The sequence below is a fragment of the Lactuca serriola genome, chromosome 3, assembly GCF_051521515.1.
Source record: "Lactuca serriola cultivar US96UC23 chromosome 3, Lser_US96UC23_V15, whole genome shotgun sequence".
NCBI lineage: Eukaryota > Viridiplantae > Streptophyta > Magnoliopsida > Asterales > Asteraceae > Lactuca > Lactuca serriola.
In genome coordinates, this window is record NC_136410.1 from 287,712,126 (window position 1) to 287,784,214 (window position 72,089).

A 72,089-nucleotide genomic window follows, 5' to 3' on the forward strand; every position below is an offset into this window, starting at 1 on the left:
CCCCACCAAACATCGGAACCCACACCCGACTGCATCGGGTTAATAATCTTCGGCTATCCTGCACAAACCGGGTGTTCTCACCCCTGATCTTTTCCAACTTCCAATTCTCTGGCCGCATGCCCTCGACCTGAGCCTCTCTGATCAAACTTACAAGCAGGGAATCCACTGATATCGTCATACCTATCGTTGGGGCTGGAAGTCCCAGTTGACTTGCGGCTCAGAGCTTCTGCCACCACATTTGCTTTATCGGGATGGTAAAGGATCTCGCAATCGTAGTCCTTGACTACATCCAGCCACCTGCGCTGCATCATGTTTAGGTTCGGATTATCCATGATATGTCTCAAGCTCTTTTGATCCGTGTAAATGGTACAACGAACCCCATAAAGGTAATGTGTGACAACCCGAAATTTCCATTTGTACGAACATCATCTATTCAATAGAAGCTAGTTCATTTTCAGTGATTTTCATACTTTTCCGAACAAGTTTGTGTACTTTAGGGTTTACGTTTAAGGATATATCAGGAGAGTGGATGCTCCTGGGTTTGTGAAATTTGGGCATTTCAAGTTTCATATTGTTGCAGTCCAATATCCAGAATAAAAATATTTTCGGTCAAAATATTCCAGGACTATAAATAGTTTTCTGAACTAAATAAATTCATTATTTACAATTCCAAATAGAGAAAAGCTATATTCTCTCTGACGGATCTTCGGGTTTTCATCCCATATTGTGAGTCTACTTTACTAAATGTGTTTCAATACTTGTTAGGTGCTTATTAACATCAATAACATGCTTAGATTACAAGATCCGGGAGTTTACCGCCCAAGAACGTTCTTGGGGAGTAAACTCCAAAATGGAGCCTTAATGCTTCCTAGACCTATTCCCATGTTAGGCATCTTATTAAGGACCTTGTGTAAGATCTTTATAGGCTAGAAATCATCCAAGAAACACAAGTCATTGGAGTTTACGGCCAAGGAACTTCCTTGGGCCGTAAACCCCTTTTTAAGGGACATAAATGCCCTAACTCACCCCCTTAAGCCTAGGAACTTTACCCTCAAATGCTTGTGCCTATTTTAGACATCAAAACCCTTCAAAATCATAAGTTTATAGGAGTTTACGGCCAAAAACCCCTCTTGGGCCGTAAACCCCTTTTTCTAGGGTAAAAAGCATTCCAAACACACCTTAGGCCTTAAGACAATTTACCTTGAAAACATGGGACTTGAATGGAGAGGAAAAGACATCATAATCACTCCTTAAAAGGAGTTTACGGCCAAGGAACATATCTTGGGCCGTAAACTCCAAGTGAAGGCACAAAAGTGTGCCTCTTGTCCCTATTAGCCTTAGATAAAATCATGGAAGCCATCCTTGATGTGTAAGTGCCTCAAAACAATTAAAAGCCATCACCCCATAGGAATTTACGGCCGTAAACTCTAGGGTAAATGGACTTTAGGCCGTAAACTCCCCTATGGAGCATTCTAGGGCCTTAAACTACTTCATGTGTTATTCCAACAAAGCTAGGAGTGTTCTAGGATCAAGATAACACTTTAAAACCCCCAAAACCACCATGTGAGGAGTTCACGGCCATAAACCCATGAGTTTACGGCCGTAAACTCCAAAGGGTGGGGTTTGTTGGGTGGTGAACTCTTATGCAAGGCCATTTGATGTTTCAAACCCTTTTGCCTTGTCCCGTAGCAACTTAGATGCAACCATTTGGACCTTAAACACTTATAAAAAGTGGTTACATGTTTTCTAAGTGTCTTAACTTATTTATTTAGTTATTATTTGTCTAATTAGTTATATATATGCTTATTATATGATAACTAGGCTCGTGCGTGTAAACAAGTCTCCGTTTGCCACCTAGCACGGTATCCGACACTACAATTCAGACAACTCACCACAAGTGAGTTCATACCCCTTGAATCAACCTTTGAAATGATTTTAAATGTTTTAAACACTTTATGGGGGGAATACAAGTCAAATACTTATAGTTATTGTTTCAATCACATGTGATTGCATTTAATCACATGTGATTAATAACTAGGAAAACAACGATTTTTACCACTGTTCAAACTGTTTATCAAACTGCTTTGCTTTGAAATGTTTTGCAAACTCTTTTACTATCCAAAATTATTTATAGACTGTGATTCAAACAAATGCTTCTTATACTTAAACTATTTTATCAACTTATGCCTTCAAATTGTTTTATAGATCGACATCAAGTCGATCTTCTCTTGAAATTATATTTGTGCTTTTATATATTCAATTGCATGCCCATATATGTATAGATATATAAATAATGTTCAAAGGGCTTAGGAAGGCCATCCTCCCTATTTCCTTTTCCTCGATTTGGATGTGGTCTGGTGGGATTTCGGGTGACCATCCGAAGGTCGTTTCCATATTACTTATATATCATATATACATGTATAGACATAAAAGTACTTCCATATTCATACTTATCAGTACATCAATAGTTAGTTACCATCGGGGTAACACAAGTACATATACAGATATACTAGAAACAAGTACATATACAGATATACTAGAAACAAGTACATATACAGATATACTAGAAACATGAACATATACAGCTATACTAGAAACAAGTACATATACAACTATACTAGAAACAAGTACATATACAACTATACTAGAAACAAGTACATATACAGCTATACTAGAACGAGAAACATTTCATATACATAAATACGTAACAATTGTGATCCACTGTGTCGGAGCATGCCTTCAATGTCATGGCCCGAGTTGTAGCCATAATTCTCTTGGAGGGAGAGCGTGAGTTTGCGTATAGATCTATACTGGATTGACTATCCTACACCTTGCTGCTAGCTACAGCCGGACCTGCAGGTCTGCGGGTGCCAAACGTCATTTCTTTTATTACGACCATTCATTATGTCGTTGTTACCAGTCGATAGCATGGTGCAATTTATCACATTATACCTTAATATAAATCCGGTTTAAGGTAGTAGTAATTAGTACAGCAGTAGTTCTTATTATACAAAACTACAGTACTACAATGATTTACCCATCACTTATTTTAGTGATAATCTCACTTAAAGCATTAATGTACAAACTATATTTTATCAAATGATAGTTATACTTGGGTAATTACACACTTTTACAACAGACGAGTTTACAAAACAGTTTAGCCTTGGTAGAAGGTTACTTTTATAGAAAATATAGGATTTTCTGAGAGATTCAAACTTTTACAAACACTTTCAAACATTTACTTACACTTTTACAAACTTATACATTGAGACAGGTTCAAACGTTTTTGACAATAAACATTGACACTAAAATACTTATGAACTCACCAGCTTAATGCTGATAAACTCTTTCAAAATAACTTGTATTCTCAGGTCATCAGTAGACAGGTACCGAGGCCAGCTTTTGAGAAGATGGAGTGCATTCAAGACTCATCTCATATTATTTTGTGTTACATTATTTTTGGTGTCTATATCTGTACAGAACACACTTGTATTAAAATTATATATTTAATGCAATGGATGATGTTGTTTACTTATTTACATTTACTGTGTTGTGATACTTTACATGACGTCCTCCGCCCCAGAACGTTTCCGCCGTTCTTGGTTTTGGGGTGTGACATAATGTCTCCATATCTTGAGAGCGAACACCACCACTCCCAGCTCTAAATAATGCGTAGGGTATCTCGTCTCATGCGACTTCAACTACAGCGATGCATAAGCTGTCACTCCTCCCCTCTACATGAGGATAGCCCCTAAACCTGTGATGGATGCATCACAAAACACCACAAAATCCTCAACTCCCTCCGGGAGTGTCAAAACTGGAGCTTCACACAACTGCTGACGGAGGGCCTCAAACGCCCTCTGCTGCTCAGGGCCCCACCGGAAATCCACCCCCTTCCTCGTCAGACAAGTGAGAGGTACTACAACCTTGGAGAAATCCTGTATGAATCTTTGGTAGTACCCTGCCAATCCCAAAAAACTCCTAATATTTGAGGGAGATTTCGGAAACTCCCACTGCATGACTGCCTCGATTTTGGCCAGGTCGACCAAAATCTCATCCTGGTTAACGAGGTGCCCGAGGAATTGGACCTCTCATAACCAAAACTCGCACTTCGAGAACTTGGCATATAGCCGCTCTCATCTCATAACTCCCAACAATTCCCTAAGATGCTCCTCGTGCTGCTCTCGAGTCTTGGAATACACCAAGATATCATATATAAACGCAATGACCGATCGATCCAGCATCGGTCTGCAGACCCGGTTCATCAGGTCCAAAATACTGTCGGCGCGTTGGCGAGCCCAAACGGAATCGCTACGAACTCGTAATGACCATAACGAGTCCCAAATGCGGTCTTCTCCATGTCCTCCTATCTAACCCGGACCTGATGATATCCTAACCTTAAATCTATCTTGGAGAACCATCATGCCCCCTGCAAGTGATCAAAGAGATCATCTATCCTCGGGAGAGGATAACGGTTCTTCACCGTTAACTTGTTCAGCTGTGACAACCCGAAATTTCTATTCGGTCAAACCCTAAAAGTCAACCACTTCGTATCATAAGTTAATGTCATTATTTCTTATTTTTAAGAAATATAAAGTTCGTTTAATTATTTTAATATTATTTTTAAACGAACAGGTGAAAGAAAGTGCCGTCTCGGGTTTTGAATTTTAAAAACCGCAAACACCTCGCGTGTTAGAAATTCCCGACCAAACTTTTATGTTTGGGTTGTAAAACCACCCAAAAACCGTGAACTCATACCTATGTATGAGTTTACTCCCCAAAAGTCTAGCCATAAGTGTTTACTCCCCAAATACCCAAAAGAGTAAACTCCAAAAGGCTTTCAAGTATCATCCTAGATTTGATTCCAAATCTTCAAAGTTGTAAGTGTTCTAACCATTTCAAGTTAGTAAAACACTTAATCTAGTGTTTGTACATCTATTCATCCATTCATTTATGTATTTTGTCTAGATTTCCAAAACACCAAGAACACACACTAAGTGTTCTTGGCCTTTTAGCTCAAATCAAGCCTCCTAATAGTAAGTACTTCCATCCTTGAGTGTTATTAAGCTAGTACTACATTTAAACATCATGAAATTATGCCAAGAACACAAGGTTAGAGGTGTTCACGGTCCAAGGAGATTCTTGGGCCGTAAACACCATAAATGGCACCAAAGTGTGCCTAAGTCCATTGTTTAGCCCTAGCTTGATGATTAAGACTTACCTTGACATGTTTAAACCTTCCATTGATGTGTGTAAGCCTTGAAAAATACCAAAGACCCACATTTATAGGTGTTTATGGTTTGGGGATCTCCCAAAACCGTAAACACCCTAAAGTATGTTTAAATGGGTCATTTTCCTTCCTTAGGCCTAAAAACTAGCTTAGACAATTACCTAGTCGTGTTAAGGACTTAAAAACATGGAAATACCCTTTTACATAAGGGTTTACGGTAGTAAACCCAATGGGAAATGTCCTTGAGGCCGTAAACTCCTCCAAGGAGTGTTTTTGTTGCCCTAGTCCATTCCAAAGGCCAAACCACTTAGTAGAAATGCTTCAAAAGGGCTTGTTAAACCACAAAACAACACATGGTCATTAGGACTAGAGTTTATGACCATAAACTCTAGAGTTTACTGCCGTAAACTCCTTGGGTCATGACCATCAAAACCGTAAACTCCAAGGGAGTTTACCCTTGAACCCCAAACAACCTAGCTTTGCCCTACCAACACTTGGATGCAATCCTTGTGATCTTTAACACTTGAATCAAAGTGTTTTCATGTTCTGGAGTGTCCCAACTTATTTTATTAGTATAATTTGGCTAATTAGTTATATATATGTTCATTATATGATAACTAGGCTCGTGCGTGTGTACAATCTTCATTTGTCACCTAGCACCATACTCGACACTTCAATCCAATCCACTCGCCACAAGTGAGTTCATACCCCTTAACTAACCTTTGAAATACTTTTAAATGTTTTAAATGCTTTAACGGGGGGAATACAAGTTGAATACTTATAGTTATTACATCAATCACATGTGATTAATAACTACAAAACCAATGATTTTATTACAATTCAAACTGTTTTACTTCAAACTGTTTTACAAACTCTTTTACTTATCAAATGTTTTTACTTAAACTTTGTTATAATTATTATAAGTTGCATGCCCGTATATGTATAGTTATATAAGCAATGTTTAAAAGGCTTAGGAAGGCCGTCCGCCCTATTTCCTTTTCGCGCTTGAGATGTGGTCTGGTGGGATATCGGGTAGCTGTCCGAAGGTCGTTTCAATATTAATTATATATCATGTGTACATATATAGTCATAAAAGTTCTTCCATATTCATGCATACTAGTTACATCATTAGTAAGTTACCATCGGGGTAGCACAGGATCATACTTATACTATTGCTAGATCAATGAGTCAGTTCATTCATGAGTCAGTACTTATTACTATGAGAACATATACATTACATTACTATTAGAACATATACAACTATACTAGAAGAAGAACATTAGAAGAAGAACATATACAGCTATACTAGAGAAAGAACATATACAGCTATACTAGAGAGAGAACATATACAACGATACTAGAACGAGTAACAATACATTACATATACACGAATACATTGACAAAATTGTGATCCACTGTATCGGAGCATGCCTTAAATGTCATGGCCCGAGTTGTAGCCAGAGTCGCTTGGAGGGAGAGCGTGAGTTTGCGTATAGATCTATACTGGATTGACTATCCTACACCTTGCTGCTAGCTACAACCGGACCTGCAGGTCTGCGAGTGCCAAACGTCATACCTTTTTACGACCTACATTTGTCGTTGTTACCTAGTCGATAGTATGGTACAATTAATCACATGATACCTTAATATAAATCTGGTTTAAGGTAGTTAGTACAACAGTAGTTCCTATAATACAACACTACAGTACTACAATAATTTACCCTTTATATACATTTAGTGATCATTTCACTTAAACATTAATGTACAAACTATATTTTGTTAATGATAGTTACACTTCGTAAAATTACACACTTTCACGATAAACGAACATACAAAACAGTTACGCCTTGGTAGAAGGCTACTTTTAATAGAAAATATAGGTTTTTCTAAGAGATTCAAACTTTACAAACACTTACAAACATTTACATACTTTTATCACCAATGTTTACAAACTCATGTTTAAAACCACGTTCAAACGTTTTGATACAAACACCGACACTAAATTACTTATGAACTCACTAGCTTAATGCTGATAAACTCTTTCAAAATAACTTGTATTCTCAGGTCGTCAGTAGACAGGTACCGAGGCCAGCTTTTGAGAAAATGGAGCGCATCCAAGACTCATCTTATTATTTTGATTTATTTTTTGGTGTCTATAACTGTACGAAACACTCTTGTATTAAAATTTTATATTTAATGAAATGGATGATGTTGTTTGCTTATTTACTGTTATACTGTGTTGTAATACTTTACATGACGTCCTCCGCCTCAGAACATTTCCTCCGTTCTTGGTTTTGGGGTGTGACATCAGCTCCCTATAATCAATGCACATCCGGTGCGAGTTTTCCTTCTTCCTGATGAAGAGGATAAGTGCTCCCCATGGAGAACTGCTAGGACGAATGAACTACTTTCCCAGCAGCTCCTGAAACTGTGGTGACAACTCCTACATCTCTGGTGGTGCCAACCGGTACGGAACCTTAGCGATAGGGGCCGCACATGGCACTAGGTTGATTCTGAACTCAACCTGCCTCTCCGGAGGCACTCCTGGTAACTCTTCCGGAAACACATCATCAAACTCCTGACTACCGGAGCCTCTGAAACTAAAACCTGTTCCCTGGACCACGTATCTACCACGTATTCTAGGTAACCCGCACACCCATGTTGAATGTACTGTCAAGCCCTGGAGGCTGAATAAATCCCTGATCCCAACCTGGTGCCCTCTCCATAAACAATCAGTTCTCCCCCACTTGGGGTTTGAACTACAACTCGCTGACCCTCGCAATCTATCATGGCACCGAACTGGCTAATTCAATCCATACCTACGATTATACACACCTCCCCCATGGGAATCGGTATCAAATCTATCAGAAAGGACACTCTGAAGATCTCCAACTCGCACCCTCGATAGACCAAAGAAGCAGAAACTCCGTGTTCGTTGGCGATAGAGACTCACAACAAACACTCTAACTCGCCTACCGGCACACCAAACTCCCTACTAAAGGTCTGAGATACGAAAGGCCGACTCGCTCCCGAGTCAAATAAAACCAAAGCAAGCAAGGAGTTCACTAAAAACATACCTAATCACAGGTACACGGATAAGCATAAAACCGATATAATAAATGAGATAAAGGATATAAACATACCAGTAACCACATCTGGTGCTGCTCTGGCCTCCTCCGTTGTAAGCTAGAAGGGACGCCCCTGGGCCCTCGGGGGCACTGCTCTACCCTGACTCTCATCAGTAATCCTCAATGTAGTCGGCGTTGGAGCTTGCGCCGGCCTGGCTGCGAGCTGTGGAAAGTTTATCTTCACGTGACCAACCTAGTGACAGTGGTAGCAGATCCTCATAACCTTAACCGGGGCCGCCTGACGACAATCCCTCACAAAATGCCCCTCCTGGCCGTATTTGCGGCATCCACTACCAGACCTACAAGCACCAAAGTGCCCCTTTCCGCACTTGCCACAAGTGCGACTCTGCTGTCCCGCTGACCTGGAATCAGCGGTCTTAGACCGCTTTGGCGCCAGTTGCGACTGTGTTGAGGCCCGACCCTACTCTTTCAGCTATAACTCAATCTCAAGCTCCTACCGCCTGGCGGCCTCCTGTAACTCCAGAAGCGTATCATAACACTGGGTTGCCATAAACTGTCGAATATCCGTCTTGAGCATGCTCAGATAACGAGTCATCTAAGCTTGCTCAGAAGCAAAATCCGGGCAGAACATCGCCCTCTCAGTGAACATACGAGTGATCTCCGTCACTGTCTTCCGATCCTGTCTCAACTACAGAAACTCCTGAGCTAACCGTTCTCGCTCGAATCGAGGAATGTAGCGAGCGTGGAACATATTCCTGAACTGCCCCCAAGTAACAGCAGCTCTCTGCTCGTCCGAATACGACCCAGTCATCAACCTCCACTAGTCCTTTGCCCCAGACCTCAGCAAGTTCAGGGCACATCTGACCATCTGGTCAGAAAGAAAAAAGCATGTGGAGAAACATCCCTCCACGTCAGACAACCACCTCATGGCTTTGATGGGGTCCTGAGTCCCATCAAAAGTAGGGGGCTTCATGTTGTCGAAGTCCCGATACTGAAAAGCCCGATCGGCTCCCAACCCTACCGCCAATACATCTGTTTTAGTTGTTGCGGTAGCCGCCTCAGTGAGGGTTGCATAGAGATCATCAAAATACTCCACCTTAGCGGTCTTAATAGACCCGAACATCTCCAGTAATTCGGCTCGGAACATAACAACAACCTCATCGTCCAGGATCTCTAGAATCCTGTCATCCATCTCATCTGGTCTCATATGACTGATAGCCTCCGGCGCTGTCGGCGCCCCCTGTCCGCCCTCTTCTGATCTTGATCCTGATCCCGAACCAGATCCAGTCACAAAGCGCCTGGTCATCACCATTCTGAAACATAACACAAAGTATCAGATAGTCCACACAAAGAACTGGGAACCAACTCCCAACTAAACCCTAGGGGCTGTGACTTCCTTGCTACGCGTATGGGTCCTATGGTTTCAGTAGTACGGGCCCATACTACCTTCCATACATACCCATATTTGTCTCAAGTATCATCACAACGCCCTGACAATATACATAATCATATCGAGCGCTCAATCCTCACTCCTAGAGGAAGACCAAATATCTCATAATCGGCGGACTCATCTCAAACAACCTACCCGTTCATGAAACATCCACCAACCCTGCAGCACTCGTGTATGCTAACCATACATAACGTTGGACCCTATAGACTTTTGAATACCTGATCCTACCCTAAGCCCTTCATCAAACAAGAACAAGAAATAAGGCCAAACCAAACATTCTCAGGCTATAAGATCTTAATTATGTATAGCTACGATGCATGCACTAAGCAACTACAATAATGATGTCAATTTCATATAAGCGAGAACCCTAGGCTATCAAGCATCATACAATCAGGAAATTCTATCATGCAATTCCTGAAGGTCCCTAACCTAGTACTAGCATGCTGTTCTAACATATCACAAAATCAAATAATCTGTAAGGTATTTTTGGGGTCTATCTACGAGTTCCGGCTGATCGTATGCCTGCGTCCTCCTTATTTTATTTTGAAAACATTTTAAGAAAATTGTTTTATAACCTTGTCCTCAGTTTGAGACTGGAGATACATGAGTGTTTCCTCCAATTCACTCAAACCAAGGCTCTGATACCAACTTGTAACACCCAAAAAAATCATGCCAAATTTAAACTTTTTAAAACATTTCAAAACACATGGTTATTACAAAACTTGTTTTCAAACTAGAATATTGTCAAAGTATCCCAGAATCAACTCATGAAATCATAAAAGGTGAGGAGCGGTATGATCACGCCTTCGCCTTCCTGCGATCATCAGAAATACCTGCAACAATAATCGATAAATGTAAGCTCGAAGGCTTAGTGAGTTACCCCCAAAATACCAACGCCATACAGCTATAACCATATCATATAAACCTACAAGCAAACAGATACGTCATGCATAATGCGCCATCAGTCTGACTAGACCGGCTTCCGGTCCTCAGTCTATCTGGACCGCTCTCCGAGCCCTCAGCACGTCTGGATCGCCCTCATCGGGGCCTTCAGCCTATCCGGACCGCTCGTTGGGCCTTCGGCTTGACTAGATTTGCCCGATCCGAGCCTATAATCTACCCGGTCCGCCCAGGGTGTCTTGGCCTACTGCACACAGCAACACCTGCCTCAACCCTTTCCCCAAACCAATAAACATGTGCACATAAATATCATACGCTAGCATGCAATAATAGATAGTTATACAGATCTAACCGATCTCTAACATAACAACCATCCTACAACCAGGATATCAATCTAACAGAATACTAGCATAGCAGCCACCCTAAACCAGGATGTAATCTAACATACCAACCATCCTAAACCAGGATGTAAATCATAAAGGGTCGGCCTTGGTGCCGTAGACCTTGTTGATATAATGAGGAGAACTCACCTCACGATGTTGCACTGAAGTGATAGGTTCAAACTCTCGAATCACCAACACGAACTCCACCACCTAAAATCACCATAAAAACCTTTTTCCATAAATTTCCAATTTATCAAAATACCCCCAAAGGCCAACTGGTCAACCCTTGGTCAAAGTCAATAGTCAATGCTGACCCGACTCGTCAAGTGCAGTTCACCAACTCGTCGAGTCCTTCCTGAACTCAAGAAGTCGCGAAATGCTTGGTTGACTCGTCGAGTTTCCCTATAACTCGCCGGGTTCGTACGTGTCCAAAGGTTGGGAAAACCCTAGTCGACTCGCCGAGTCATTCGACTGACTCGTCGAGCCCAAGGCAATCTCAATCGGACTCGCCGAGTTGTTCATCAACTCGTTGAGTACATGACCATCTTCATATGACTCGCCGAGTCGACGTTGCGACTCATCGAGTCCGTTTAATCCTTCATCCATACAGATGTTTTTTAGGCCATGCAAAGAATCCATACTGCAGATCTGAGCTCCTAGGGCATGTTTATCACGTAAAGTTGCAAACTTTATGTGCATGCAAGATGATAATGGCCCAAAACAAGCTAAAGGAGTGGCTTAAGGTAAGGGAAAGGCCATAGATCAACAAAGACTGGAACTTTATGACAAAGAGGGGCTAATGGAGTCCAGATCTGAGATTGCAATCTCAGATCTTGACCTAAATCGGATATCCACTCCAAAACCCCAAAAAATTTCTAAACCCATAAATGAATAGATCTAACCAAAAGGGAGTTAAGGTAACAACTTGTTACCTTCAAAACGATGCCAAGATAGAGAAGATTATGGATCTACAACAGCCCCTTGCTTCACACCTCTTGAACTCCAAGCCCTTTACTCCAAGAATCTTCTTTCAAGATAAGAAGCACACAAAAAAATAGAGGGAAAGCATAAATTAGGGTTTCCGAATTCGAGGGATGAAATAAGAGAGGCTAGGGAGAATAAGTTGTCCTTAAATAGGGTGCAAATCCCCAAAGTTTAGGGTTTCATCTGTCAGCTCCTACTCGTCGAGTCCCTTATTGGACTCGGCGAGTAGGTCACTAAAACACGCAAACCAACCCACTGCTACTCGACGAGTAGGGCAACAAACTCGTCGAGTAGACCTTGAAAACAAGAAAATTCTTATATTAATTCAATACCTGAGAATCATGGCATTTCATTTTCATTGGATTCTGCTGTGTGGCATGTACTTCCTAGATATGTAAATGTTTTTGCTTATTTTTCTCTTTAAGCTCAGTCGAAATGATAAGTAAATAATATTTTATATATAAATCAATCAAAAGGATTGTTTTATTGTTTATTGGGTGTTCCGGTGTCAATATTAAGATGTTAGGTGAAGGTGATTTTCTTAGCATATGAGTATTGTCTAAGTATATGCAAGAATTTGAAGAAACTCAAGCTATCCAATTTGTTGGCAAGCCATTACACTTAAAATTCTTACAAGGTGTGTCTGATTCTTATACTGCTATCTACTCTTGGCTTACATCATATTCATTTATGTGCATTTTAAACTGACTTTTCTATGTTCTATCAAATGCTTCAATGTTGCTATTTCTTGCTTTTGCACTTTATATGAATGTCATATCTTTATCTAGGGCACACCATCGTTGCTTTCCTCTTCACTATTAATTACACCCAGGTTTTACTGATGATTTTATTCAATTAAGTTGCTTTAATTTTGAGTTTTGTGTTGATTTTTTTTGGTTGATTTAATTTCGAGCTATTGCAGAGAAAGAGTAAGTTCTGAAAACTAGAATTTTTATTGGTACATTGCTCAAAGATGATAGTGTATACAAATCATTTTCATATATGTTGATTTGAATAAATTGGAATGTTGTTTGTAAGAATGCATAAAAGAATTCATTTGATGAATTTATAGAGGCAAAAAGAGAAAAGATCACAAAAATATTCCCTACTGCCATAAAATTAACGTCTTTTTACAGAAAGGTAGTAGTGGTTATCCTTCTTTAATATTTATATTAATTAACAATAGTTATTTTTATTTTTAGGGTTCCATTTGTAAAAATAACATGAGCTACATTTCTTATCACATCTATAATATTTAAAATTTTCAAACCAAAATTTTCATTTTTAATTAACAAAAAACATTGTTCATAAAAACCCATCTCAAAAGAATCTCAGGTATCAAATACAAATCATCATAAAAATATCAGAGTGTCCCAAAATATCCAGAATTAGAAACTACAGGCAAATGTATACAATTAAGCCTTTGCCTTCCTGCGATCATCAGATGTGACTTCCCCAAATTTCACTGCTAGAAAAGACCAATTTGTTCATGATTATTTAAAAATCAGAGTATCCTTTTTTAGTATTAATATTGCGGAATTTGTTCTAAAAAACATGATAGTGATATTATCAAAGCATTTCCAAAGAAATGCAGTTTATTCATACTAAAACGTTGGGATGTCATCGTCGACATAGAAACATAAGCATAACGAAATATTACAAGCCTTACAGTAATTAGACTAGTGGCCTAATACTCCTCGAATCTCTCAGCATAATGTATCTTTTATATCGCTACCTGTGATATAATAAACTAAGTGGGATAGGTTGGAAAACCTGGTGAGTACATAGGATTTTCAACCCACAATAATATAATCATTTTGTTACAATTATATAATTCACATCAAACAATTAACCCCTTTACATGTTCTTGTTATTCTCACTCCCTGGTCCTAGATCGTTGATCTCAAGGGATCTATCCTAAAATATCTCTAAGTGAAGAATTTTTCTTCGCAGTTCCATTAGCAATATGTACTAATAAGATAGTTATGGAGTGAATGGAGTACCCCCCCATAAATAATTTATTCATACCTATAGTTCGTAGTCCTGTCCGTGTGAGGTTCCTTAACATCTACAAGTTAGGGACCTAACCATGTATAATTTAGTAACACCTATAGGTTGAATACTTTTCTGTGTTGATGGGTTTTACATGAAGTAACATGGATAAATCCTTATACATTTAAGGGTACATGCAACCTATTAGATCTAGTCATAACACTATTGAAATAACATTCTATTGAACAACAAAAACCCTATAAGCCCTAACTATTTTCAAAAATCATAAACAAGTTAGGGATTACATACCTTTTTTATTATTCTTGTAGATAATCAATGAATTCCTTCTTTAATTACACTTGGAAGATAGCACCAGAAATCTCGTGCCTCTAATGGTTCACACCTAAACCCTAGCAACTAAGGAGACTTGAAGAGAGAGAGAAGAGGAATAAAATTTCGGCTAATGTCTTAGCAAATGGAGTGGCCAAAAATTAGAGGCTAATGGACCTTATTTATAGCTCAGGAAAACCCTAGATAACCCTTATTTAAATAAAATACTAATATCTCAAATCAGGTAATTATCTAGTTTCCTAATTATCTTCAAGGGATATTCTAGAAGCCCTAAAATCATCCTCCGACCCGTCCACCTTTATGGGGAAGGTTCTGGAACCCTTTTGTTTAACTATTAAATAATTACAGGTTAGGTACTTATACTATTAATTAATCCAATTAATCCCAAAATTAATTCTAATTAATTTAGGATTAATCCTTAATTAAATAATACACTTTCTAATTAATATATTAATAAATCGTTTATTATTATTTATTAATCATATAATAAATCAATAAATTAGTCTCTCTCTCTAAAAGTCATCATATTCAATTACCAGGTTTGAGGGTAACCGAAAAGGAATTTGCTAATAATTTAAGTATATATCAATTTTAGTTATTCACTTAGACACCTAATCCAATAGTCTCCCACTTGGATAAGTCCATAACTACAATAGCCAATATAACTTCTAAATTAACAGCAAGGGGTGCTTCCTAGAGCAACTCCAACCTCTAATCTGATTACTCATTAGTCCTATGACAAGTGATCAAATATTCCTCTATTCTACAAGGTATCGCATGAACATGAGACATGGATTAGAATCAATATCATTGTCCAAAATTATGTTTCCCAATTTATCATGACCTCATAATACTTTTAATTGAATACATCATTTTGGTCCTGGTTGGGTAAAACACTATAATTCAACACCAAATCACCGAAGGGCCCAAATATATCTCTTTTCCCATCAGGTAAAAAGGAACGAATAAACTTTGACTCATATGCTTGTATCCTTTACTTACCAAATCATACATGACACTATGTTTTATAACATCAAGTTATTGATGCATTTACATAACACCAATGCACAACCAACTTGTAAATTATAACTCATACATCTTAGCTTTAAGAATATAATATATTATCGTCTCAAAATTACTCGTGATAGAATCCATGAAGTAATTCTATAGCGTGGGTTTATCCAATAATCAAATCTGTATTTTTTAAGTACTCATGAATGTTGTAGAAACACAATTGCTATGTCTAAACTCCTTAGACAATCTACAACCCAATTAATGATAATCTTCATTCACTACTTACTTTCTAAAGTATGAGCAACTGTGGATCTTTGAATAATCAAATTATTCAGTAATTAAAACATGCAAAACGAAACACAAGAATAAATAATTGACAAAGGCAGTAAAGAAAATTATAAATAATCTCTATCATTTAATCACCAAATTCAATTACATTTATTCTATTACAAGTTTCAAACTAATCACCTAACTACTAAAACTAATATCATCTCTCAAACCAATGTTCCTAGTATGTTGATTATGCTTAACCTTACTCAGAGCCTTTGTGAAAGGATCTGTAGGATTATCTTCTGATGAAACTCTCTCAACTATGAGATGACCTTCTTGAACTCTATGTCTGATATAATGGTACTTTCTTTCGATATCTCTTGATCTACCATGATCTCTCGGTTCTTTGGTCAAAGCAACTGCTCCTTCATTATCCCATAAAAATTCCATTGGCTCCTAAATGGTCAGAACTACTTCAAGATCACTAATGAAATTCTTCAGCCAAGACAATTCCTTTGATGCTTCACTCGCTGATATGTACTCTGATTCACAAGTAGAATCAACCATCATGTCCTGCTTGGAACATTTCCAAGTGACCGCTCCTCTATTTAAAGAAACACCCACCCATATTGAGAACGAAGATTGTCTCGATCTATTTGAAAACTGGTGTCACTATACCCACTTAATTTTAATATACCAATGCCACCTAGGACTAGTATCAGATCCTTTGTCCTTTGCAGATAATTGAGAATGTTCTTTACTAGTATCCAATGAGCTCTGCCATGATTTCCCTAAAAGTGACTTACCATGCTTAAAGGGAAAGACACATTAAGGAGAGTGCATGTCATAGTGTACATGATCGATCCTACAACCGAAGCATATGGGACTTGACTCATTTCCGTTATCTCTTTATTTGTACTAGGGCTTTGAGTCTTACTCAACTTGGCATTACTCTGAATAGTTAGTTCTTCTTTCTTGGAATTTTCCATACTAAAACATTTTAATAACTTATCCAAGTATGTACTTTGACTAAGACCAATTAGTCTTTTCTTTCTATCCCTTAAGATTCTTATCCCAAGAATATAGGTTGTCTATCCCAGATCCTTCATAGCAAAACACTTTCCAAGACAAGAATTTACTCCTTGCAGGTTGGAATGTCGTTTCATATAAGGAGTATGTCATCAACATACAACACTATAAAGGTTATTATACTTCTACTAGCCTTGACATACAGATAGGACTCATCTTCACTCCTAGAGAAACCAAATTCTCTGACTTTCGTATGGAAGCAAAGATTCCAGCTGTGAGATGCTTGTTTCAATCCATAAATGGATTTATTAAGCTTACACACTCTATTAGGAAACTCTGCATATACAAAACCTTATGTATGAATCATGTAAACACCCTCAACCAACTTCCCATTAAGGAAAGCAGTTTTGACATCCATCAGCCATATTTCATAATCATGAAAGGAAGCTATGGCGAGCATTATCTTAATGACTTTATGATGGGATTAAAATAACTTTTAATCTATGAAGATCGATTAGATCTTGAACAAGTATATGAATATGAAACAGCAAAAACGCAATAATAAGAACAAAACAGCTTGAATCAAACGTGTCGAATGATTAAATAAAATCCTTAGAAGAGCTCGATTAAGAACATCAACTGTAAAGGATTAGAAGATTACAAGAACGATTACAGGAAAATATAATACTCTTGATGAATCGCTATATCGATAATCTCTAAAATCTTAACCTAATATGCATGCAAGCATTTAACTTAAATACTATACATAAAAGGCTCACGGTTGGACAGGCCCAAACCGGAGAATACAAGGCTAAACTACGAGCCCAAAAGACGCAACATCAAAACTATCTTCAGCCCAACAATCTCCCCCTTTGCGTCAATTTGGAGCGAGACTTTCACTTCTTACTTGGGCCGGCAGCTGAAGCTGGTACCTTCTTCTTCACGGTGCTAAACAAACACTTGGTTATGGAGAGGATGGTCTGTCTAAACCGGATGTACCAATTTATCATATCATTGAAGTACTTGATGTCATCAGCCGAATTGTCCTTACACCGCTTGATGATTGATAAGACGTGTTCCAAACAAGCTGTGGTGTAAAGGTGCTTGTCAGCTAAAGCGAATAGACATTTCTGTCCTTCGGCTCTGGTGAACATCACTGAGTTTCGCCTCGGATCTATCTTACCCATTTGCATTGTGTTTAGATCACTGGCCGATCCCACTGGTGCGACTTTCGGTTTCTTTTTGAAAACAGTGGCGACCTCCTGATCCATTTGGGCAACCTCCATGATGTAGCAAGCCAACATCCTTTTGACATGGTCTATGATGGGACCATATTCAGATTCATTTGTCAGCAGGATATTGTACAAGACTATCCAGTCATGAGGATTCAGATTCAGCAGATCCGCCAGGGTGATGATGTGGGCAGTTCTTGCAGATCCTCGGATAAGCTTGAACTTGACATTTGTAAATCTCCCCACGGCAAAAGGCTTCAGCACCCAAACATTAACAATCTTCTGGGCGCTCCATGTAAGGTATTGAGGGCGAGCGGCCTCCAGGTAGAAGTCAATGAGCTCCCTGTCAAGCTCATCGTTCGGATGCGGGACTTCAAAAATGTTAGAGAAGGCGTGGAAGATAAACGCCTTTCGAGTCAGCGGCATATCAAACTGCGAATCGACAGAGTTGTTGCAGTCGAATGATATCACCGGCTCGAGCCATAGTATGCTTGGAGTCTCTATGACCTCTTTTATCAAACGATCCCTGGTCCAGGCAGGGAAGAGCAACTTTCGGCTCTCAAGGAGATCGTGGGCTTCTTTTTGCTTACGTTCGGCTTCTTCAGCCTCACGCGCCACACGACTGGCATCGTCTTCAGCATTGCGACTGTTCTTTCTTTTTAACATGTCGGCAATGGTCTCCCTGTCTTCATCTTCATCTTCATCTTCATCTCCTCCCTCAGCTATATTTTTGCCCTTGTTCTTCACACCCGAACCCGAGGCATGACCAGTTGGGGGTGGTTCGGTTGTGTGAGTAGCTTTGGAGGAAGGAGGTGGTTTCGATCCTTTCTTCTCATCTCCCCCTTGTTTCGGAATGGACACGAAACTCGGTAGGCCTTCAATTTTGCTTAAAAGGTCCATGGCCGGGGAGAGCTTTTCAGCGAGGGTACGCCTCACCGAATGGTTCAGGATGGGGTCATGTGCTTCCAGGATGTTTGTTAATGCTGCGTGGACATCCGAAACACACGATTTTATTACCTCCCATTCAGATCTAAGAGCTTCCAGTTGTTCTTGAGAGTTGGAAAGCTGCGTGCTCTTGACCTTAAGGGCAGTAGTCTTACTAACCAAGACGTCCATCAGTGAATTTTCTGCCGCAAGATCCTCTTGTAGCTTTGCCAGGCGGGCATCGATGGAGGCACGAAGTGCCGAGTTGTCGTCGCTAAGAGTTTGTCTGAGAGTAGCGAACGAGGACAGCTCCGTCGAGACAAACTTAGCCAATTGTTGAACAATTGGTTCCAAAGTTGTCTGAGTGGCTTCGGCGCTCTCCTGCAAGGACTGCAGCAGGACAGAAGCGTCATTGAATAGTTTATCGACTTTTTCGGTCGCTGCCTCACAGGCTCGGGTGGAGGCGTCGATAGCAGCAGTTGCTGAGGCCACGGAATCATGTTGAGCCCTGGAGAAGGCGTCAACGATCTTTTGAAGGGCAGCTTAGACAAAGATGACTGCTAGTTGGAAGAGGAGGTGAGAAGTTGATCAACCTTCTCGTTAAGCTCGCGAAGATGCTTCTTTGTCACTGGAGCATCATCCTCCTCATCACTCTGAACTTGAAACGGACTATAGTAGACCAAATCGAAGTTCATGTGATCACCACCAAGATATTGATCACCGCCATCGGAGGCGTCTTCTGGAGATTGAGGTGGTGGTGAAGCTGGGGGTGTTATGGGTTTGGTTGGTTCAGGTTGAGTGGGTGGGGGGTTAGTTTCGGGTGGTGGTTGTGTATGGGTAGTTTGGGTGGTATGTGTTTCGGTTTGAGGAGGTTCGGTTACTGGAGGGGTTTCGGTAACTGGTGGTGTTTCGGTGGATGTGGTGAATATGGGTGGAGGTATGGGGATAGAGGATGGGGGAATAATGGGGTTTATGGTGGGAATGGAAATAGGTATTGTGGGTGGAGGTGAAGGAACTGGGGATTGATGAAGTTCCATCTCCGGGGTTGGGAACCGAGGGGGTGTGTTGCCTCGTTGAGGAGATTCGTCTCCTTGTGATCCCTCAGAGTCCGAACTCCCACCTTCGGATTCGCTTGAAGAGGAGGGAATAACGAGCTTTCGCTTCGGTTGGGTCTTCCTCCTTTTCGCTTGTGGGGATGAAGCAGCCTTCGGTTGTTTTCGCTTCTTGGGAGAAGGTCCCTTTGAAGCTTTGGACACTTGCTTCCCCTTCTCTGCCTTTTTGCCCCTGACCACCGGTTTATCGGCATCATGAATCGATCGCAGCATGTCCGGTGTCAGTTCCCGCGGACCAGTTGGCCTAAACTCTTTGATCGTCCTGATCAGTCTGCTATCGGCTGGCACATCGGCATACATCGACTCCGGGATAGAGCCAATGAATGAAAATTTGGAAGCATCGGAAACGATGATCTTCTTGGTATGAAACGTACCAATAGATGACATCGATGCGCCGTCGGCAGTTGGAACATTGTACTTGTCCATGGCCCATCTTGTGATCAAGATCCAGAACCGGGCCAGTGACACCTCAGAGTGTCGGGAAGAAGAAGATAGGCTCTGAATCAGTTGTTGCCATAGGACAAACCCATAGTCCAGGTTTATCCCGTTGTACACCCCATACATTATTGAAAGGAAAAGACGACTTGCACCGTCAGATCCTGAGCTCCTCTTTGACAGACCCTTAAAAAGGAATGTAAATAAGCCATTCCACAGTGGCGGTAAGCAAGACTTTTTGAACTTGGGTACGGAGGAGAGAACTTCTGTATATCCCATGTTGTAAAACATGCTAAACAGCATCCCAACAGGAATCGTCCCCGGGTGAACTCGCGATGGGTCAGCAGCAAACCCTAACATAGTGCAGAAACGGGGACGAGAAATTGAAGTCTTGTGTTCACCCACTTCAAAGAAGACCCGGTCGACGGTCTTGTCGTAGTAAGTCGTCGCATAGACCTGAGATAAGGCCACCATTGGCACCGTTTCAATCCGTGACAGTGCAGGAGCAAGCTGGGAGTACTTGAGACATTCGATGACCGACGACATATAGGAATCATACGCCAGTGGATTCAGATCAATGACCAGGCATTGCTGAGGTCGGATGGGAAGAATCTGAGAAGTTGCATGAACAGAAGAAGATTCAGCCATTGTTGCAGGTGTGGAGAAAAAGAAGAACGGGAGAGTGTTTGGGAGTATTTTTGCTTTGGGAATTATGGGGGCAGTAAAGAGGTAAAAGGTGGTGTTGATGGGTTTTTATAGTGGGTGATAGGAGAGAGAAAAATCATTTCAAATCTCTTATGGAAATACGAAACGGGTTTTTGGAGTGACTGATTGGTGACAGTTGGGGCGTGCGATGATCACGTAGAGAGAGAGAGTGTCAGATTCCTAGGATTACGCCGCCCAATAAGCGCCGGTTCAGAGAAAGGAACCGTTTCCATTTCCACACGCGCCTTTAATGCCAGATTGATGACGCTTCAATATCGCACACGCGTCCTGAAATGTCAGAAAAAGTGCGACCGTTTCAAATTCACGCGCCCTCCTTTTTACCGTCGTTTGAATTTCTATCCTTTTAACTCCCGCCGAGTCAGCAACTTTTTGTCTTATCCCCTTTTTAAACAGTTGTTTCCAATTAATGACCCACGTGGCTAATTTTTGACCATAACTTCATTTGTAACCATCCAGTAATTATCCAGCCTGTAAAATAATTAGTAACGGAATTTTTGAAAATCTAGGATTTTCGTGCAAAGAGTGTAAAAGATAAAGAAATAAAGTAACTCTTTTTAGGATGATCTGTGATGTCAATAATGACACGAAACTGATGATCCCGGGCACGAATCTCTTCCTTCAAGGTCAAGAGAGACCTCAAAGTGTTAGTGTGGAATCCCGTTGAATTACGATCAAACATTTATTAAGAAATGTTGAAAGGCTTCTTTTAATAAGGCTAATTAAGGTGGTTTCGCTTTGATTCAACAATTCAATTCTTGATATAAGAACGAATGTGAACAAAGTACTTGTGAGACCAGTGTAGTCTGTTGAACAAGTAGGATGGAGTTGATTTTGTAGTGGCTTGGATTAATATGAAATCTCAGATAAAAATTTAAAACTGGATCCCTTGGGAAGAAATGTTATGGTGTGTAACAATTTCATTGGAATCATGCAAAAAGAAAAAGTTGAGATTCCATGAAGGTACATTCGTCAATTCATTGGTGAAAACTTGATCAAGTTAATTGGTCACCGTCAATTCGTTGGTGTTGAATTTTGGGTTTCACTCAGCTCGTAGTGGCACGAAACTAAGATCATAAACACAGATGTTGTGTAATCATAAACCTCAGTGGTAGTTTCTGAGAGTCTCAAGGGTTACAGTGATGAAACGAATGTAATGGAGAAGTGTAGTGGGGATGGTGAAAGAAAACATACTACCTCTGCTGCGAAAATAAGGACCAAGCAGGAGACTCTGAACTCATGTGAGAAGAGAGTGAGGTAGCTCACGATTAGAATAAATGAGTTAGCCTTATTGGGAAGACAAGGTTTGTGTTTACCAGGTCATGAAGGCTATTATTCAAAATCTTATGAGGCTTGGGACACATACAGCAGCATGCTTCTAGGGACACTTAAGTAAGCCATCAAATATATCCCCATAAATGAACGAGCATACAAAGAAAAATAAATAAAATATTTTTGGAGTTTTTGAAATTTATAATAAAAAAAATAAAAATAAATAATAAAAAATAAGAGTAAAAAAAAATTAGACCTAAAAAAAATTATAAAAGAGTTAAAAAAAAATACGATTTAAAAAAAATTTGGAAAAAGATTGAAAAACCGAACCCGAACGTTCGGTTGGTTTCGGTTCTAGAAAATTTTGAAAAACCGAACCCGAACCTTCGGTTGGTTTCGGTTCTAGAAAATTTTGAAAAACCGAACCCGAACCTTCGGTTGGTGTCGGTTCCACAAAATTTTGAAAAACCGAACCCGAACCTTCGGTTGGTTTCGGTTCAGGAAAATTTTGAAAAACCGAACCTGAACCTTCTGGAGGTTTCGGTTTTGGAAAATTTTTAAGAAACCAAGGAGTTTAGATATGCAATTTGGAAAAACTTTTTACATAAAGAAAAACAAATTTTGCACAAGAAATATACAACACAGAAAAACTACCTTTGAAGTAATGAGCGAGTGAGATGGTTGAACCGAACCCGAACGTTCGGTTGGTTTTGCTTCTTACGTTTGAGGTTGAGAGGTAGTGTGAGGTACTGACTCTGATTCCATCATTCCTAGCCCTTGCAATATTTTATTGAACGATGCTTCTGGAAGAGCTTTGGTAAAGACGTCAGCCAGTTGATCAGTGGTTCTTACGAAGTGAACTTCGACATTTCCATCTTCCACGTGATCTTTGATGAAGTGATACCTCAGTGCTATGTGTTTGGTTTTAGAGTGTTGCACTGGGTTATGACAGATCCTAATTGCACTTTCAGAGTCACAATATAGAGGGATCTTCTTCATATTGAGTCCATAGTCTCGAAGTTGACTCTGGATCCAAATCACTTGTGATGTGCAGGATGCAGCGGCAATGTATTCCGCTTCGGCAGTAGACAGCGACACACATGTTTGTTTCTTGGATTGCCAGCTGACCAATTTCCCATCAAGAAATTGACAGCCACCAGTTGTGCTTTTACGGTCCAGTCCACATCCTCCAAGGTCAGCATCAGAATAGGCTTGAACGAAGAAGCCTGAATTGGATGGATACCATAGACCTAAGGAGGCGGTTCGCTTGAGATAACGTAGGATGTTCTTCACCGCCAGCATGTGAGGTTCGCGTGGGTTAGCCTGAAATCGAGCACAATAACACACAGAAAACATGATATCAGGCCTGCTAGCAGTTAGATACATCAATGAGCCTATCATTTGACGATAGAGCGTGATGTCGACAGCCGGTTTATCTAGTGAAGGGGTAAGTTTGGTGCCGAATGCCATTGGGACTTTGACTTTTGAGTCTCCCATCATGCCAAACTTCGCTAGGAGAGTCTTCGTGTAAGCTTCCTGATTGATAAAGATGCCTTCGGGTCCCTGTCTTATGTTTAAACCGAGGAAAAAGTTAATAGGACCCATTGAGCTCATTTCAAACTTAGTCTCCATCAGCTTTCTGAATTCAGCTGTTAAGCTAGGATTCGTAGAGCCAAAGATGATGTCATCGACATAAATTTGAACTATCATAAGGTGGTTACCTTCCTTTTTGCGAAAGAAGGTTGGGTCAACCGAACCTTGTTTGAATTTGGACATCTTTAAAAATTTTGTAAGCGTTTCATACCAGGCTCTCGGAGCTTGTTTGTGGCCGTACACAGCTTTATCCAGAATGTAGCAATGATTTGGATACTTTTCGTTCACGAACCCAGGAGGTTGCTCCACATACACAGTTTCTTCAAGTTCTCCGTTGAGAAATGCACACTTGACGTCCATTTGGAAAACCTCAAAGTTTTTGTGAGCAACATATGCCAGAAATATTCTAACAGATTCTAGCCTAGCTACTGGAGCGAACGTCTCTTCGTAATCTATTCCTTCCTCCTGACAGTATCCCTTGACCACCAGACGAGCCTTGTTCCTTATGACATTACCTTCCTTGTCCATTTTGTTTCGAAAAACCCATTTAAGACCAACAACTGAAGCATCTGGAGGAGTTGGAATGAGGCGCCAGACTTTGTTCCTTTCAAATTCGTTCAGTTCGTCTTGCATTGCTTGAACCCAATCAGAGTGATCGAGGGCAGTGTTCACTGTCTTCGGTTCAACTTTTGATACGAATGAGTTAAACATACAAAACTCAACCTTTGAAAATAAGGATGTCTGTTTTGCCTTCAGTTGAGATCGGGTCAGAACCTTTTCAGATACATCACCAACTACTTGAGAGATGGGATGATCTCTGGTCCATTTGGTAAGAGGAGGGTAATTCGGATCGAAGGTTGGGTCTAGTTCAGCGTTGATCATCTCTTCTGGCTCAGATTGGCTATCGGAATCAAGCGTCATATCATCATGCTCCCCCTCAATTGATGAGTCTTGAGAAACATGAGGTTCAGGGGTTTCTTGTGGTGCTGGATTTTCAGACGTTGAAGCACCTTCGTTTGGAGGGGCATCTTCGGTTGGAGAGGTACCTTCGGTTGAAGAAGTAGAGCTTGGCTCCCCCTCGACTTGAGTACTTGGCTCCCCCTCGACTGAAGCATTGTTGGTTGGAGATTCATCAGTGGCCGATTCTCCTTCATGCATTCTTCTTGCAGCATCGTCGACAATCTGCTTCATATGATCTATTTTGTTGTCAGCTGCACCTGCTTCTGAGAGAGAAGCTTTTTCCGGTTCGTCAAAGAGTTCCAGAAAATTCTCGTACAAATTGGCGATTGAGACTGTGACTTGGCCAGTTTGAGGAAAGATTTCCCTGGCAGTGTCATCTATGGCCTGTATCTTCTTGACATAGCTATCATCGAAGGTCACATAGTATGTCTCTTCAATCCTTCTTGAACGTTTGTTTAGGACCCTGTACGCCTTGGATGTGAGTGAGTAACCCAGAAAGATTCCCTCGTCGGCTTTGACATCAAACTTGTTGCGGTGTTCTTTAGAGTTAAAGATGAAACACCTTGAGCCAAATACATGGAAAAATTTCACATTGGGTTTTCTGTTATTTATTATCTCATAAGGTGTGAGCGTGAATCGCTTATTGAGATAGGACCTGTTCTGTGTATAACAAGCAGCAGAAATAGCGTCAGCCCAAAAATAAAGAGGTAAGGAAGCGAAACTTAGCATAGTTCGGGCAGCTTCACACAAGGATCGGTTTCGTCTTTCGACTATTCCGTTCTGTTGTGGTGTGTAAGGAGCTGAGAAATTGTGACTAATTCCCTTTTCTGCAAGAAACTCTTCAAAATCCCTGTTCTTGAACTCGAGACCATTGTCGCTTCTGATGTTACGAACGACCTTCTTGAGCTGGACTTCAATTTGCTTGATAAACACTTTCAGCTTTTGAGTCGCTTCAGATTTGAGCTTTAGAAAGAACACCCATGTAAATCGTGAAAAGTCATCAACGATAACAAGAATATACTTGCTACCACCGATGCTTTCGATAGATGAAGGACCACACAAATCGATATGAAGCAATTCGAGTGGTTCAACAACTTTTGTGTTGATTACAGATGGGTGACTTTGACGACTCTGCTTTCCCATTTCGCATGCAGCACATAAATGCTCTCTGTCAAACTTGAGCAATGGAAGACCCCTAACATGACCTCCAGTGACAAGTCGGTTGATATCTTTGAAATTTAGATGAGAGAGTCTTCTGTGCCACAACCAACTTTCGTTGGATTGAGCTTTTGATAGTAGACATATGGCTGGGTTTCCTTTGATGGGTTTCATGTTCAGAGGAAACATTTCACCCTTTCGCTCTGACTTCAGAATCACTTTCTTTGTCTTTTTCTCTATGATTTCAGAACCTTCATCATCGAATGAAACTTTGAGACCTGTACCTCCAACAAGCTGAGATACACTGATGAGGTTGTGTTGAAGTCCTTCCACATAGGCCACCTTCCTTATGGTAAAATCACCATTCGTTATCATCCCATATCCCTTTATGGTGCCGAAAGAGTTATTTCCGAACTTAACGTTGCCACCATTTGCAAGAGATCTGTATTCCATGAGCTCCTCTTTCCTCCCTGTCATGTGACGCGAGCAGCCACTATCGATGTACCAATCTTTGTCAAACTGCTCGTCACTTATAACCTGCAAAAATTAAGCAGATTTAGGAACCCAAAGTTTCTTGGGTCCATGTGAGCTTTTCATGGGAACGGGAATAGTAAGAGAGATGTCAACTAGATATCTTCTTTTAATTAGAGTTGTTTCATCTTTCCTTTTAATGGTAAAAACTTTTATTTTGTTAGGATTGGGTTTGTTCGCTTTGGACTCAGGTTTTGATTCATCGACCTTCTACTTTCCCTTCTGTTCAGTTGAAGAATGAGGTTTTTGAGGAAAAGCAGGATTAGCTTTAGAGCAAGATGGAGATGAATGAGTGGAAGTAGAAGAACGAGAAGAATTAGAACGAGAGAATATGGATGGGGAGGACTTCCTGGCTGATGACTCAAGGTGACCCTTTTGCTTTTGATCATTAGAGGGGCTGACCTTCGAGTTTTGTTCTCTTTTGACTTCAGAGCCGAACCTCTGAGTTCGGTTGGAGTTGTTCTTGGAACCGAACCTTTGGTTTCGGTTGAAATCCTTTTCAGAACTGAACCTTGGCTTTCGGTTGGTATTTTCTTGCGAACCGAACCTTGGCTTTCGGTTGGTATTTTCTTGCGAACCGAACCTTGGCTTTCGGTTGTTGGAACTTTCAGGCTTTCTTACAGGATTGTCTTCATACTTTAGATTTTTGTCTTTGTGTGAATAGTATGCATTCTGGGAGTGCTAGAATTGTTTTCTTTCTGAAAGGTTTTTCCTATATCTTTGGTTCCTTTCTATCTTCTTATCCCTCATCTGCTTAGGTTGATGATGAATGTTCGCTTTCGTTTTTGTTGTCACCTTGGCTGGTTCCTTTTGAACTTCAGGAGTTTTTCTTTGAGCCGAGGAAGCAGAGGGAATATCTGAAGAAGATTCAGTTTGCCCTGAGGAAGTGGAAGGAGTATCTGATGAAGTTTCACTTCGAGTTGTTGGTGTTGAAGGAATGTCTTCTTTTGCTGAACGATCATCCTCTTGAGGAATATCTTTCGTACCACTGGTGCTTGGTTCACTGAAATTATCAGGCTTGTTCAAGGGTTCAGGTATGTATCTCCCTTTTCTCATCCAGGAGGTTCTTTCAGATAGGCCAACGGTTTCGTTTCCATTATCAATAGGAGCTTCCCAGAAGTACTCATCACAGCCATCATCATTGTCTTCGTTAACAATAGCTGTGAGTTCTGCTGTTTGATGTTCGGTTACTCCAGTCACCTTGTATACCTGATTCGGAGTGGTCCTGACCTTTTGATACACAACAACTTTTTCTACTAATTTCGGGGACTTTTGTTGGGACAATCTAGCAAATTCCACAGAATTTTCAGAGATAAGATTTTTGTGGTTTTCAGTTTCGCTTTTAACAAATTCTGAGCAGTCAACCGTATCCTCTACAGAAATTTCACTCATGTTTTCGTCCTCGTTAAGCTCAGATGCATTTTCAACATCGATTTTATTTTCTGAGCTTACGTTGGCGTTTAGAGAGTCAAACTTTTGTATGGTTTCGGTTCTCAGTTTAAGTCTGTCATTTTCGTCCAAAAGATTTTTGAGCATGTCCTTGTGGTCTTTGGATTTAATGAAGGACTCAATTTTGTCCAGTCCATACATGTAGGTCGGATTGACATCATCAGACGATATCACACTCTCACAATTGTAGGCTTCGGCATCGATTTCATCCTCCTTAAATTCTAGGAAGGGCAAAATCATGCGATGGATCTTTTGGCCTATTTCACAGTCTAAATGGAGTTGAGTAATATTGGAATATAAGCGTTTAGCAATTAAACAAAAAACATTTCGTTGTTTTAACAATTTTAAATTGTCTCTCTGCAAATAAATGTTTTCGTCTTTGACTTTAACTAATGCCGACTCTTTTAACTCAATCCACATACGCCGCTCCTCACTCTTCGATGCCACCCTGCTTAATTGATCAGTCAGGTTAGAATTGGTGACTCGAGTTTGAGTTAAGCTACTATCTAAATGAGAAATTCTTGTATTAACATTTTTTAGTTCTTTCTCATATGAGGATGATGGTACTTTAGATGAAATAAAAACATATTGTACCTTCTTTATCAGTTCATCGAGCTCATTGAACTGCTGGCTGAGTGGTTTGGCCGTAAAGCACATATCCTCCTGCACCTTCGGTCCGTTGCTTCCTTCATCGGTGTTGTATCCCCTCATTTGAGATACGCCAGACACCATGAAGCATTTTCCACCACTGCTTTCCTCCTTAGCCATATAAGCCTTTCCATGAGTAGGCTTCCTCACTTCTTCGTCTTCTGAGTCAGTAGACCAAACTTCTGTGCTACCGAACTCATCGTCATTAACCGAACCCTGCACAATAAGAGCATTAATAGAAGGGTTAGCGGTAGACTTCTTCTTTCTCAACTCATCCAATCTCTTCTGTAGCATGGCTTCCTCATCCTTTCCATCGTCCTTTTCAGCCATTTTCTTAAGAACACAGTCCTTAGCATAGTGGTTCTTGCCACCACAGTAGAAACAGCTTACTCCGGAATCGCCATCTGCCTTCGGTTCCTTCTTGGGCTCCTCAGCCTTCGGTTCATTGTTCGCTTTTTCAGAGCTGTAACTCCCCTGCCAGTTTCGGTTTTTGTTGCTGGGGAATCTCTTCTTTATGAACCTCTTAGGATTGGATACCATCATGGCATAATCCTCAGTTGTGAGGTCATACTCTTCCAAGTTGAGCTCTTCATCCTCCATCACGGCTTTACTTTTAGATAGGAGGGCCAACGAACCAAGACTAGAAACAACGTTCTTCTCTTGAACCACAATCTTCTCTTGGGACTTTAGAATACCCACCAGTTTCGCCAAAGAGTATGATTTAAACTGTTCATGGGCTTTGACTGTGGAAACTATTGCTCTCCATTCAGATCTCAGTCCGTTCAAGAAAGTAACCTTTTGTTTGATGAGCTTCCTTTCAATGTCGTGTTTGATCATCTTGCTGAGAAGATGATTGAAGCGATCAAACGTCTGGGTCACCGTTTCTTCGGCCCCTTGCCTGAATTCTCCAAATTCAGATAGAAGCAAGGTTTGGATAGAATGTTCAAGACCTTCGTCTGTTGAATACAGTTCGCGAAGTCTATCCCACACTTCCTTCGCCGTAGTGCACGAGCTGACCAGTCTGAATGTGTCGGACTGAAGGGCGAATCTGATCAACCTTAGTGCCTTAATATTGCACTGGAATTTATCTTTTTCATCTTGCGCAATATTCGTCACGTCCTTAAGCAGATCGTTGTACTCTTTTTGCGTCTTAATGATTCTGGATGTCGCAGAATGAGAAAACGGTCCATTGATGATGGCTTCCCATATGAGAAAACCATTGTCCTCCGATCCAATCACGTAATCTTCAAAATGATGCGCCCATACTTCATAGTCATGGGTGTATAAGATTGGAATCTTTGTCATCGAACCAATGCTGTTGGAAATATTAATAGGGTTTGATTGCGTCGCGTCCATTATGATCGTAAAAACCTGTTCAAAGATCAGACTTGTAATAAAGCAGATTAGGGCAAAACAATAAATATTAAGATACGTCAATTAAGATGACGGCTCAATAAATATCGATGATTGCGGAAAACCCTAATGGAAATCTTTTTCACAGAAAAGATGTGTATCGATTACACAGCCTCCTGCTCTGATACCAATTGATGGGATTAAAATAACTTTTAATCTATGAAGATCGATTAGATCTTGAACAAGTATATGAATATGAAACAGCAAAAACGCAATAATAAGAACAAAACAGCTTGAATCAAACGTGTCGAATGATTAAATAAAATCCTTAGAAGAGCTCGATTAAGAACATCAACTGTAAAGGATTAGAAGATTACAAGAACGATTACAGGAAAATATAATACTCTTGATGAATCGCTATATCGATAATCTCTAAAATCTTAACCTAATATGCATGCAAGCATATAACTTAAATACTATACATAAAAGGCTCACGGTTGGACAGGCCCAAACCGGAGAATACAAGGCTAAACTACGAGCCCAAAAGACGCAACATCAAAACTATCTTCAGCCCAACACTTTATCTTGGCCACTGGTGAAAAGACCTCATCATAGCCAATCAATGGGTTTTGAGTAAAGCCATGCGCAACCAGTCGTGCCTTGAAAATGTGTACCTTTCTATCCATGTCAATCTTCTTTTTGAAGATCTATTTGCAACCAACTATCTTTCGACCAGATTCTTGATCAACCAAATTCGAAACTCGGTTATCATACATGGAATTGATCACGCTATCCATTGCCTCTTTCCACTTGGCATCTTCAGGGCCTACCATCACTAACTTGTAGTTAGCTGGTTCATCTAAATTTGCTAGTGTACTATCACTGATAAACATCATCATCTGACGTTATATGGAGACCATATAACGTAGGTGGCATGCTAACTCTACTAGATCGGCGAAGAGGTATTGAATTGTCAATGGGTTCAACTATAATTTCTTCATCAGGTTCAGTGCTAGTATATTCTAAGGTTCCTTCACCGGTTGACTCTTGAATCTCTTCAAGGTCAATTGTACTCCCATTGTCCTCTTTTCATATGAGCTCTCTCTTGCGAAAGACTCCTCTTCATGCTACAAAAACAACTTTCTCACTAGGTCTATAGAACAAATATCTAAAATACTTTTGTGGGTAACGAATGGAAATACATCTCTCACTTCTAGGATCTTGCTTATCATGAGTCTCACATCTAACGAAGGATTCACAACCCCAAACCTTGATATATGCTAATGAGGGAACTTTCCCTATCCACATCTTGTGAGGTGTTTTGGCAACCTTCTTGGTAAGGACAAGATTGAGGATATGGGAAGTTGTATCTAAGGCATACCCCCAGAAAAAAATAAGAAGAGAAGTTGGACTTATCATGAAATGAATCATGTCCAACAAGGTCCAATTACGCCTCTCAGCCACACCATTAAGTTGTGGTGTTCTAGGAGGAGTCAATTGTGAAACAATTCGACATTCCTTAAGATAGTCGTGGAACTCGATACTAAGATACTCTTCGCCTTTGTCAGATCAATGCATCTTCATCTTCCTGCCTAATTGATTCTCGACTTCATGTTTAAACTCTTTTAATTTTTCAAAGGTTTCTGATTTATGCTCGATTAAGTATATAAAACCATATTTGTTATAATCATCTATAAATGTCACATATAATCGATTAGCATCCCTTGTGGTGGATCTGAAGGGTCCACACACATCTATGTATATGAGATCCAAAAAAAACCTTCACCTCTTTCATAAGATCCAGTGAAAGGTGATTTTGTCATGTTGCCCAAAAGAGAAGATTCGCATTCATCATTTGGCCTTAAGTCAAATGATTCCAACACTCCATCCTTTGCTATTGCGCGACGCGTTTCTTGTTAATGTGCCCAAGAAGACAATGCCACAAGCACGCCTTGTCTAAGCCATTAGATGATCATTATGAAATACACTATTACCTAAGCTATTAACTCAAATCACAGTTTCATACACATCATCACAAGGTAAAGCTTCAAACATAAAACTACCATTTTTATAAACCAATATCGATCCATACAAGTCATTAAACGAATATCGATAACCTTGTTAAAATAGTGCATGAACGGAAATAATGTTTCGCGTTATTTCTGTTGAATAGCAATAGTTAACTGAATCTCATCTAACATCACCACTAAGCATAAGACTATAAGTTCCAATCTTGGTAACAAGACAATATCGCCTATTGCCCATGATCATATTCATTCTTCCATGCTCCACCTCTTCACTTTCTCTTAGCCCATGCAAATCAGAAAAAATATGAAAACCACATTCTATATCAAGGACCCAAGAACAAGAAGGTTGTAAGTTATTAGTTTAAATAGTGTAAATACCTGCTGACGATGACTTCACTTTTCCATCCTTATTGTCCTGCAAGTACTTGGGTGAGATTCGTTTCCAATGGCCCTTATCATTGCAATAGAAGCAAATGACCTTTTTAGGATCACTAATAGAAGGAATTTTAGAACTGGACTTTGTTTTTCGGCCATTGCTAGACGACCCAATATGGGCATTGCCTTTCCAGTTCTGCTTAGGAGTACTCCTTTTCTTTCCTTTGTTTTGCCCAATGGAAAGTACATGAGCATTTGTAGAGGTAGGGGTTTGATTTTTCTTCATTCCCGACTCAGCTGTTCGTAACAGGTTGTGGAGTTGGGCCAATGTGGTTTCTGTATTGTTCAAATGATTAGCCAAAATGAACTAATCATAACAAGGTGGGAAGGAATTAAGGACCATGTCAATGGCCAACTCCTTGTCAAAATTCACATTAAGCCTTTCAAGGCGCTCCACATATATTTTCATCCTTTGTTCGTGGTTGCCAACAAACTCTATTTCCTTTAATTTGCAAGCCTTTAAGAATTGACACCATACTTTTGAGACACAAATGAATGAGTAGCACCAAATCAAATAACACGGGCAGGTAATAAGTTGATAATTAGGGTACCTGACACCACGTCATGAGTTCCTTTGGCTTCTTCCTCTGTGATTTGAAAAGCACGCCCTTTGACTTTCATTTCTTTTGATTTCTTGTTGGGTGTTGACATCAAAGTTTCACTCCCCTTCTTTGGACAATTAAAGTTGTAATGTCTTTTTTCATGGCACGAAAAACACTCCACATCTCGTAAATCCTTCGCCAAACAGTCTTTAGCTTGATGTCCATATCTTCCACACTTGTTACAAGTTCCTGCAAACACTTTACACTCTCCCGGGTGAAACTTTCTACATTTGTTGCACTTCTTTACATTTGTTTGTTTTGACTGGTTGAAAGAGAAGCGACTTTTCTTGTTGGAACTCGTACTGCCACTGAACTTGCATTTCTACCCACAAAAGTGTCTTGATAAAGCCCGTATTTTACCAACATCTTCCACATTACGTGCAATAATTATGGCATCGTCAAGGGTAGCTGCACATTTGACTTCTAATTCATACTCCCATGGAAGCCCATTTGCAAATCGGTTTATTATTGAATGTTTAGAAGGGTACACAATTGTTACAAAAGGAATCATATTGGCAAACTTCTTGGTATACTCTTCTACTGACATATTACCCTTCTTGATGGTAATAAATTCTTCTTCTAGTTTTTAATATCTCGAGTGGGACATAATTTTTCCTTCAGCCTTTCGATGAACCTTTCTTATGTCCATTTATAATTCCTCTTCTTTCCCAGAGTCTCATATAAAGAGTCCCACCAAGCTAGTGCATCGTCTTTAAGTAAATGAGAAGCATAAGTCACCATATGGATTTCTTTGCATCCGCTACTATCGATAACTTTCTCAGTGTCTCGAGTCCAATCCATAGTAACTTTTTGTTCAAGGCTACCATAATAATTTTCTGGTTTACAGGTGTAACATCCCCATTCTCTCGGACCTTGAATTTTACCTTTTACTCCCAAATCTAATCCATGTTCTAGGATCAATAATTGTGCCCATTCCGTACTCTCGGATTAGGGAAAGTGTCTACGTCTAAATCCATACTCCTGGATTAATGACAGATAACTATGTCATGTCCATACTCACGGACTAAGGACAACTGACTATGTCTTAATCCATACTCCCGGATTAATGACATTTGACTATGTCCAATCCATACTCTCGGACAAGGGACAATGACTATGTCTAATCCATGCTCCCGGATCAATGACATATATTAAAGTTCTATTCTCTGAGTATAACTCACTCGTACTCGTAAGAAGATACTACCCAATATTCCTTATAATTAATTTAGGTTTACTCTTTATCCTAAATCACGATATATAATCAGGTATGTTCTTTAACACGTATTTCAGGCAACATCAAATAAATTGCACATGAACTTATATTTAATACTTCAATCAATACTTGTATTAAAATCATGTTCATGAAAGGGACTATGCACTCACTTGATAAGGTAGTGATACCGAACTCAGACAACGTTTCGCTTCTATTAATTTATTTTCTTTCAACGAAACCTAGTATCATTACCACTAGATTTTAGTCTAATATTCATTGTGACTAATTATTAGCCTAGATTCATCATTAACTCAAAGTCTACTTCATGATCTATCAAGTAAGGAACAACCAGGTAGGATCATATCGGAGGTAGGGTCATTTGGTATACGAAGTATACTGTTTGGAAATCCCACTTTAAACACCTCACTAAATCACATCCTAGACATCATTCCCGTAAGTAGATCAGTCAGTATAACGACTTTTGTGACAACCGTCAATTATCGGTCAAGTCGAAGTCAACAAAAGTCAACAAGTCAAACCGGTCAACTCAATTTGCCATGAGTATTAGAGTTTACGTTATGTAATTTCTAAACAACTCTCAATTCTAATGAGAGATCGTAAATCGAAAAGTGCGTACATCTAGATCTCCTTAACCTAAAACGGTGGTACGTAGAGAGCCAAACCGATAAAACAATGTTACATACTCATCGGGAGTATGCAAGATCCCTAAACAAGGCTTAACGGGGTTTAAGGACCTTGCAGTGCGTAGCCGGACACTCAAAAAGGTCACCAGTGAAACCTCTTCCACATATCTCTAAGTATGTGAAACCTCTCCCACATATCTCTAAGTATGTGAAACCTCTCCCACATATCTCTAAGTATGTGAAACCTCTCCCACATATCTCTAAGTATGTGAAACCTCTCCCACATATCTCTAAGTATGTGAAATCTCTCCCAAATCTCTCTCCGTATGTGAAATCTCTCCAAGTATGTCAAATCTCTCCCAAATCTCCCTAAGTATGTGAAATCTCTCCCAAATCTCTCTCCGTATGTGAAATCTCTCCAAGTATGTCAAATCTCTCCCAAATCTCCCTAAGTATGTGAAATCTCTCCCAAATCTCTCTCTGTATGTGAAATCTCTCCAAGTATGTCAAATCTCTCCCAAACCTCCCTAAGTATGTCAAATCTCTCCCAAATCTCTCTGAGTATGAGGAATCTCTCTCAAATCTCTCTCGAAATCTCTCCCCGACTTTCTATAATCTCTCGGGGCATCCCGATCCTCGAATTTGGCGAAAAATAACCCAAAAACGGAAGTCTACGCGAAAAACGGACTTAAGGAAACGAACCCTCCGAACCGAAAGTACTATTCATGAACCGAACCGAAAGTACTATTCATGAACCGAACCGAAAGTACTATTCATGAAGGTCCGAACCGAAAGTACTATTCATGAAATCCGAACCGAAAGTACTGTTCATGAGCCGAACCGAAGCCACTGTTCATCCAAGCCGAACCGCGCACAGAAGGAAGGTCCGAACCGAGCCTCACGTAGAAGGAAGGTCCGAACCGAAGTTACTGTTCATTACTGTTCACAACAGTTCCTTCGGTTCTGGCTTCCCTTCGGACCGAACCTTCTGACCCTCGCTTCTGACTTCGGACCGAGCCCCTCGCCCTCGTTTCTTCTCCTGGTTCGCATCTCGCATCCGGCTCAGCAACCACCATGACCGAACCTCGGCCTAGGACCGAGAGGCCTCGCTGGGAAGCCTTTTTCTCCCGGTTTTCAACCAAATTTGCGTTTTAAGCCCGTTTTAATTATTTTAACGCGGGGTTTTCACCCAAAATCATATTTTAACATAATAAACCCTAAATATTTACAATTTAATCACAAATTCATAAAAATATCTATTTAAATAATAAAAGCAAGTGGGTAAAAGTACAAATAGGAGGAGTGTTGACTTTGCTTTACTTTATGACACAAGCAACCCCATACCCACTCCATGATTAACCCACACTCCTCCCCACCATACCTTGTCACTTCCTTGTACTTTTTACCTCCCTCACAAGCCATCTCCATGTTTTGAGAGCTGGATATTCATCCTCTCTCCTCATTTTCTCTCATTTGTTCTCATTTCACAAGAAGATCAAACTCCTTTCTCTCTCACTTTCTCTCTCTAGAAATCCGAGATTCAAGGGCTGATCTTGAGAGTTTCCTCCACCTTTGGTAAGCATAATCCATTTCCTTTAAGATTACCTCAATTATTTCCACTCAAATCATGAGTATCTTACCCAAACTCCATTATATTTGTGTTAGAGCTTCGAATCTTCAAGCGATTCTTCAAGTGTTCTTGGGTTGAACACTTCTCTTCTTCAACACTTATCTACTGAAATCACACAAGGTGAGTTCATACCCCTACATTTTCATGTTTTCTCAAGTTTTTAGGGGGGGGGGGGGGGGGGGAATACAAGCCAAAACATCAAGAACATATCTAAATTCTTCTAACAGCTTTCATCAGAAAAGTTAGACTCCATTCACGGACTGTTTTGGACACCTTAAACATTTTAGTTTTCAAAACTGTATTAGGTACATGTAGTTCCACTTCTTAGCTTTAAAATGACTACTTGCACATCTCCATATGATTTTTCTACAATTTATGGTGATTTTTACAAAACTGCCTATCATTTCAAACACCAATCCGGACCAGTCTGTGATTATGGACTTTTTCACCTAAGTTACAGGTCATTAAAAATCATGATAAAAATTATGAGTAAACTAGACACATTTTGGGAACTCCTAGAATTTACGGAGTTAGTTTTCGACTTCGTATGATTTTTCTATGAATTTTCAAAAACAGTGTAGAAAGGCTGAAAATTTGTTAACAGCTTGTAATTTTTATAACACTTTGTATTATGTTGAGCAAAGTGTATAATGTCAAGTTCTAAATATTGAATGTGTTACCTTGTTAGTATATCATCATACTGAAGTATAGGCATATATGATAAGATTATTCATTTATTTGGAACAAGTACATTAAACCATAATGAGCATAGTTTATGAATTTATAACATTAAAGCATTCATAGAAGAATTTTTACATATTACAAACGTTTTGGATAAACTATAATAGGTATAGTTTATGTACCATTACCTCTTAAACTTATTTATCAAAGGTTTTCCGTTTAGTTCACGTAAATCTGTTAATGAATAAATTTGTGAGTCATTCCCTTCGGGTTACTTCCAAAGTAACCAATTTATAAGTCCTGTATTGTAACCAGAGTCTCCAGGAGGGAGAGCGTGATAGTTGTATATAGATCTATATTGGGTTTGACACCCCACACCTTGCTGCTAGCTACAGTTGGACCTGCAGGTCTACGGGTGACAAGTGTCATTTCAGTTCTACGACGCCTGAAGAACGTCGTTTTCATGCCATCTAGGTCATAGTATGGTTATGATAGCTCACATGTGATATTAACAATCATAAGATTTACGGGTTCTAACTTTAAATTAGCGAGTTATGGCTATTTAGCTCACTGAAATTACTTTAAGTATAGAAAAATACTTGTACGCCTTCATATCAAAAAAAGGTTTTATGCCGATTTAAAATCACTTTTATGTCTTTAAGTATGACATATTGTTGTTCATTTTCGGTCCTGGTATTTAGGACTACATAACTTTTGTAAGGAAAATATTGGATTTTTCTTGGTATCATACATCTGTTTACAAAGATCGATTTTCAAACTCTTACTGTCAAAAGCTTATGAACTCACCAACCTTTGTGTTGACACTTTTCAAAACTACTTGTATTCTCAGGAATTCAGTGAAAACAGGAAACCAACAACGTTTTGAGGATGGGACGATAAATCGTCGAACAGTTCACTTTGTATCATAATGTAAATGATTTGAATCATGTAGACATATTCTTTGGTGAAACTTTTTCAGTTATATTTATGATGGTTGTAATTACTTTGAGCACTATTATACTCGTTGTTGTGATACTTTACATGAAGTCCTCCACCCCCGGACGTTTCCGCCATCCTTGGTTTGGGGGTGTGACAACTTTGAATCACTGATAAATCTTATTTATAGGTTCATAATAACGATATTATATTTATATATAAGCTATATTTAAAGTGTGGTAGGCGTATGAAATTTACAGCGGGTTTTCCTTAAAAATCGGGTTTCGCTAGAGCAGCGTTTCCGAGCCGAAAAGCTCTTTTTCTCGGAGCCATCGGGAGCTTCGGGCTTCCACCTCGTGTTAGGGGGGTTCCCTAGGCTTTTTGGGTGGTTTAGGGGTATTAGAGGGTGTATAGAGTGAAGGAAGAAAGGGTAAGGTGTGAGGAATGAAGAGGGCTTGAATTTCTATTTATAGGCTACCAGGAGCCCTCTCACGTCGTGTGGAAGTAGTGCTCACGTTGTGAGCTGGCTTGGGCACCAAGGCAAAGCCTGGTGCTGACACGTGGCATTGCACACAGGGGGTAAAACAACCGATTTTCAAAAATTCATAGCTTTCGCATACGAGCTCCATTTTCGACGTTATTTATATGCACACGTAGGTAAAAATATGATCTACAATTTCATTTTGACTCTGTCAGCTAATTCTCGACTGATTTTATTACATTTAACAGTAGGAGGAGATTACACTGTTAAATGTCTACATAAAATTCATAACATCTACATATAGAATCCGTTTCCGTCTGTCTTTTTGTCGTTGAGTTCCTATTAATAAGATCTTCAATTCTCATTTAGGTCGCGTTGGCCAAAAACCGCTCGATCTAAAATTCGAGTTTCAGGTCGTGCACTGCTAAGCCAAATCTTAGAAAAATCATAACTTCCTCATACGAAGTCAGATTTGGGCCTTCTTTTTATGCACGCTCTCGGTTTAACGTATAATAAAACTTTTTTTTTTAGATTGCTAAGGCTAAAAAGTCCTCTATCATAAATTCACTATTTACGTCACACAGTGTCGTGTCGGTTTTGTTGCGAAACTTCGACAGACCATAACTTCTTCGTTATAACTCGGATTTCAACATTCTATATATGTACAGAACCCTTGTAACACATACTATAACTTGGTTAATGTTACTCTTTCTAAATAATCTTCCATCAAAAGCTCTTTTTTTATGCTTATTGTCTCGAAATTGACTAGCCCGAATCTGCAGGCGTTACAATAGGCCATGAAGGACTTACATGAACATCCTTTCTTCTCTTCACTTTTAGATTCACTAACTTCATTTTTTATGAAGTTTGGGTACAAGCATTGCTACCAGTGGATCAACTTCTTAATGGATTACTGATTGGTGGTTGAGTACTTTCCTCCAGACGATCATCAAGAATTTACTTCACATCCATCCTTATCGTTTCTCTCATCTCCTTAAAGACTCATTGCATCTCTACAATTGTTGTTAGCGGTTGACTAGGATCATTTTTGATATTAGCCTCATTATTGATACCAGGTATCTCATTTTCTTGTACCGGTGGATAGCTAGAAGCTTGCCCTTCCATTATCTATAACAAATAATTAATATATTATCATTATAGTGACGTCAGTATTTGTGGCATATATTGTGGACACCGTCACCTATTGCATATTACTTAATAATTTTCCAAAAAAAATCACTATTCACATTCTACTATTCATATATATAATATTATTCATGGATATGGTACTATTCATGCATAAGGTACTATTCATGTATATACTGTACTATTTATATATATAGTATTATTCATGTATTTCACTATTCTTGTATTTTACTATTGATGTATTCAACTATTTGTATTTTACTATTCATACTTCATTATTCATATATGTATAAATATAAATATTTATTTACTTATTTAACTGTTTAAGCCAAAGTTTGGAAAAATCCCCAACCTAATTCGTTTAAACTATAGCTCTCATACCAAATTGTAACACCCTAACTTTATAAAACTTTTACAAATTTATCTTTATTACAAAAACACAATGAGTAGTCTTGTATAAAAGTTATAATTGGTTTACCATATCTCATTTATATAACAATTATAATAAAAATAAATCTATCAAATCATGTATTATATACTAAATACTCAAACAACCTTGAAAATTTATTTTTATTTAAATACAGTTGTCATATATCCCAAACGGGAAAAAAATCGTCAAGTACTCACCTTGGTAGTTAGGTTTCCTAACTATAATTTCCCCGGCTAGTTTTTTGCTCTTTAGCTATTTTCCTAGCAATTATCAGTAAAATAACCGGATTAAATTTCATATGTAGGTTAAACCCTATCTCTTTTATTTATCCTAATGATACCTTGTATAACCTTTTAGCGTCATTTATACTCTGGCAAAATTTTCAGAATATATTTTGTCACTAATGGTGTTGAATTCGTTGCTTTCGCCAAATCATGTGATAACAATATAGAAACTTATATTTTTAATACCATATCATTTCAGTATACAATTCACCATTATCTTGAATTCTACATGATAATATAAATAATACCAATAAGTCACTTTAAATACAAGATAATGAAATATTACTTACAATATGCACGTTTGTGTTGAAACCCGCTATTTTCTCCTTGACATTCGTATTTACATGCGTATACGGGTGTATTATATGAAAGTATATAATGGGCTACGTGAATAAATTTCTCACAATCCATTCCATATATATAATCAAGATTCCATGATTTTCAAGACACGTGTTCGGACGAGTTTTTGCTCCGCCTATCGTTGATTAGTGAGGTCCCCACCTATCTATTTTTGAAGGAAATCGAGATGGAAACATTTTGGCACTGACCACGTGTCGCCACATGTCGACGGAGTGACCGGTGATTGGTTGTTGTCGGTGTTGTGTTTTCTTTTCATTTTTTGGTCAACTTCAAATGTCGGTAACTTTTTCATAAGAACTTTGTTTTACCCGATTCAACTTGTGTTATTTAGTATGTCATGATCTCTTTAGAATGATGTATTGTTTGCTCAATTTGGATGCCGAGAATTCAGTCTTCAAAGCCTTCAAAGTTTGTATATTAATTGACGTTAACAATTATTGGAAATAACGATTTTACTCCCAGTCCTACCAACAACTTTTCTGGCCATTCGGAACTATTTTTTAACTATTATAGATGAATGTAAACTTTTAAAATTCATCATCCCATACCTTTTTCGGTTTTAAACTCAGTTTTAGTTATCGACATTTTCTTAACAAATTTGACTTTTTATCAACTTTCTGCGTTCATATTTTCTTCATACGAACTCTAATCTAGATAGTTTTCGATCCTACATTTTATCACATATCTTAACTTCACATTAGACTCAAGTTTCGTTTCAAGTCTTAGGTATTATTACCGTTATCTAGCCCAAAATATTAGCATTTTACTATATACATTTAATACTTAGAAATATTCGAAGTGTTTATTTTTACCATATTTTTCTTCCAACATGGATCATAAGCCCAACACATATACATATAACTAATTATCATAATTAGTCCCCATAGATTTTATTAGTCTCTTTTGATCACTAAATTATTTCCAAATTAATTTTTGATCAATACTAATTAAAACATATTATTTCATATTAATATATTATAATTATAATATATTAATAAACCATAAATTACCTTCTCTCAAAAGTCCATCATAACAAACAGTCCTGATGATATGCAACCCAAATGGACCATGCCACACTCGGGTCGAGTACATACCAATAATAGTTATGGGCTTAGACATCTAATCCAACAGTCTTCCACTTGGATAAGTCTAAAACTATTATTGCAAGTATAACTTCATAACCCGACTAGCAATCGTAGCTCTTAAAGTCGTTGTCGAACTCTGAACAAATCAATGACGCATCCATTACATAAGGGATCATATATTCCTCCATTCTAGATATCATATGGAATGAGACATGGATTATAATCATTCTCTCTGTCCATTTGTTGTTTCCCGATTTTTGATTTATGACGACTGACTAATTGAACAAATCAAATCAGTCATGGCTTGGCCAAGCACTCACAAGTGTCATCATTAAATCATCGAGGGGCCCACAGATATTGATTTTATCCCTTTAAGGGTAAAAGGAGTGGATAAACTTTGACTCATATGGCTTGTTCTACTACTTGTTGAATCATACACAAAGGCACGTTTTATAACATCGAGTTACCAATGCGTTTTCGGGCAATCAATGTATAACCGACTCATAGTAACAACTCATATCTCTAGGTTTGAAGAATATAAGATATTATCGTCTCATGATTCACTCGTGATAAAATCCATGAAGTGATTTAAATAAGCATGGGATGAATCCAATATTCAAAACTTATGAGCACTCATGAATGTTGCAGCAACTCTTGCTATGTCCACTACCTTGGACATCTACAAACCAGCTTCGTGACAGTCTTGATTCATATCTACTTCCAACATATGACTGATTGTGGATGGTTTGAATAGCTTAGTCATTCAGGAAGAATGACCTAATTATTCTAGAAGTCAAAACATGCAAAGTGAAACATAAGAATAATACTAATCCTATATGGCCCCAAACTCTTGAGTGTAAATAAAAACCTTTTTATCTAAGCACCATATTGATTACTCATTATTCATTGTTTCAATTTTATGAACTTTATACTTGAATTAAAACAATAGTCATGCCATATACCAAGCATGCACACTATGTTTACCTATGGTCCTTTCTTTTGTGAAATGGATCAATTGAACACGACTCCAATGATGCTCATTTCACAATCCAAATCCTTTTTTGTAAATGTAAGAATACCAAACTCTTTCCATTTACTGTAATCAGTTAGATTCTAAACTTATATGCAATGATCCTCTGTAATGATTATGCACAAAGTCACAAAGACTTGTCACCATACATTACATAGTATTCCTGATGGGTTTTGGCCATATGAACATTCCTATATGCACATACAAACCCTAATGCTTGGATCTAGGTTTCTCTAATTAAACATGCATTGGATCCAAGACTTCTAATAGCTAATAGAGTATAAGAACAATACAAAATCAGAGTTGAAGCTTACCTTGAAACACTTGTTTGATCTTCTTGTTCTTGGAGCTTAAGAGTCACAAATGTCACTCCTCTAATGGCTTACAAACACCAACTAGTAAGAGGATGATTTGAGAGAGAGGAGAGGGAAGAAATTGGCCAGGGTTTCCTTGCTTTAGTAGAGGTGCCGATTTCCCTTGCCCCAAGGGTCTATTTATACTTGTAAGGCTCCTAGGGTTTCACCCTTAAACCCTAATTGGATAATCTTTTACTCAAAGCAATCCAAATCCTTTCCAAGATAAGCCCTTGGACGATTTGTGGCTTATCCTAAGCCCTAGAAATCGTCTAACCCTATCCATGAAGGATTTACAGCCCAAAGTGTAACTATCAAACAATTGACAATTTATACCCTCTTATTTAATTAATCTCTTTAAGTCACCAAATTAATTCTAATTAATTTATGACTTATATTAATCAAATAAAAATATTATTATTCCTTATATTATTCTCATAATATATTAATAATATTTATTCTCTCATAATAAATCATCCTGTCATGTTGCTTTGGTGAAGGCAACCAAAAAGGACCATGCACAATCGGGTCAAATACTTGCCTAATATAGTTGTAGCCTTAGACACTATTCCAACAGTCTCCCACTTGGATAAGTATAGTAACTATATGCACAAGTACAATTCGATTTGCAATCGTAGCTCTCAAAGACGCTGTCAAACTCTGATCTAATCAATCTTGTCCTTTAGATAAGAGATCGTACAGTCCTCTGTTAGATATCATGCTGACAATTCTATGGAATCATTTGTCTAGCATTTTGGTTTCTCGATCTCCGATTCATTTGACATTGAACTTAATCGAACACATCAATTCAGTTCTGACCGGGCCCGGCACATAAGTCAAATCAAATCATCGAGCGGCCGAGATATCGCTTTTACCCTCTTCGGATAAAAGTTACAGATAAACTTCGACTTATATGCATTTACTTATTCATTAATCAACTATACACAACAATGCGTTTTATGACACCGCTTTACTGATGCGTTTTCGCATTATCAATGTACAACCAATTAACAAATAACAAACCATATATCTAGGTTTTAAGACTATATGATATTATCGTCTTGCAATCACCCTTTTATATCATATTCCATAAGGTGATTCCAGCAAGCGCGGGTTTGTTCCAATGCTCAAAACTAGTTCATAAGCACTCATGAACGTTGCAGCAACCCTTTGCTGTGTCTAATACCATTTAGACAATCTACACACCAATTCATGACAATCTTCATTCATATCTACTTCCAACATATGAACGATTGTGGACAATTTGAATAATTCGCTTATTCTTAATAAATTCAATTATTCTGGAAGTCAAAACATGCAAAATGAAACAATAGTTAAACAATTAACATAAGACAGTAACATTACTCATAAATAATACTCCTTTATTTAATCATCAAATGTTAATTACATTTATCTATTACAATTAGCAGGATCAACTTTGGTCCCACTAGAAGAGGCACCATCTCGGGGCTTAACCTTACGATGGTTCTTAGACGAAGCCTTCCTCTTCTTTCCCCTTCCTTGTCCAATAGCAAAAACAGGAGCAGCGGATGGATTAGGAGTTGGTGCAACAGACTTGTCCTTGAAGTTGCTCTCAGCGACCCTCAAGAGACCTTGGAGCTTGCTTAGGGTGACCTCTTCTTTGTTCATGTGGTAGGTCATCCTAAATTGATTGTAACTTGGAGGCAAAGATTGAAGCACCATGTCGATCGCCAAGTCCTCCCCAAAGTCAACATTTAACTTGCGAAGACGGTCGACATACCTTTGCATCTTTTGCAGGTGCACGGTAAGAGACTCTCCATGACCCATTTTAGCAGAAATCATGTTAGTGAAAATCTCAGAATGCTCTTGTCTCGCGTTTTGGTGGTATCTCTCCAACAAGTCTTGGTGCATCTCGTACGGGTACATGTCCTCATAGGACTTTTGGAATTCGGAGTTCATAGTGGCTATCATGATGCAATGTACCTTCGTTGCATCACACTCTTGAGTTTCAAAAGCAGTCATTTCAGCCGGAGTAGCGATTTCAGGGTTGATTTTCTCGAGCTTCTCATCGAGGACATACTCCTTGTCCTCATAGCGAGCAATAGTGCGAATGTATCTTATCCATTCGCTAAAGTTCGTCCCATCGAAAGTGACCTTTTGACAAAGGCTCATCAATGTGAATGAACTAGCAGCAACGTTGTTTGCGTTCGACATCTACAAATAGAAAGGACAAAGATAGATTAGAATATTAATCCCTAATTATCACCCAATAAGAAAATTAGGGCTAGGATCCAACAACAATATTTACATATTAGAAAAGGGATGTCGTAATCTAACATGTAAACAATTTGAAGGTAAGTGAATGACGATTCACTAATTCTCCACCACAAAACATAACTTTAAGTTCTAAATGTTTTGAGAATTCCTAGGTTTAGATGAGATTCATTGAAACTTTTCAATGGCATGTTTAAATCTCAATATGCCCCTCTTGTTTGTGACTGGGATATTGAGGATCACAATGCAAATTTACATGGTGCCTTCATTGTAATGATCACCTATTCGATGTGCCGGTAAACCATACACGCTCCATCAGACTATGATAAACAATGAATCACCCTTTGCCACCTTTGCTTAGAACCAATTAGTGTGCCGGTAAGCCACACACGCTCCACTAACTTCTTAGCAAGGGTGCAAAGTGTAATTTCATGAGATTGCATCAATTCACTTTTCCTAAAGTAACTAAGATTGGGAAATTTTTGACAAACATGTAGTTACTTTGTATTTCATATTATACTTTTAATGAGAGGATGAGGTTGCCCTATCCTACCCGTTCGGCTAACGACCCTCCACCGATCAAGCAAGCAGTGGGTGTAAGTGTACACCCATTAAGCGCCATTTTATAGGCCGCAACCTTATACCCACCTTATAGACCGGCTTCGTGAATGAGGCCTACTAACGGTAAGACTAGCATTTTAGTTATACATATATATACATATTAATCTTGTAATATTATATTAGTATAGGGTTGGGTTTTAAACTTGTAAAATTCTAGGGTTTGAAATTTAAATGGTCTAAATTAAACTTTTAATCACAAAACATAAATTTCAAAACTTGAGGGCATGTTTTAAACATTTAAAACATGGAGGAACAAATAACAAATAATCTTAATTAACAATTAATTCCATAATTATCCATATTTGATTTATTAAATGATTTCTTACTTAATAATTTACCAATTTAATCAAAATAATTAATTAATTATCACATAAGGAAATTAAATATTTTATTAATTGATAAATATCTTTAATTAGATCAAGATTATAGTCATATATATCAAAAAATCGGATTAGGGTTGATCTAATATGATAAAGGCAAGTTTCCATAAGACAAATATCAAAAAATCCCGATTTTGGCCCTTCCTGACGCTCGGACTCGCCGAGTGCCCAATTGGATTCGCCGAGTCAGGCCAACTCGCCGAGTCCACCATGGGACTCGCCGAGTTCATGACTCAGAACCAAAAAATTCGAATTTTGCAAGCAAGAAACAAACAATCATGCATCAATTTAATAGAAACCAATCTAGGCTCTGATACCACTGATGGGTTTTGGCCATATGAACATTCCTATGTGCACATACAAACCCTAATTCTTGGATCTAGGTTTCTCTAATTAAACATGCATTGGATCCAAGACTTCTAATAGCTAATAGAGTATAAGAACAATACTAAATCAGAGTTGAAGCTTACCTTGAAACACTTGTTTGATCTTCTTGTTCTTGGAGCTTAAGAGTCACAAATTTCACTCCTCTAATGGCTTACAAACACAAACTAGCAAGAGGATGATTTGAGAGAGAGGAGAGGGAAGAAATCGGCCAGGGTTTCTTTGCTTTAGCAGAGGTGCCGATTTCCCTTGCCCCAAGGGTTTATTTATACTTGTCAGGCTCCTAGGGTTTCACCCGTAAACCCTAGTTGGATAATCTTTTACGCAAAGCAATCCAAATCCTTTCCAAGATAAGCCCTTGGATGATTTGTGGCTTATCCTAAGCCCTAGAAATCGTCTAACCCTATACATGAAGGATTTACAGCCCAAAGTGTAACTATCAAACAATTGATAGTTTATACCCTCTTATTTAATTAATCTCTTTAAGTCACCAAATTAATTCTAATTAATTTATGACTTATATTAATCAAATAAAAATATTATTATTCCTTATATTATTCTCATAATATATTAATAATATTTATTCTCTCATAATTAATCATCCTGTCAAGTTGCTATGGTGAAGGCAACCCAAAAGGACCATGCACAATCGGGTCAAATACTTGCCTAATATAGTTGTAGCCTTAGACACTAATCCAACAATTCCAATGGAGATCAACTTCATGGAAACGAAGTCTCATATTCAAAGTACATTGCTTTGAACATCCTTCTTGCATTAAGTTTTCTAATCTTACACAGATTGAATAACTTCCACCTATGAGAATATTTCCATATTCCCATTTTGACTATCACTTCTAAACAAGAGTTGCCTCTTTTCAGAATATGTCAATATGGTCCTTCCAAAAATAACACTATACTTCCAACTATTCCTGAGCAACCAATCTTTGGTAAACCTTAGATTGTCCTCGACAACCGTTTAATCATTTTAGTCATATCCAATTCTAGACCTTTTCCCTTCTTAATGCCCCAGGCATTTGGTAAATTTAGAAAGGATAAATATTATAGCACATGTAATTGATCCTATACCCGAAGCATATGGGACACGATTCATGCTATAAATTTTTTATTTGCCATGTTCTCAAAATTTGACTATGAGGAGGGATGCCGTAATCATAATCGAATATTGAGAACATAATATATAGAATTTTCTTATGTTGAACCATTCCAACATAAAATTCATATATATATATATATATATATATATATATATATATATATATATATATCCTTGACTAAAGGTGATTAAAATCTCAATCTAAGCTTTTAGAATTGAAATGAAGTATATCCTCTCCCTTAATTATAGCAAAACAACTTTTCCAACCCCTGAAATTTCAAGAATTGAAACTTTGTTTTCTATAATTAACATTGCTAACTTGCAATACTTATCATAATTATCATGCTCCTGCTAACATGATGATTATTAGCATAATACTTATGCTCCCACTAGCTTTGACTTGTATCAGAAAATAGCTGGACTTCTAGAAGTCAATACTTTATTGATTTTCTTACTAAAGTTTAGATTTCTAATACGAGATTGCTTTGACAAGACTTTATCAAAATCATACACCTTTTCTTAGATAGCTCACATGCGTGTCTAAACAATTTCAGGATTATGAAAAGGAATGCCGTAATCATAGTATCAATTGTTTAGACCTTTGCAATTTCTCAGAAGTCCATGTTAGTGTACCGGTTAACCACGCACGCTCCACTAACGACTTTGAGAATGCATCGATCACAAGTGTAATCTACTTAAAATCTACTTAGTGAAAGCGTTTCCTCACCATCATTTTCATGAATCGGAGAGAAACCTTATGCCACTTAGATTTTTATGGTGTAAGTGTTCCTATCCATGTGAATTTGTCATAACCTTGATCACAAGAATATGTCAACACAATAGGTTACAAACCTCAAGTTGTGTGCTAGTGATTAACAATAGGTTTACTCTTGATTATTTCTTCAAACTATTCAAGATCTTTAAGACTCCCACTGTCCTCTTGACATATATGATTCTTTTTGTCAAGAACCATTCCTTGAAAAAACAAATATTCAAGAGTTAGTGCGGATTCTTATCAAGTTAAACACTTCTCACAATTAGTCTTGTATGGTCTTTGTCTTATCCAAAACATCACAACATACCAATTTCAAATATACTAGAGTAAGAAAACATTTTACTCTACATTTTACAAGTGTTTTAAACCTTTCTTAAGATTACGTCACTCAAGTTAAAATCTTAGAGTATGACTCTAAGATTTGATTTTGGAACGAAGTACGATTTATCTTTTGATTTAACCATTTCAACAATTCATGATTCCTCTCCTTAGTCAAACAAATGCACTTAGGTATCCTTAGAGAATCAATTGTGATATGGTTTCATAATCACTAAGATAGTCATAAAACAAGATACTCAAGTACTCTCCCATCTGTTCAGATTTGGAGAACTTTTATCTTTCTGCCTTATTTGATTCTTCTCATCCGTTTTGTCATACATTGAAACTTTTCCAATGTTTTAGAATTACACTTAAACTTGTAAGCACAACCATATTTACTAAACTTTAGTAAATCATAACGAATAATCGTATTGACCTTTGTGGTGAACCTGATCAACGCACAACCAAGTGTACCCAATCCTTTAGTCCTTCACTCGACTCACACATACATGTGAACAAGGTCTTAGTCTTAATTTCCCAAAGATGAAAATTCTCATTCATCACACAATACAACTTGCATGATTCCAAGTTTCTATCCAACTAAAACTTGGGTGATGAGAATCTTTCCTTATTTGGTAAATTATGACACTACCATAAATGAAATAATCAAATTTTATTTTCCAATATTGCTTTCAATGGAAACATATAAACAACAATTTTTCACAAATGTCATTGTAAGGATATTTAAAATAAATAAATCAAAACTCTTTTTTTATTTTAAAACTTGCGGAAAAATCTTATCCTTACAATGCAAATACATATGAAAACTATTCCTAAGCAATCTATCGTAACTCTTAAGTAGTTGCTCAAAATTCTGATCACTGAACCATTTTCGCGATCAGAATCGACATACTCTTTCTTTAAGCTTCCTGTAATTTTCTAAAACATCAAAATGTAATTAGATTACATTATATATTAAGAATCTCCAAAGATACTTAATAGAGTTAGATAATGGACTTTACCTGAAGTAGAGTCAAACTTTTGACTTTACCAAATCTTTTAGGTAAATCTGGCAGCTTCGCAACCAATATCCCTTCTTTTGGCAAAAGAAACATTTGGACTCTTTGGAAATGGTACATCAGACTATCTCAGACTTATCCTTTCTCTTTACCATTAGGTCAAATGACTTGACCATGGCCGTTCCCTTTCCATTGAGAAGAGAAAACTTTTCTGGACTTCTTATGTTACCATTGTCAATGTCCATGGAAGTTTGGGAAGTTGATCTTCCAATCAAATTTTGCTTTACCAGTGCCCCAAATCATTGCTGATTTAGCAGCATCAAGAAAATAGGTAAGATCATTAAGGGTCATGTCTTGATCTGTCATCAGGGTGTAACTGAAGAACCAAGTCAACAGCCAGCTACCTCGAGACTTCGACACCCGACTCTCCCGGCTTGCCAATAGGGATTGAGTGACCTTGAACTTTTTAATGATTTGAAGTTGTGGGATAGGGAGAATAATTGGAGGAGGTGGAGGAAGTGAATCATGATTTCCAATCCCATTAATGCACAACAAAGGGATTAATCTTTCACCTTGATTGCCATGTGGGATATCATCTTTAATAGGAAAGCTTGTTCCTAAAGATCTGGGAAGACCATAGGTGTCTTAACTAGACATCTATAAGGGGAGAAATTCAAGTTTAGTTGATTTAAAGTCCTTAATATAACACCCAATATGAAATGTTAAGGCTATGATCCAACAACCTATTTATAACCGGAAGAGGGATGCCGTAATCCAAGCTATAAAACAATTGAAGGTAGGTAAATGACGCTTTACCAATTTCCACCATGAAAACGAAATATAATTAAGTTTTAATTGGATTTGAAACTCCTAGATCTTTTGAGATACATTGAACTTTCAATGGCATGTTTGAATCTCGATTGTGCCCTCTCAAGTTTGTGACTGGGATGTCAAGGATCACAAACAATGTGTGAATAACCATGCAAATTGACTTGGTACCCTCAACTTTATCACCTAATTGATGTGTCAGTTAACCACACACGCTCAACCAATCTATGATAAACTTAAGTTACCCTTCGCCACACATTATGAATCCCATGTTAGTGTGCTGGTTAACCACATACGCTCCACTAACGACTTAACAAAGGTGCAAAGTGTAATTTCATGGGTTAGCACCATTTCACATTTTCCTAAGTAACTAAGATTGGGAATTTATAAGTGTTTAGTTACTTATTTTTTTATCATTATACTTTTAATGAAGGGAGAATTATAGTCTTTATCCTAACAGTTCGGCTAACGACCCTCCACCAGTCAAGGAAGCGGTAGGTGAGAGTGGACACCCATTAAACTGTCATTTTATAGGCAGTAACCTTATGCCCCCTTATAGACCGACTTCGTGAATGAGGCCTACTAATGGAAAAATATACTTTATCTTATACATATCTATATAATTAAAATTATACTAATAGTATAAGGGTTGAATTTTAAACTTTTAAAATTCTAAGGTCTAGTTTGGAATTAAAGTATACATGGGGGGTAACTTTACAAATTCCAAAACTTGAGGACAAGTTTTTGAAACTTTTCAAAACTCTTGGATTTTCATAACTTATGAGTTTAATTAAGGTTCGATGAAAAACTTTTCAAGTTCCATAACTTGAGGATAAGTTATGGAAGACATTAAATCATTTTATGATGAAATTAAAAATAGAGACCCTTCCATTTTCATAACCTATGAGACTTAATGACACTTTAAAAAGAAAAACTCTTCACTTTCCATAACTTGAGGACAAGTTATGGAGTTCATAAAAACCATTAAGATCAAATATTTCAATTAACACAATAATCAAATAATTTTTGTATGATCTAGATTAGATTCATAAGTAAAGATAATTCACATCAACAATTTTCAAGAAATTAGATAATCATATAAACTAATACAAATCTTGAAACTTTGACAATTATCCTTTGAAGACTCTTGGAATTCATAACCTAAAGAGTTAATGAATGAGACATTTCACATCCATAACTTATGGAAGTTTCAAAACTCTTAACATCATAACTTCGAAAAAAAAACTTTTGAGTTCCAAAATTTTATGACAAAATTTGTAACTCCTTAAAAACATTTAGATCAAACTTTTAAAACAAATAAAATAATCATATTATTCTATCTTTTAATAAATTGACCTAATTCAACTCTTATAGTAAAGTGACTTAAATTTTACAAATAATTAGTTTTTCATAAAATCAAGTAATTATCTTAAAATTTGACAAGCTTCATGTTTTTTTTTCTTTTTTTATTCAACTTTGAAAAAAAAATACATTTGCATAAACTATAATAGAAAACAACCCATGAATCTGATACCACTGTTGGGTTTTTGGTATAACACAACATCTTATGGTGCACATACAACCCTAAATACCTTGGATCTATGTTTTCACTAATTATACATGCAAATTGTTTCCAATACATTAAACCTATAACTAGCATAAATTTGACATAAACAAAATAAGATACTAGTTAGGGTAACATACCTTTCACGTGGCTTGAAGTCTTGATATATTTGGCCTTAAGAGCTTAGCCCCAATGGTGTGGAAGTCTCAAGTGGAATCACAATACACCATGGAAAAAAGGTTGAACTTGAGAGAGAATTCCATGCACCCAAAAACACCCATGAACTCCAAGAACTTCATGTGTAACCACAAGTGGCGTTTTCAGGTCATGATGCATGTATTTATATGTGTGGTATTTCAAGAGTCCTGGGTATAACCCAAATCCATACCCATAGGTTTTTATGATCCATTGTTCATGTGGCCCAACTCTTTATGTATCCATACATAAACTTGGTCCAACATGGATCATAAGCCCAACACATATACATATAACTAATTATCATAATTAGTCCCCATAGATTTAATTAGTCTCTTTTGATCACTAAATTAATTCCAAATTACTTTTTGATCAATACTAATTAAAACATATGATTTCATATTAATATATTATAATTATAATATATTAATAAACCATAAATTACCTTCTCTCAAAAGTCCATCCTAACAAACAGTCCTGATGATATGCAACCCAAATGGACCATGCTACACTCGGGTCGAGTACATACCAATAATAGTTATGGGCTTAGACATTTAATTCAACAATTTTTTCCATAGATGACATCCTGGTCTATTCAAAGACCAAGGAGCAGCATGATGAGCCCTTCGAGAGCTTCTGGGCGTTTAGAGGTGGGAGCTTTATATGTCAAGTTCTCAAAGTGTGAGTTTTAGTTACGGGAGGACCACTTCTTGGGACACCTCATTAACCAGAACGTGGTTTTAGTTGACTTGGCCAATATTGAGGTTGTTATGCTGTGGGAGGTCTCGAAGTCCCCCTGAGATTAGGAGTTTTCTAGGTTTAGCAGGGTATTATTGAATATTTATTTAGGATTTCTCCAAGGTTATTATACCCCTCAATCGTCTGACAAGGAATGGAATGAATTTATGCTAGGGGCTTGAGCAACATGCTGCATTCGAGACACTTTGACAGAAGTTATGTGAGGCCCCATTGTTGACTCTCCCTAAGGGTGTTGAGGATTTTTTGTGTATTGTGATGTATCCATCACCGGTTTGGGGGCAGTATTGATGTAGAAATAGAGAGTGATTGCTTACGCTTCCAGATAGTTGAAGCCGCATGAGTTTTGGTATCCGAAACATGATCTGAAGTTAGGGGTGGTAGTGTTTTCCCTCAAGATTTTGCGACATTATCTGTATGGGGTCCATTATACCATCTACACAAATCACAAAAGTTTGAGGTATCTCATGGATCAGACGAATTTGAACATAAGACAATGTAGGTGGTTTGACGTGGTCAAGGATTATGACTGCGAGATTCTATACAACCCGGAGAAAGCGATTGTGGTCCCTGATGCTTTGAGCTGTAAGTCGATTGGTTCCTCTGTTAGGAGCTTATGTATGAGGATGTCAACTGATTCTCCACTTTTGGGTTTGATTAGAGAGGCTCAGGCCGAGGGAGTAAAGAAAGAGAATTGGAGACAGGAGTGAATAAGGGTGAGATTGACAGGTTTTCTGCCAACGGTCATGGATTATTGACCCGGTGCGGTTGGGTTTAGGTACCAAATTTTGGCAGGATCATGCAAATTGTGTAAGAAGAGGCACATAAGTCTAGATTTTCGATACACCTGGAGCCACTAAGATGCATCGGGATTTATGACATAGTTACTGGTAGTCGGGTATGAAGAGGGAGATAGCCTAGTATGTTGAGTGGTTCTTGAACTATCGGATGGTCAAGGCCGAGCACCAGAGGCCGCATGTCAAGCTTCAGCCATTGGAGGGTCCCTTATGGAAATGGGAAGAGATCACCATGGATTTCATCACCGAGTTACCTTGAATGGCTAAGGGATTTTATGCGATATGGGTTATAATGGACCTTCTAACCAAGAGTGCCCACTTTTTAGGTAGCTGGGAGAGCTCGTCGGCTAAGAAATTGACCGATGTTTATGTGCGAGAGATCATCGCCCGACATGGTCTCTGGGTTTTTGTTGTATTGGATTGAGATGTTCGGTTCACTACTCAATTTTGGTAGAGGTTCCACGAGGAACTAGGTATGAGGTTGCACTTTAGCAATTCTTATCATCTCCAGACCGATTGACAGAGCGAGAAGACCATCAAGATGCTCAAGGATATGTAGCGAGCATGTGTGATCGATTTCTATGGGAGTTAGGACTCCTACCTTCCCTTGGCTGAATTTTCTTACAACAACAGCTATCACTCCAGTATCGATGTGCCGCCATTTGAGCTCCTCTATGAAAGGAAGTTTCGTACCCCAGTCTGTTGGTGAGAGGTCGGTCACAAGGTCATGGGAAAGACCATGGTAGTTCTTTAGATGACAGAGCTTATCCAACAGTTCAGAAAGAGGCTGCGGACTGATGGGATTTTGAGCATTCTAACACTCCTATGGTGTACATGCAACCCTATGTGCTTTGGATCTATGTTTTCTCTATTATACATGCATACATTCAAAATTCCAAAGCGTCATCCTAACTAGCATAAAATGGAGTATCTATACTATAAAAGTCTAGTTAAATGACATACCTTTTGATGGAGCTTGAAGTCATGAACCTTTAAGAGCTTAGTTCCCCAAGTGTTGCACCTCAAATGGAATCACAGAGCACCACCAACAATTGGAATAACTTGAGAAGAGGTTACTTGGTTCATTCTATGAAATCGACTTTGCCCACTTTGTGTCTCCACTAGTCCCATTTCATGAACCATGGGGTCCTTTATATAGTGTGGCTCATTTAGGGTTACACCATATAAACCCTAATGTACATGACTTTCCATTTCCTTCATAATCCATGGGTTTTAACCTCCATGGAGTATCCATGGGTTACCACTTGGGTTAAGCCCAACATGAAGAACTATGGATCACAAGCCCACATATATAAGAATGAATGATTTACATAATCAATCCCCATATATTTAATTAGTCTCTTTTGATCACAAAATTAATTCCAAATTAATTCTTGATCAATACTAATTAAATAATATGATTTAATATTAATATATTAGAACTTATAATACATTAATATAAATCATACGTAACCTTTTCACATTTTTCTATCCAATTGTTCTGATGTCATGCAACCTAAATGGACCATGCTACTCTCGGGTCGAGTACATACCAATAATAATTATGGGCTTAGACATCTAATCCAACATAGAAAACTTAGAGTCGGCAGAAGAGTTATGCCGACAGACGTTGATGGTGTTCCAGGATGGCGATATGGTCTTACTGAAGGTATCACCCTGGAAGGGTGTGTACGCTTCAGGAAGAGGTTAATTTGGGGCCTCGATTTTTCAGGCCATTCTGAGTGATTTCCAGGGTTGGCAGGGTAGCCTATTGTTAATGTTACCATGAACGGTTACGTTAAATGTACCATAAATCATAAACAAGATGTTATGTCGTCAAGACTTTGACCAAGGTCGGGTCTTGGTCAAGGAAGTATAGCACCGTGGTGGCAGTTCGTTTCCCTCCAAGAGGGATGAATATCCCCCGTGATCTTCTCATTTACTCACGAACAATCAGGACGTGACAAAAAGTTTAGGTGATGCCCAGAACCGACGTCACCAGAAAGTTAGTTAACATGGGTGTGATCCTCACAGTCAGAGGAGGCCACATCTCATGCGCATCGGATGAGGTCCCCACGATCTATTTGAAGCAGGTATAAAAGGATCTCTTCCGCCTTAAGGAAGGGATCCATCTTCTCTCTCACGAATATTACCCTATAATTACCTCTCTCAGAAAACTAACTTGATCATCGGAGCGACGTCCCGAAAGAACACTCAGACGTCCTTTAATGATTCTTTTATGTGTTGTGTTCTTAGGAAAGCTTCTAGTACAGATCGATCATCGAATATCCTAACCCTTGTGAACATGTCACAACACCTATCAACTAGATCTACCTGAGGATCTTAGCCAGATTCACAACACCTTTCATGTTTCTCAGCTATGAAAGTGTGTAGTTGATGATTCAGTAGCGGTTCCTTTAGATGATATTTAGGGAGATGATCGTCTGAACTATATTGGGAGACCAGTGGTGATTTTGGATATGAAGACGAAAGCCTTACCCAACAAGTTGGTTCCATTAGTCAAGGTACAGTGGCAGCATCGAAAGGGTTCCGAATTGACTTGGGAACTCGAGGCAGAGATGCGAGAGCACTACCATGAGTTATTCGCACCACCGAACTTCGAGGATGAAGTCTGATTCAATCGGGGGAGAATAGTAACACCTTGATCCAAGTATGTCTCTCTTGTTTAAGATTGTTGTAACGCCCGCAGATTCGGGTTAGTCAATTTAGAGACGATAAGCATCAAAAATGAGTTTTTAATAGAATATTATTTAGTATAAATAATCTTAACCAAGTTATAGTATATGTCACAAAGGTTCCATACATATAAAGAACGCCAAAATCCGATTTTTGACGAAGAAGTTATGGCCTATCGAAGTTTTACGGCAAAACCGACACGACACCGAGAATCATAAAAAGTGATTTTTTGATAAACTACTTTTTAGCCTTATATTTGTAAATGAAAGTTTTAGTATACGTTAAACCGAGAACATACATAGAAAAAACACCCAAATCTGACTTCGAATGAGGAAGTTATGATTTTTGTAAGATTTGGCATAGCAGTACACAGCTTGAAATTCGAATTTTAGATCGATCGATTTTTCGCCAATGCAACCTAAATGAGAATTGAATATCTTATTAATAATAGCTCAACAATAAAAAGACAGATGAAAACAGAGTTCATATGTAGAAGTTATGAATTCTACAAGGTCATTTAACAATGTAATTTTCTCATACTGTTAAATTTAAAATCGGCCAAGAATTAGCCAACAAAGTCAAAAGGAGTGTGTTAGATCTTGTCAATACCTATGCGTGGATATAAGGAACATAAAAAATGGAGCTCGTATACGGAAGTTATGGGGTTTAGAAGTCGGGAGTGTGCTGTTGTGAAAGGGGTGACGTGGCGCGATCTGAGCCATTGCTTTCTCCCCAAGTTTTGCCACCAGATGGTGACATGTGGCAGCCAAATCGACGAGTTGGAGACCCAACTCGATGATTTCAGTTGTATTTCAGCCTATAAATACCATGCGATAGTGCCTTCATTCTTCACACCAAAACCCACTTCTCTCTCTTTCTCTACACACTCTCTAAACCCCTGAAAACCCTCCTAAAGCCCTAGTAACCTCAAGGCACTAGAGGAAAGCCCCGGTGCGCCCTAAGGATCCGACAAGAAGAACTTTCGGCTCAGAAACTCTGCTTCAGCGAAGCCTGGTTTTGAGAAAAAACTCGTTGTAAGTGAGTTATGTTTACCCTACTTTAAGTATACTCATGTTTAAGTTCATTATCGTTATTATGAACTTATAAACAAGATTTATCAGTGATTCCAAGTCGTTATACTGATTGATATACATACGGGGATGATGTCTAGGCTGTGATTTATTGAGGTGTTTAAAATGGGATTTCCAAATTGTATACTTCGTATACCAAGCGGACCCTACCTCAGATATGATCCTACATGATTGTTCCTTAATTGATAGATCATGAAAGTAGACTGTGAGTTAATGATGAATCTAGACTAATAAGTAGTCGCAATAAAGATTATACTAAAACTTAGCAATATTAATGTTAGGTTTCATCGAAGGAAAATAGAATCATTAGAAGCGAAGCGCTGCCCGAGTTTGGAATCATCACTTTGACAAATGAGTGCATAGTTACTTTCATCTTACACATAGATATGAAGTATTTTATATAAATTACGTGCTATGTGTTCATGTAACATGTATACTTGCTATCTATGTTGGATGAACGATTATATATATGTTTTAAATCATTTAAACCGTATATGTATTTGATATCTACGAATATGTTGGGTAAAACATGGGTAGATGAATGATGAGAGATGAAAGATGATATGAGGGAACATTGGCAGCTATAGACTTAGTGCCTAATAAATAACATCGACAGCTATGGACTTAGTGCCTATTGGATAAACGTTGGTAGCTATGGATTTAGTTCCTGTTAGATAAATGCTGGTAGCTATGGACTTAGTACCTATTAGATAAACACTGGTAGCTATGGATTTAGTACCCGATGAACGAAGTTTAATAGCTATGGAATTAGTGCTTTACGAAAGAGCATTGGTAGCTATGGACTTAGTGTCTTTCATATAAACCCTGGAAGCAATGGACTTCAGAATGGACGAATGCAGGATAGATAATTCTTAGGGTAGACCCTTAAGAATAAAGAAGATATTGGGGATGGGTAATCGGGTTAATTGTTTGATGATTTAACATAATAATTATATTATTGTGGGTTGAAAACCCTATGTACTCGCTAGGTTTCTTATCCCGACCCACTCAGTTTATTTATATCATAGGTGTCGATATGAAGTTACATTACACTGAGAGATTAAGGAGATGTAAATCACTAGTGATAATGAATGTAAGTTCTGTTTATGCTTATGTTTCTTTATTGACGATGACATCCCAATGTTTTAAAAATGAATAAAATACATTTCTTCGGAAATGCTTGATAACGTATTTAGCAAGTTTTTCTAGGAACAAATTCCGCAACACTTTTCTTTAAAAGGTTACTCTGATTTTAAAATAAGCATAAATAAATTTTTTAAAATGACCGTGAATTTGGGGATGTCACAGTTGGTATCAAAACATTAGTTTAACCGAACTAGGAATAAGGATTTATTTCTAGATTTAAACTTAGAATGGTAAGCGATGATCATGAGGAGTGTGTCTAATAAATATTTGGTAATACACCTGAATGGACACAAGCACTAGCTAATTTAAGGAAGATTCATAAAATGCTTTTATGTGCTAAATGATTTGTGATGCTTTATGCTATCGTTTGATCGGATCTATGGTCTGTTGCTAACCGGATCTGGAAATTGTATGTGTTCGGATTTTTAAACGTTTAAATACGGTATTAGAATTGGTATGTAACTTTTCGGAGTAATAAGGAGGATTATACGTCTAAACCTTCTCTATCTATATTCTCGTCTCAATATACTAAACACATGCTTCCGTGAACATAGCATCATAGTGAAGACTCGTAGAGAATTAAGTAAATGGAGGAAATGAAAAGGCTTATGATAGTGAATGACACCTATCAGAAGATATCGTAAGAGTGGTATCTTGCCTTTAGAATATGTCTGATAAAATAACATTACATTCAGAGGAGTATGGTACGTCTGAAGTACACCTTTGATTAGCGGGATGATGGAACGATTAGTGTAATTCCTAAAGTTGTCCCATCATATGACGTTTCTATGGGAATAGTGTCTAAGGCTGCAACTATATTAGACAAATATTTGACCCGATTGTGCATGGTCCTTTTGGGTTGCCTTCACCATAGCAACTTGACAGGATGATTTATTATGAGAGAATAAATATTATTAATATATTATGAGAATAATATAAGGAATAATAATATTGTTATTTGATTAATATAAGTCATAAATTAATTAGTATTAATTTCGTGACTTAAAGAGATTAATTAAATAAGAGGGTATAAACTGTCAATTGTTTGATAGTTACACTTTAGACTGTAAATCCTTAAGGGATAGGGATTGGACGGATTCTAGAGCTTGGGATAGCTCAAAATCGTCCAATGCTTATCTAAGGAAAGGATTTGGATTGCTTTAAAGAAAGATTATCCAACTAGGGTTTAAGGTGAAACCCTTAAGGAGTCTACAAGTATAAATAGACCCCATGTCCAAGGGAAATCGGCATCTCATATAAAGTAGAGAACCCCTGGCCGATTTCCTTCTAACCTCTCTCTCAAATCATCCTCTTTGCTATTTGGTGTTTGTAAGCCATTAGAGGAGTGACAATTGTGACTCTAGAGCTCCAAGAAAACAAGATCAAACAAGAGATTCAAATGTAAACTTCTAGATCTGATTTTGTATTGTTTTTATACCTAATCAGTCATTAGAAGTCTTGGATTCAAAACATGTTTCATTAGAAAGCCTAGATCCAAGCATTAGGGTTTTGCATGCGCACATAGGAAAGTTCTTATGGCTAAATTGTTGCTTGTTTGTTTGAAACTTGTGTGCAAAATTCAAATTTTGTGTTTCTGATTCATGAACTTGACGAGTCCCATGGTGGACTCGACGAGTTTGGCCTGACTCGATGAGTCCAGTTGGGAACTCAACAAGTCCAAGCGTCAGGAAAGGCCAGATTCGGGATTTTTTTGATAATTATCTTATGGAAACTTACCTTAATCATATTAGATCAACCCTAATCCGATTTTTTGATATATATGACTATAATCTTGATCTAATTAAAGATATTTATCAACTAATAAAATATTTAATTTCCTTATATGATAATTAATTAATTATTTTGATTAATTTGGTAATTATCTTGCAAGAAATCATTAAATAAATCAAATCTGGATAATTATGGAATTAATTGTTAATTAAAATTATTTGTTATTTGATCCTCCATGTGTTAAATGTTTAAAACTTGTCCTCAAGTTTTTGAAATTTATGTTTTGTGATTAAAAGTTTTAATTTAGACAATTTTAATTTCAAACCCTAGATTTTTAAAAGTTTAAAATACAACCCTATACTAATATAATATTACAAGATTAATACATATATATATATATATATATATATATATATATATATATATATATATATATATATATATATATATATGTATAACTAAAATGCTAGTCTTACCGTTAGTAGGCCTCATTCACGAAGCCGATCTATAAGGTGGGTATAAGGTTGCGGCCTATAAAATGACGCTTAATGGGTGTACACTCACACCCACCGCTTGCTTGATCGGTGGAGGGTCGTTAGCCGAACGGGTAGGATAGGGCAACCTCATCCTCTCATTAAAAGTATAATATGAAATACAAAGTAACTACACATATTTTTAAAATTTCCCAATCTTAGTTACTTTAGGAAAAGTGAATTGATGCAATCCCATGAAATTACACTTTACACACCTTGCTAAGAAGTTAGTGGAGTGTGTGTGGTTTACCGGCACACTAATTGGTTCTAAGCAAAGGTGGAAAAGGGTGATTCATTGTTTATCATAGTTCGATGGAGCGTGTGTGGTTTACCGGCACATCGAATAGGTGATCGTTACAATGAAGGCACCATGTGAATTTGCATGGTAATTCACACCCGCTTTGTGATTCTCGGTATCCCTGTCACAAACAAGAGGGGCATTTCGAGATTTAAACATGCCATTGAATAGTTTCAATGAATCTCATCCAAACCTAGGAATTCTCAATTCATTTAGGACTTAAAGTTATGTTTTATGGTGGAGAATTAGTGAATCGTTATTCACTTACCTTCATATTATTTGCATGTTAGATTACGACATCCCTTTTCTAATATGTAAATATTGTTGTTGTATCCTAGCCCTAATTTTTCTTATTGGGTGATAATTAGGGATTCATATTCTAATCTATCTTTGTCCTTTCTATCTGTAGATGTCGAACGCAAACAACGCTGCTGCTAGTTCTTTCACATTGATGAGCCTTTGTCAAAAGGTCACTTTCGATGGAACGAACTTTAGCGAATGGATAAGATACATTCGCACCATTGCTTGCTATGAGGATAAGGAGTATGTCCTCGATGAGAAGCTCAAGAAAATCAACCCTGAAATCGCTACTCCGGCTGAAATGACCGCTTTTGAAACTCATGAGCGCGATGCAACGAAGGTACATTGCATCATGATAGCCACCATGAACTCCGAATTCCAAAAGTCCTATGAGGACATGTACCCGTACGAGATGCATCAAGACTTATTGGAGAGATACCACCAAAACGCGAGACATGAGCGTTATGAGATTTACACTAACATGATTTCCGCTAAGATAGGTCATGGAGAGTCTCTTACCGTGCACCTGCAAAAGATGCAAAGGTATGTCGACCATCTTCGCAAGTTAAATGTTGACTTTGGGGAAGACTTGGCGATCGACATGGTGCTTCACTCTTTGCCTCCGAGCTACAATCAATTTAGGATGACCTACCACATGAACAAAGAGGAGGTCACCCTAAGCAAACTCCAAGGTCTCTTGAGGGTCGCTGAGAGCAACTTCAAGGACAAGTCTGTTGCACCAACTCCCAATCTGCCCGCTGCTCCTGTCTTGGCTATTAGACAAGGAAAGGGAAAGAAGAGGAAGGCTTCGTCTAAGAACTATCGTAAGGTTAAAGCCCGAGATGGTGCCTCTTCTAGTGGGACCAAATTTGATCCTGCTAAACCCTGCCCTAACCCGAAGGAGGCAGAGTGCCACCACTGCCACAAGATAGGACATTGGAATAGAAGCTGTCCAGAGTACCTGCAAGCCATCAAGGAAGGAAAGATCAAGCCGTCTTTCGCAGGTATATACACAATTAAATCTAACGGTTCTAATCATGCTATTTCTTGGGTTCTTGATACCGGTTGTGGTTACCACATTTGCTCTAATGTGCAGGGACTAAGAAGAAGTAGGGATGTGGAGCAAGGAAGGATCAATCTAATCATGGGGAACAGAAGATCGTCGCCTGTAACCAAGATTGGAGTGTATTCTTTAGTGCTTAGGAATAGTTTATGTTTAGATTTGAACAATTGTTGCTATTCGCCAGAAATGGCTAGAAACATCATTTCATTTCATGGTTTGTTTAGACAAGGTTTTAGATTTTCTTTTAATAATGAGAATGGTTCTATTTTAGCTTATCTAAATGGTGTCTTTTATTTTGAAGCTATACCATGTAATGGAATATATGAAACTATTATGATTGTTGATAACTTAGGAAATGATGTTTTGAACATAGATTCTTCCAATAGTATGGATAGAGCATGCTTATGGCATTGTCGTCTTGTACATGTCAACAAGAAACGCATAGCCCAACTCCAAAAGGATGGAGTGTTGGAGTCATTCGACCTTAGGGAAGATGACACATGCGAATCTTGTTTACTTGGAAAGATGACTAAGTCACCCTTCACGAGCATGTGTGAAAGGGGTGAGGGTCTATTGGACCTAATACATACCGATGTATGTGGACCGTTTAGATCAACCACGAAGGATGGGAACCGCTTCTACGTGACTTTTACCGATTACTATAGTAGATATGGGTATATCTATTTGATCAAGCAAAAGTCAGAAACTTTTGAAAAGTTCAAAGAGTTCAAGAATGAAGTGGAGAATCAATTGGGCAGGAAAATCAAGATGCTTCGATCCGATCGAGGAGGAGAGTACCTAAGTCTTGAATTCCACGATTATCTCAAGGAGTGTGGAATAGTTTCACAATTGACGCCTCTTAGGACACCACAATTGAATGGTGTGGCAGAAAGGCGTAATCGAACCTTATTGGATATGGTTCTCTCTATGATGAATTGTGCTTCACTACCTATCTGTTTTTGGGGGTATGCCTTAGAGACTGTCGCCCATATCCTTAACCGAGTCCCTACTAAGAAGGTTGCCAAAACACCTCACGAGATGTGGACATGGAAAGCTCCCTCGTTAGCACATATCAAGGTTTGGGGTTGCGAGGCTTTCGTAAGATGAGATACTCACGACAAGCTCGAACCTCGTAGTGAGCGATGTATTTTCATCGGCTACCCGCAGAAATGCTTTGGATATCTCTTCTATAGACCGAAGGACAATGTTGTCTTCGTTGCGAGGAGAGGAGTTTTCCGAGAGAGAGAACTCATAAGCCAGGGAGACAGTGGGAGGCAAATCGAGCTTGAAGAGATTCAAGAATCGATAGATGAAGGAACCTCTACCACTGGCACTCAACCCGAGGAGGAAACTCCGGTTGAACCAATTGACGAATCCTTACCTCTTAGACGTTCTGAAAGAGTTAGAGTTCAACCCCAGTTTTATGGTTTTCATATTACTATCGAAGGGGACACGTATATTAGTGATGGTACACTAATAAATCTTGATGAACCTAATAGCTATAAGAAAGCCATGGAAGGCCCGGAGTCTATGAAATGGAAAGAGGCAATGGATAGCGAGATCCAATCCATGTATGATAACCAAGTTTGGAATTTGGTTGATAATGTACCCGGACGTAAGACCGTTGGGTGCAAATGGATCTTCAAGAAGTAGACCGACGTGGATGGAAACGTACACACATATAAAGCGCGATTGGTCGCGAAGGGCTTCACTCAAACTCCTGGAGTTGACTATGAAGAGACCTTCTCACCAGTTGCGAAGATAAAATCTATTAGAGTGATGCTAGCGATTGCCGCATTTCATGATTATGAGATTTGGCAAATGGATGTCAAGACAGCTTTCCTTAATAGGAAGTTGGCTGAGGATGTTTACATGGCTCATCCAAAGGGGTTTGTGGATCCGAAGCATCCGAATAGAGTGTGTAAGCTTGAGAAGTCCATTTATGGACTTAAGCAAGCGTCTCGCAGATGGAATCTTTGCTTCGATGAGAAAGTCAAAGAGTTTGGATTTGTACGAAGCGAAGATGAATCGTGTGTATATGTCAAAGCCAGTGGGAGTATAGTAAGCTTCCTCGTTCTATATGTCGATGACATATTGCTCATAGGAAACGACATCCCAACTCTGCAGGAGGTTAAGTCATGGCTCGGGAAGTGCTTCGCTATGAAGGACCTCGGAGAGGCTTCTTACATTTTGGGAATAAGGATAGTAAGAGAGAGAAGTAAGAGACTGATAGGTCATAGTCAGAACACTTACTTAGAGAACGTACTAAAACGTTTTTGTATGGAAAACTCAAAGAAGGGAGAATTACCGATACAAAGTAATGTCAAGTTGAGTAAGACTCAAAGTCCGAGTACCGAAGCTGAAATAGCAGAAATGAGCCGAGTACCATACGCTTCCGCAATTGGCTCAATCATGTACGCTATGACTTGTACTCGCCCTGATGTAGCCTTTGCTTTGAGCATGGTTAGTAGATATCAAGGGAACCCTGGCACAACCCATTGGATTGCGGTGAAGAATATCCTTAAGTACCTTCGGAGGACGAAGGAATGGTTCTTCGTCCTCGGAGGGAGTGATGACTTGAAGGTGCGAGGGTATAGTGACGCCAGCTTTCAGACCGACAGGGACAACTACCGTTCGCAGTCAGGCTAGGTCTTTACCCTGAATGGAGGAGTAGTGACATGGAAAAGTTCCAAATAGGAAACCGTAGCTGATTCAACGTGCGAATCAGAGTACATTGCAGCGAGCGAAGCGTCGAAGAAGGCAATATGGCTGAAGAACTTCATCGGTGATCTTGGAGTTGTGCCCGCCATAAAGGAGCCCATGGAGATTTTCTGTGATAATGAAGGAGCGGTTGCCTTGACCAAGGAACCGAGAGATCATGGTAGATCTCGACATATCGACAGAAAATATCACTTTATTAGACATCGTGTAGAAGAAGGAAAACTCGTAGTTAAGAGGATATCATCAGAAGATAACCCAGCAGATCCGCTTACGAAGGGACTGAGTAGGGTTAAGCACTTGCAGCATGCTAGGAGTATTGGGCTGAAGGATGATATTAGCATAGATTAGATAGTAGTAGAAACGTGTAATAGATAAATGTAATTAACATTTGATGATTAAATAAAGGAGTTTTATTTATGAGTAATGTTACTGTCTTATGTTAATTGTTTAACTATTGTTTCATTTTGCATGTTTTGACTTCCAGAATAATTAAATTTATTAAGAATAATCGAATTATTCAAATTGTCCACAATCGTTCATATGTTGGAAGTAGATATGAATGAAGATTGTCGTGAATTGGTGCGTAGATTGTCGAAATGGTATTAGACATAGCAAAGGGTTGATGCGACGTTCATGAGTGCTTATGAACTAGTTTTGAGCATTGGAACAAACCTGTGCTTGTTGGAATCACCTTATGGAATATGATATAAAAGGGTGATCGCAAGACGATAATATCATATAGTCTTAAAACCTAGATATATGGTTTGTTATTTGTTAATTGATTGTACATTGATAATGCCAAAACGCATCAGTAACTCGGTGTTATAAAACACATTGTTGTGTATAGTTGATTAATGAATAAGTAAATGCATATAAGTCGAAGTTTATCTGTAAATTTTATCCTAAGTAGGAAAAAGCGATATCTCGGCCGCTCGATGATTTGATTTGACTTATGTGCCGGGCCCGGTAAGAACTGAATTGATGTGTTCGATTAAGTTCTATGTCAAATAAATCAGAGATCGAGAAACCTAAATGCTAGACTAATCATTCCATAGAATTGTCAGCATGATATCTAACAGAGGACTGTACGATCCCTTATCTAAAGGACAATATTGATTAGATCAGAGTTTGACAGCGTCTTTGATAGCTATGATTGCAAATAGAATTGTACTTGTGCATATAGTTACTAGACTTATCCAAGTGGGAGACTGTTGGAATAGTGTCTAAGGCTGCAACTATATTAGCCAAGTATTTGACCCGGTTGTGCATGGTCCTTTTGGGTTGCCTTCACCATAGCAACTTGACAGGATGATTTATTATGAGAGAATAAATATTATTAATATATTATGAGAATAATATAAGGAATAATAATATTGTTATTTGATTAATATAAGCCATAAATTAATTAGTATTAATTTGGTGACTTAAAGAGATTAATTAAATAAGAGGGTATAACTGTCAATTGTTTGATAGTTACACTTTAGACTGTAAATCCTTAAGGGATAGGGATTGGACGGATTCTAGAGCTTGGGATAGCTCAAAATCGTCCAATGCTTATCTAAGGAAAGGATTTGGATTGCTTTAAGGAAAGATTATCCAACTAGGGTTTAAGGTGAAACCCTTAAGGAGTCTACAAGTATAAATAGACCCCATGGCCAAGGGAAATCGGCATGTCATATAAAGTAGAGAACCCCTGGCCGATTTCCTTCTAACCTCTCTCTCAAATCATCCTCTTTGCTATTTGGTGTTTATAAGCCATTAGAGGAGTGACAATTGTGACTCTAGAGCTCCAAGACAACAAGATCAAACAAGAGATTCAAAGGTAAACTTCTAGATCTGATTTTGTATTGTTTTTATACCTAATTAGTCATTAGAAGTCTTGGATTCAAAGCATGTTTAATTAGAAAGCCTAGATCCAAGCATTAGGGTTTTGCATGCGCACATAGGAAAGTTCTTATGGCTAAAACCCATTAGTTTCCACCACCAACCGAGTTGAAACATAATTGATGATTGAAGATACGCATAGAAGAAGTCCTACTAGAGTCTAGGAAATTTTATGATTGTTTGGACACATTTGTATGTGTTAAAATTGTTTTTGATAATAACTTGGAAAACCTACGAGACAATACTTGGGACGAGTATGAGTATGTGTGAATGATAGTAGAGGCCTATACTACCGGAAGCACAGGACTCGCACTTGGATCAGGGAAAGTCACAAGGTTAACAAGAAGCTAGTAATTGATTATGTTTTGTTCGTGTATGTCGTTACCATTGTTTCGGTACTGACTAAGAAGATGATTGTTATTCCGACCTTAGTGGTCTTGTGAAATTGAGTCCATCTAAGATAAGTATGTTACTTGGTTTAGAAAACCAAGTTCGATGTAGCATCTGACTTAAGCCAGAAAGTTGAAGTGAAAGTTAATTGAAACAATCAATAGAAGTATCACGATCGTTGTAAGAGCTTGTAGCCAGAAGTGCTACATGTTAGAATGTGATTATATCACATTAGAACATGAAGGAAGTTGTCTTCATGTCTGAAAAGACCTGAGTCTAGGCATCGCATCATTCGATGAGAGGTCATTAGAACATGACCCATTGGTCCATTGTGGTAATCAAAGAACATATCTCAATTTGTTAATAAGAAGAAGGAGACTCCAATAAGGATCAAGATTGTGACTTGAAAGTCATGATTGAAAGTCTAACATGAGGTAGAGAGCGGGTTCGAGATCGAGCACCGCCTACAGTTAAAGAAGTCTGAAAGTTCGATATTAATTTGAAGGAACATAGAAGATACAGTTATCACCAAGGATGAACAGAAAACCTGTGGAGTCATTATACAAGCCCTATTTTATTGATGATTCTGTGACGTAATCATCCTAAGGGGGAGATAACTGTAACGCCCGCAGATTCGGGCTAGTCAATTTAGAGACGATAAGCATCAAAAATGACTTTTTAATAGAATATTATTTAGAATAAATAATCTTAACCAAGTTATAGTATATGTCTCAAGGGTTCTGTACATATAAAGAATGCCGAAATCCGAGTTATAACGTAGAAGTTATGACATGTCGAAGTTTTATAGCAAAACCGGCACGACACCAGGAATCGTAAAAAGTGATTTTTTTGATAAACTACTTTTGAGCCTTAGATATCTTAATGAAAGTTGTATTATATGTTAAACTGAGAATATACATAAAAAGAACGCCCAAATCTGACTTCGTATGAGGAAGTTATGATTTTTCTAAGATTTGGCAGAGCAGTGCGCAGGCTGAAATTCGAACTTTAGATCGATCGATTTTTTGGCCAACACAACCTAAATGAGAATTTAAGATCTTTATAATAAGATCACAACAATAAAAAGACAGAAGAAAACGGAGTCCGTATGTAGAAGTTATTAATTCTACACGGTTATTTAACAATGTAATCTTCTCATACTATTAAATTTAAAATCGGTCGAGAATTAGCTGACGAAGTCAAAAAGGGAGTTGTAGATCTTGTCAATAACTACGTGTGGATATAAATAACATGGAAAATGGAGCTCTTATGCGAACTTTATGGGGTTTAGAAGTTGGGAGTGTGCTGCTTCGAAGGGGGTGACGTGGCGCGATCTGAGTCATTGCTTTCTCCCCAAGTCTTGCCACATGATGGTGACATGTGGCACCCAACTCGACGAGTTCAGCTGTATTTCAGCCTATAAATACCATGTGAGAGTGCGTTCATTTTTCACACCAAAACCCACTTCTCTTTCTCTCTACACACTCTCTAAACCCCCAAAAACCCTCCTAAAGCCCTAGTAGCCTCAAGGCACTAGAGGAAAGCCCCGGAGCACCCGAAGGCTTCGAGAAGAAGAGCTTTTGGCTCAAAAACTCTGCTTCAGCGAAGCCTGGTTTTGAGAAAAACTCATTGTAAGTGAGTTATGCTTACCCTACTTTAAGTATAACTTATGTTTAAGTTCATTATCGTTATTATGAAATTATAAACAAGATTTATCAGTGATTCCAAGTCGTTATACCTATTGATCTACTTACGGGGATGATGTCTAGGCTGTGATTTATTGAGGTGTTTAAAGTGGGATTTCCAAACAGTATACTTCGTATACCAAACGGGCCCTACCTCCGATATTATCCTACCTGATTGCTCCTTACTTGATAGATCATGAAAGTAGACTTTGAGTTAATGATGAATCTAGACTAATAATCAGTCACAATAAAGATTATACTAAAACTTAGCAATAATAATGTTAGGTTTCATCGAAGGAAAATAGAATCGTTAGAAGCGAAGCACTTCCCGAGTTTGGAATCATCACTTTGACAAGTGAGTGCATAATTACTTTTATATTACACATAGATATGCAGTATTTTATATAAATTATGTGATATGTGTGCATATAACTCGTATACTTGCTATCTATGCTGGATGAACAATGTTATATATTTTTTAAATAATTTAAATTGTATATGTATTTTATATCTATGAATATGTTGGGTAAAACATGGGTAGATGAATGATGAGAGATGAAAAAGGATATGAGTGAACATTGGCAGCTATAGACTTAGTGCCTAATAAATAACATCGGCAGCTATGGACTTAGTGCCTATTGGATAAACGTCGTTAGCTATGGACTTAGTACATGTTAGATAAACTTTGGTAGCTATGGACTTAGTACCTATTAGATAAACACTGGTAGCTATGGATTTAGTACCCGATGAATGAACTTTAGCAGCTATGGAATTAGTGCTTTGCGAACGAGCATTGGAAGCTATGGACTTAGTGTCTGTCAAATAAACCCTGGAAGCAATGGACTTCGGAATAAACGGATGCAGGATAGATGATTCTTAGGGTAGACCCTTAAGAATAAAGAAGATATTGGGGATGGGTAATCGGGTTAATTGTTTGATGATTTAACATAATAATTATATTATTGTGGGTTGAAAACCCTATGTACTCGCTAGGTTTCTTATCCCGACCCACTCAGTTTATTTATATCATAGGTGTCGATATGAAGTTACATTACACTGAGAGATTAAGGAGATGTAAATCACTAGTGATAATGAATGTAAGTTCTGTTTATGCTTATGTTTCTGTATTGACTATGACATCCCAATGTTTTAAAAATGAATAAAATACATTTCTTCGGAAATGCTTGATAACGTTTTTATCATGTTTTTCTTGTTGGATTAGTGTCTAAGTCCATAACTATTTTGGTATGTACTTGACCCAATTATGAGCATGGTCCTTTTGGTTTGCCTTCACCATAGCAATATGTAGGATGAATTAAGGAGAGAAAGGTTTAGTTATAATTTGTTAATATATTATGAGAATAATATATTAAAGGAGAAATCATATTGTTTAATTAATATTAGTCAAGAATTCATAAAGAATTAATTTTGTGGCTAAAAGAGATTAATTAAACTTAGGGGAATGGAATTGTAATTATAAGATAATTGCAATTGGGCTATGGATCACCTTGGAATAATAGGTTAGACGAATTCTATGGGGAAGCCCATTAGAAATCGTCCAAGGCATGTTCCAGAAGGGGTCCATGGGCTGCTTAAGGCTTAAGCAGTCAAATTAGGGTTTCCTTGTTAGATAACCATAATTGCCTACCTATTTAAAGAACCCTTGAGACCCAAAACGTGGCTAAGTGTTCCTTTTGGGTTTCCAGCCGTTTTTGATGCCTCCCCTCTCTTCTCTTCTTCATCTTGTTGCTTAGTGGTGTTTGTGACTCCATTAGAGATGCAACACTTGAGGCACTAAGCTTTCTGAAGCCAAGGAATAGATTGTTATTGCTATATAACAATCAAATGTATTCTCTAAACTCTAATTCAGATTATAATATGTTAGATCTAGGGTTTATAGCTTTGGATATTTTGACATCCCCATTTTCACGGCCAGAAAAGACCGATTTTTGTTTATGCTTTATAAAAATCAGAGTACTTCTTTTCATAAAAATGTTGCGGAATTTGTTCCCATAAAAATACGATAAATACGTTATCAAAACATTTTCGAAGAAACATATTTTATTCATTTTAAAACGTTTGGGATGTCATTGTCAATACAAGAACATAAGCATAAACGGAACT

General features: G+C 38.1%; 1 protein-coding gene and 1 long non-coding RNA gene across 2 annotated transcripts; both read right to left on the minus strand.

Moving 5' to 3' along the window:
• Window positions 1-27,269: 27,269 nt before the first annotated feature.
• Window positions 27,270-35,344, minus strand: LOC145094044 (uncharacterized). Its single transcript, XM_079032306.1, has 2 exons — window positions 32,488-35,344; window positions 27,270-32,387 (listed from the first exon to the last, which is right to left on the minus strand). Exon 2 carries the CDS (start codon window positions 30,083-30,085, stop codon window positions 27,314-27,316), a length of 2,772 nt encoding a protein of 923 aa, XP_078888432.1. The 5' UTR covers window positions 30,086-32,387; window positions 32,488-35,344; the 3' UTR covers window positions 27,270-27,313.
• A 3,516-nt stretch (window positions 35,345-38,860) lies between these two features.
• Window positions 38,861-40,968, minus strand: LOC145094045 (uncharacterized). Its single transcript, XR_013703199.1, has 3 exons — window positions 40,882-40,968; window positions 40,505-40,567; window positions 38,861-39,859 (listed from the first exon to the last, which is right to left on the minus strand). It is a non-coding gene; the product is annotated as an uncharacterized LOC145094045 (long non-coding RNA).
• Window positions 40,969-72,089: the final 31,121 nt, after the last annotated feature.

Coding starts and splice junctions, on each gene's coding strand:
- LOC145094044 (XM_079032306.1), bottom strand. CDS start 30,085: ATGGACGCGACGCAATCAAACCCTATTAATATTTCCAACAGCATTGGT.